This window comes from Procambarus clarkii, chromosome 43, assembly GCF_040958095.1.
Source record: "Procambarus clarkii isolate CNS0578487 chromosome 43, FALCON_Pclarkii_2.0, whole genome shotgun sequence".
Classification (NCBI taxonomy): Eukaryota; Metazoa; Arthropoda; class Malacostraca; order Decapoda; family Cambaridae; genus Procambarus; species Procambarus clarkii.
This window is the reverse complement of record NC_091192.1, coordinates 7768697-7840785: the sequence shown is the minus strand read 5'-3', so window position 1 is coordinate 7840785 and position 72089 is coordinate 7768697. Positions and strand designations below refer to the sequence as shown.

Genomic DNA, 72089 nt, shown 5'->3' with positions numbered 1-72089 from the left:
GTTTCCTAATAACATAATTAATAATTAGAATTAAAGCACTTGATGTGGGACTCCCATCGCAGTTATGGCGGGTCTACTGTGAATACATTTGTGATGGAGCAGTTGGTCTGGGACTACCACGATAGTTATGGTGGGTCTACTGTGACTACCTAGGTGGTGGGCCTGTTCGTCTGGGACTCCCATGGAAGTTATCGTGGGTCTGCCTTGGGGGTGGATCAGTTGGTCTGGGACACCCATGGATGGCGGGTCTACTGCGACTACTTTTGTGGTGAAACAGAGTCATGGCGTTCCAAAAAGTGAACAAATCTTTTGTCATGTTAGGTTAGGGCACCAGTTGGACTCGTGTTGTGTTTTGGGGGTTTGTTTAACATATTAGAACATGCAGGCGAGGAGTCACAATAACGTAGCTGAAATATGTTGACCAAACCACACACTAGCAAGTGAAGGGACGGACCAAAACGTCGTCGTCCCTTCACTTTCTAGTGTGTTGTTTGGTCAATATGTTAGAACATGTTTGGCATGGTGAAATTTGTGTTTCAATAGGTATGTATGTTGGATGTGTGTTTGGGTGGATAATGCATGCATATTTGAATAAAAACGGGGAATGACATGTAGGATGGGAGAAGCATAACTGAATAGTATAGATCGTCCTTACACTGAGCTCCATTTTCTGTAATGGTCTGTGAAATCCCATGGGAATGACATTGGCTTTGCACAAATGTAATGTACTAGCTTTATGTAACGTAAAGGCTTTGCTATGTACTATCGACAATTCTCGGGTATATATTCTGAATCAGTGACACCAGTTTACGTTCTATTACTAAAATGAAACCTTTAGTGCATTCCTCATGGTAAATTGGCTTTCAGTACTCGGTTTAGTATAAAATGAGCTTAAGAATGTTTTTTTATTTGTGATGGGGGTCTGGAGGGGGGGGGGATTAAATTGGAAATATGTATCCAAGTCAGCCCTCAGAAATCTCATATTCTGTAACTATTAAAGATCCCATTTTCGCTGAAAACTTTTTAGTTAATAAAACAATAAACATTTTATTTAGGAAAAGTACATACATAGATGCAGAGTTACAAACGTTCTGTTGGATTTATAGATAGAGCTGGTACATACAATAACTAAAGCCACTAATACACATAGCGTTTCGGCCAAGGTGTGGAGGAAAAACACTTAGACTAAAACTTAATTAATAGTAATTGGGAGTTAAGTATAAATTGTGTTAAAAAAAGAAATAAAAAAATAAAAAAGGGGAACATGGCAATAAACAGCATTTGTACAAGTAGGTCAATAATCAGCATTGTTTAGAATAGCAAGACAAGGGTTGACATTTAGGGGGTAAGGTAGGTTGCATGGAGTTAATTAAGTAGTACTTAGTTCTACTCTTAAACTAGTTGAGAGAGGTACAGCTTTTGACATGATCAGGGACGTCATTCCACATTCTGTGTCCCTTGCGTTGAAGAGCATTTCTAATTTGCTTAATTAAGTCACACTCTTGTAATATCAAATAGATATTTGTTTCTGGTGTGGTGCCCATGGGTTCTGTTGCAACCTTCTAGGAAACTTTTAAGATCAGGATTGACATTGCAGTTCAGAGTTATAAATATATAAGAGAACACATGAGAGTATGTGCAGTGACTTAATATCTAACATATTCAAAGACTTGAATAAGGTTGAGCTGAGTCGATAATAGTAATGGGTTGCATGAACCATCACTCATTCGACCATAGAATGTTTATCATATTGAAATCGTTCCCAAGCTAGGATCACATCATTGTAAACAAAAAAATTCATTGTTAGAGCCCGGAAGGAGAGCCATGACCCCGACGAAATATAGCGACAAACGACCAGTATGAGAACAAATATTCTGGGATTAATAGGGCTAACTCCGATAAACATTTGTTGTATAATATAGCAGTCAGTAAAGTTTTTGTTTCCTTAATACAAATAGCAAAGCGGTATTATTATAGTTCCAAGCGTATCATATTTACATTTTTGGGTATAAATGTGTTTTAATATCGAAGAATACAATGGCAATCTTCGTTGTGAAATGTCAAAATATGGGGATAGTTAAACATTTTTAAAATTCAAACATGCTGTTTACATTAATAGCCTCAGTCATTTTGTGTAAGGCAATGCAAACGACATACCTCTCTTTTAAACAATTGTAATGCTATATAAAGTTAATATAGTGTTGTGTTTTATTCTGAGCGGTTCAATATACTTTTGGGATCTGTATATATTCCTCATTTTACTGTAAATTTTGCATCACAGTAGTCGTATTGTGGTGGGAGACCCAATGAACTTATAAATACTATTGAGAGGATGATTTAATTTAGCACCTCTCATTAAGTCTATTTGGCGAAACTGCATGTATCTCTGAAACTGTCTATATCCCCAAAACTCTGAAACTACAAATAATAATCATCATTATTTCAGTAATAGTATTTCTGTGGGGGCGGGAGGGGAGACGTGTGAAATAAGTTTTAAGTAATATAGTAAGATAGTATAAGTAATATAGTATAAGTAATAAGTAAGAAATAGGGCCTTATAAACTCATGAAATCGCCTACCTGCCGAAGCTGAATATGCCAAAAAAAAAAACTCTGCTGAGGCTTTAGATAAACCACTCAAAAGATCATGAGGGCAATGGAGGAACCTCGGTCAAGCTGCCGGCTTCCTGCCCTCGCCGAGGCTACTATTATTAGCGAGCCCTAAGGCAAATTAATATAAAAATAATGATTATATGGAACAGCCAACCGGCCAAACCCGTAATAAAACTTCAGAACTCTGACAGCTAAGGTTTTAAAAATACAGCTGGAAAAGATCATCAGAGCAAATGAATGGAACCTTGGACAAGCCACTGACTTTCTATCCTCGTCGAGGCCACTAGTATTCGTGAGTCCTCAGGCAGGTAAGTAAGTAATTAACAAAAGAAGGCACCAAGCCGGAGCCCTCAGATAAATTAATATAAAAATAATGATAATTGTATGGAACTACCTACCCGCTGATGCCGGAAATGCCCCCAAAAAACTTTGCTGGGCTTTAGAAAAGCAGCTGAAAAGACCACTACGGCAAATGAAGGAACCTCCGGTAAGCCGCCATCATCTTGTCCTTGTCGAGGCAACTTTATTTCATAAAAAACTGCTTGGAACTTGAATAAACTCGAGCTAGAACTTGGGTGGAACTTTTAATCAGTTACTCCCCTCTCACTCCACCACACAAAACTGCCAGCCCCCTCTCACTCTCCATCCAGCCCCACCCGACTGCCGATCACGATGTCGCAAAGCTATATTTATTTAAAATAATATGTAAAATATGAGGCAGATTTATATTTACATTATATATACCATATAAACTGCATTTAATATTATGAAGAACATTTGTCCATTATAATAGTTTGTTTTTAGTATTACATAAATAATTAATATATTTTGTGAAAAACGTATTTTGAGGAAACAGGCTCGGATGGTAGTCGTAATTACAGTGCCACAAAATCTTTAATACAATAACATAAACTAGGCATAATTGAATATATATTGTTCTATTAGATCTGTTTTTCCTCTAGTTATTAGAGTTTAAAGAAACCTTGAGTTTTACTTATCTGAAATAATAATTCAGAGGAAAATAATTGGTATATTTTGGTAGAAGTCTTTCTTGTAAACATATGTTGTTAAATATGACCGTAAAGGTAAGATTAATGATTCTAAGACGAATCTTCTGGATATTTCTTATGTTTTCTTCACTGTCGTGGGAAGTTGAAAATTTAACTCTCCAAAGTTCATTAATGTTAATTGGCTGTTCAACAACCAATTAACACATAATTGCATTCTATCCACTTCAAGACCCCAAACTAACATATAAGCAAGAAGACAGAACACGCAATGACCTATTATACCATTAGGCCATTGATCCACTTGCTCATATCAATCATGTCCTGTTTCACCTCACCCCAAGCGAATATAAGCATTAGCTTATATTCATAAGCTATTATATTCAAAAGCGAATATAAGCATTAGCAGCGTACGGAAAATTTGTCTTTGAAAATTTAAGGAGTGCCTTGCAAAACGCTTCCCTAGGCGTCAGACCATAAATATAGTGTGAAAATGAACTTTGGAGAGTTAATTTTTCAACTTCCCTCGATAGTGAAGAAAAACATAAAAAATATTCAAAAGATTCGTGTTAAAATCATTAATCTTATCTCTACGGTCATATTCAACAGCATATGATAATGATTCTGAAGGAATACTCTCTCTCTTCCCCATCCCATATTTCTTCATCTCTTCTCGTTTTCTTCTCTCATTCTATTTCTCCTTCATTTTTTTACACAGGAATGCAAGCCCCGGGTTCAGTTCCCGACGTCCATCCTATCAGACACAGTAAATTTCTCTGGGGCACTATCTTGCCCTTTTAATTAAGTTTTTTTATATTGCACTCCCTCTTTCTTTCTTTGAACAAGTTTGTTCATGCAAAGAACTGTGGTATTATAAAAAATTACAAAGCCAAATAACAACATTCTTAAAAAAATATCAACTTACACATAAAAAAAATAAACTTGCATACTCTTACACAAACATTCATTATCTTGAGATCATTTCGGGGCTTAGCGTTCCCGTGGCCCGGTCTTCGACCAGGTCTCCTTTTTGTTACACATCCCCAGGAAGCAGCCCCTACCAGCTGTTAAACTCCATGGCACCTATTTACTGCTAGGTGAACATCAAGGTGAAAGAAACTCTGTCTATTTGTTTCCGCCTCCACTAGGAATCGAACCCGGAATCTTAGGACTACGAATCCCAAGCGCTGTCCACTCAGCTGTCAGACCTCGTAAACACACATTGAAAAAAATGCATACAAAACTTACACAAAAATGCTCATTTCACATACACTTGCTTATATACAAACATATACAGAAAAAAATATCCACATTTCTGCTGGTCAAATTAAAAATATTTTTAATTTTAATTGTTTATTTAGTATGTTAAAAACTACAAAAATAATAATAATTAATGGGCTACAAAATCATGTTTGGGGGAAGTTTATTTTTCGGCTGACTCTTGCTGATAATTATGTTTCATTCACAATGGGTATTCCCAAGTCTGCCGTAGGAGTGGGCCTCACAAAGTCCAGCTCGTCATAAAGCCGCTGTCCACACTCGAATATGTCGGCCACCTCGGTGTACGATTTCGTTGGTGATATGAACCCCTCAACAGGTCCAAACTGGGTCGTAAACATACTCACTGCAGTGCCTGCTAACTCTGCCAGACCTTCGGAGTCGTTATTACTAATGAGCGCCACCACCAAGTTTAACGTCTGCGATGACAGCAGGTCCTCTGTACATAGTTGGGATGTCGTCCCAATATCCTCTACCACATGTTTCGAGTTCTCCGAAAGTATTTTTTTGCCCCTGACGACGTTTTCTTTACCAGAGCCAGTCCACTGCTTGTGGTCGTCAATTTGGCAGGGGCCAGCTTCACAGCCGCCTCATCGCTCTTGCTAATTTGGTAAACGGCTCCCCAGGGGACGAGTGCTGGAGGAGGTGGGTTAGGACGTCTGGATGGTGATACATTAATAGAGATCGATGGTTGGTGGGAAACCTCGCGTTTTATAGTAATACTTTTGGTCCTTTTCACATACATGGCCGTCCGCCAGCATCAACCTCGCGTGGAAAGCTTAACCCGTTGTGCCTTGGCCGCAGACTGTTCCCAGTCTTTCCTCCAGTCCTGGGCAGGACAACTCGCGGTCATCGTCGTCACTGTTGCAGTCGGTGATATCGTTTGTGACCCCACCGCTTTAGTTGTCGTCGTCGTCGTACTCGTCACCGCCGACACCTCCATAGTTTCGGTCTCCTCCGCAAGCACCACCGGAGTCAACACTGCCGTTAACACCACCACCGGTGACTCTTGAGAGCCAATGACGAGGCGCGCGACCGGCCGGGCCCCCTTGGCAGGATGAGCACAGTTCCAAAGAAGTTTATCCCGCCAGTCGCATAAATTTTCGAACTACCATTTAATAATTCAGCAATTAAAATAAAGTAAATAAAAACTGAACATTATTAATATTTTCTTTTAGTCACAAGAAGCCAAAACACACACACACACATACACTTACACACGTTCCTGAAAGTTCAGCCTTCTGGAACCTATGTAAGAAACCATTTAGATCCTTGTATACTACATATGTAAGACCAATCCTGGAGTATGCGGTCGCAGCATACAAGACGAAGCTGGAAAAATTTCAGAGGTATGCCATTAAGCTAGTCCCAGAACTAATAGGCATGAGTTACGAGGAAAGGCTGCGTGAGATGCACTTCACGACACTGGAAGCAGAAGAGTAAGGGGAGACATGATCACTACCTACAAAATTCTCAGAGGAATTGACATGGTAGATAGGAATAAACTTTTTAACATGGGTGGTACACGAAGAAGAGGACACAGGTGGAAACCGAGTACCCAAATGAGCCAAAGGGACGTTAGAAAGAACTTTTTCAGAGTCAGAGTAGTTAACAGGTGGCATGCATTAGGCAGTGTTGTGGTGAAGGCTGACTCAATTCCCAGTAGGCTCAGGAATCTTTACATCAGTTGATGTACATGTGTGGCAAGGTAAACCTTATCACACGAGAAATTGCATATCCCATGGGAATCGTTGACAAAATGTTCTGTGGCAGAGTGGCATGTTATAGTTATCCTATGTAAATTTCACGACTAAAGCATCATTTTTGCTAAATTGGCGATATTTAAAATCCTTTCCAAATTTCTGAAGAGCTTCCTCCACCCCCAGAGGCAATAAATAGTAAACAAAGCAGATCGCATAGTTCCCGCAGAAATACGTTTCCAGCTGCTGTGTTCTGCCACCGATCATGTGCAAATCATATTTTTCGAAGCTGTTCAATATAACCTTAAAATATTCCGAATACGTTTCAATTCTCGGATTCCTAAAACTATCCAGAACGGAAATTTGCGTCTTGGTCGCCGCTTTAGCAATAATAATGTGACCAATGACCCATCATACCCGCCGATTCTGAATCTAGTATATCAATTATAAATACCGCTGGGCTGTCATAAATCTTGTTCATAATATTTCTCCCGTCATTGGCTAGATAGCATCCTAGATTCCCAGATAAGGTATTTGGATAGAACGTTTTGTGCTAGAGATAGGGGGAACAGGTTAAGGGTTTGCTATCCCGGAGCTGGCATTGGTGATATTATAAACAACATGAATGATATTATGGCTGGTAATGGGAACAATCCCATTATTTGCATTAGCGTGGGAGGAAATGATGTTGGTCGAGTTAGGAGTGAGGAACTGATTCAGAGGTATAAAACAGCCATAGAGTTAGTTAGGAGCAAGGGAGGAATCCCGATCATATGTGGCATTCTTCCAAGAAAGGGAGTGGGAAATGAATGGATATCGAGGGCACTTGGTGTCAATTGCCGGCTGGAAAGATATTGCAAATCAAATGCAATATCTTTCATAGACAACTGGGAACACTTCTATGGAAGAAATGAAATGTATGCTCGTGATGGGGTGCATCTATCGAGAGCTGGGGTTGTTGCTGTTGCGAACTCGTTAGAAGAAGTGGTTAGAGGTGTTTGTTTGGGTTTAAACTGTTAGTAGATAGAGGTATGGGAATTGATTTGGAGGAAGGAGGTAATAAAAGTATGTGTTTGTGGGCGAAAGGAATTGGCAAAACGATCAGGGAAAGAGAAGGTCCGCAAAATAACAATTCACTTAGGGTATATTACACTAACAGTAGAAGTCTAAGAAATAAAATTAACGAATTAAATGCTCTTGTCTACACAGAAAAAATAGATATTATTGCACTTACCGAAACGTGGATGAACGTAGAAAATAGAGAACTATTTGCTGAATATCAGATAAATTGATTTAAACTATTTCACACATATAGATATATTAGACGAGGAGGGGGAGTAGCCATATATGTTAGGGACAATTTGAAATGTAGTCTCAAAGAGGGAATCAAAACTGAGCCACACACGGAAACTATTTGGATAGAATTAAACGAAAAAGCAAATAATATTATAATAGGAGTTATATATAGGCCACCAAATTTAGACAGAATGGAAGCAATGCATCTATGGAATGAAATATCTAGAGCATCTAGATCTAACAGTATTTATGTCATGGGTGACTTTAATTTTAGTGGAATAAACTGGGTGAACAAAACAGGGAATAGTGAAGCAGAAGATTTTCTAGAATTAATTGACGATTGCTTTCTTACGCAACACATTAAGGAACCAACGCGGGAAAATAATATTTTAGATTTAGTGTTAACTAACAGGGAAACACAAATTAATAAGAACATAAGAACAAAGGCAACTGCAGAAGGCCTGTTGGCCCATACGAGGCAGCTCCAATTTATAACCACCCAATCCCACTCATCCAATCCCAATCTTTAGACAGAACGTTTTGTGCCAGAGATAGGGGGAACAGATTAAGGGTTTGCTATCCAGGAGCTGGAATTGGTGATATTGTTGAAAACATGAATGATATTATGACGGGAAATGGGAACAAACCCATTATATGTATTAGTGCAGGGGGTAATGATGTTGGGCGAGTTAGGAGTGAAGAACTAATACAGAGATTCAGGACAGCCATTGAATTAGTTAGGAGCAAGGGAGGAATCCCGATCATATGTGGCATTCTTCCAAGAAAGGGAGTGGGAAATGAATGGATGTCGAGGGCACTTGGTGTCAATTGCCGGCTGGAAAGATATTGCAAATCAAATGCAATATCTTTCATAGACAACTGGGAACGCTTCTATGGAAGAAATGAAATGTATGCTCGTGATGGGGTGCATCTATCGAGGGCTGGGGTTGTTGCTGTTGCGAACTCATTGGAACCAGTGGTTAGAGGTGTTTGTTTGGGTTTAAACTGTTAGTAGATAGTGGTATGGGAATTGATTTGGAGGAAGGAGGTAATAAAAGTATGTGTTCGTGGGAGAAAGGAATTGGCAAAATGATCAGGGAAAGAAAAGGGCCTCAAAATAACAATTCACTTAGGATATATTACACTAACAGTAGAAGTCTAAGAAATAAAATTAATGAATTAAATGCTCTTGTCTGCACAGAAAAAATAGATATTATTGCACTTACCGAAACGTGGATGAATGTAGAAAATAGACAACTATTAGCTGAATATCAGATAAATGGATTTAAACTATTTCACACAGATAGATATATTAGACGAGGAGGGGGAGTAGCCATATATGTTAGGGACAATTTGAAATGTAGTCTCAAAGAGGGAATCAAAATTGAGCCACACACAGAAACTATTTGGATAGAATTAAATGAAAAAGCAAATAATATTATAATAGGAGCTATATATAGGCCACCAAATTTAGACAGAATTGAAGCAAAGCATCTATGGGATGAAATATCTAGAGCATCTAGATCTAACAGTATTTATGTCATGGGTGACTTTAATTTTAGTGGAATAAACTGGGTGAACAAAACAGGGAATAGTGAAGCAGAAGATTTTCTAGAATTAATTGACGATTGCTTTCTTACGCAACACATTAAGGAACCAACGCGGGAAAATAATATTTTAGATTTAGTGTTAACTAACAGGGAAACACAAATTAATGACATCGAAATAGGGAGTGAGCTAGGGAACAGTGATCACAAAGTTATCAGATTTAGCATAGAATGTAATAGACCTGTAGGAGAAAATTCTGTTAAAGTGCCAGATTTTCGAAAAGCTGATTTTAATAGCCTAAGAAATTTTTTGGGTCAAATAGATTGGAAAGTCTTGGGTATGGGTTGTGGGCCGGTCTTAGAGCGAGACATGAACCCAGCGACAGGTGACGTAGAAGGGGATTTCGATGTGGATTTAATATATAACTTATTTAAGAATATTCTAAACAAAGCGCAGGAACGTAGTATACCATACAAATTGAATAGATCGAATACTAATGACCCAAAGTGGATAACAAATAATTTAAAGAACCTTATAGGTAAAAAGAGAGCTTGGTACAAAAGGATTAAGAATGGGGAAGTCAGGTTAGAACAGGAACTCATACAACTGGTTAGAAATGTTAAAAAAGAGATTAGGAAAGCAAAAAGGAACTATGAAGTTCGCATAGCAGAGCAAGCAAAGTCAAATCCTAAAGGGTTTTTTCAGTTATATCGAACTAAGACTAGGGAAAGGATAGGTCCATTAAAATCTGAAACAGGTCAAATAACGGATAATGACAAGGAGATGAGTAGTATTTTTAACAAAAATTTTATATCTGTATTTACTAAAGAAGAACTTAACAATATGCCTTCAGCCGAACAAGTCTATGTGGGTGGGGATGAGGACAGGTTGACTAGTTTAGCAGTTACCAGGGAGGATGTAATTAAACAATTAGAAAAACTAAAACCAAACAAATCCCCTGGGCCGGATGAAGTGTTTGCCAGGGTGCCTAAAGAATGCAAAGAGGAGCTTTCCGAGCCACTGTCTACCATATTTAATAAATCAATAGAGTCTGGCAGAGTGCCAGAGTCATGGAAGGTAGCTAATGTGGTACCAATTTTTAAGAAAGGAGATAGATCACTTGCGTCAAACTATCGGCCAATTAGCCTAACGTCTATTGTGGGAAAGTTACTTGAATCAATAATTGCAAATACAATTCGTCTCCATCTTGAAAAACATAAATTAATAAATGAGTCACAACATGGTTTTACAAATGGCCGTTCATGTTTAACAAATTTGCTAACTTTTTATTTCAGCATAGTTGAGGCAGTTGATAGTGGTAAGGATTGTGATGTTGTGTACCTTGACTTTAGCAAAGCTTTTGATACAGTGCCACATGAAAGACTAATTAACAAAATAGAAGCTCATGGTATTGGGGGTGATATATTAACTTGGATTAGGGCATGGCTATTCCAAAGGAAACAGAGAGTTAGTATAAATGGGGTTAAGTCAGAGTGGGATAATGTTGTTAGTGGAGTACCTCAGGGCTCTGTCCTGGGACCTCTGTTGTTTATAATATATATAAATGATTTAGATTCAGGTTTGAGTAGCAACATTTGCAAATTTGCCGATGATACGAAAATCGGTAGGGAAATTAATTCGGAGGAGGACTCACTATCACTTCAAGTTGATCTAGATAGGGTTTTGAAATGGTCAAATGATTGGCAAATGCAGTTTAATGCTGATAAATGTAAAGTTCTGAGGCTAGGTAATGATGATAGAGTTACAAGATACGAGCTAGATGGTGTTGAGATTGCGAAGTCGGATTGCGAATGGGATCTGGGAGTTATGATTAGTAAGAATTTAAAACAAAAGGATCAATGCATGAATGTTCGTAATAAGGCAAATAGGACACTGGGATTTATTAAGCGAAGCGTTAGTAACAAGACACCTGGTGTGGTTCTTAAGCTATATCTTGCTCTGGTTAGGCCCCATTTAGATTATGCAGTTCAGTTTTGGTCGCCGTATTATAGAATGGATATAAATTCACTTGAACGTGTCCAGCCTAGGATGATTAAGTTAATTCCCCAAATTAGAAATCTTTCATATGAAGAAAGATTAACAAAGCTTAAGTTGCATTCACTGGAAAGGCGAAGAGTTAGGGGTGAAATGATAGAGGTTTACAAGTGGGTGAATGGACATAACAAAGGGGATATTAATAGGGTATTAAAAGTATCAACACAAGACAGAACACGAAACAATGGGTATAAATTGGATAAGTTTAGATTTAGGAAAGACTTGGGTAAATACTGGTTCAGTAACAGGGTTGTTGATTTGTGGAACCAATTGCCGCGTAACATCATGGAGGTGAGGTCCCTCGATTGTTTCAAGCATGGGTTGGACATGTATATGAGTGGGATTGGGTGGTTATAAATACGAGCTGCCTCGTATGGGCCAACAGGCCTTCTGCAGTTGCCTTTGTTCTTATGTTCTTATGTCCATGTCTCGCTCCAAGACCGGCCCACAACCCATACCCAACACTTTCCAATCAATTTGACCCAAAAAATTTCTTAGGCTATTAAAATCAGCTTTTCGAAAATCTGGCACTTTAACAGAATTTTCTCCTACAGGTCTATTACATTCTATGCTAAATCTGATTTCTTTGTGATCACTGTTCCCTAGCTCACTCCCTATTTCGATGTCATTAATTTGTGTTTCCCTGTTAGTTAACACTAAATCTAAAATATTATTTTCCCGTGTTGGTTCCTTAATGTGTTGCGTAAGAAAGCAATCGTCAATTAATTCTAGAAAATCTTCTGCTTCACTATTCCCTGTTTTGTTCACCCAGTTTATTTCACTAAAATTAAAGTCACCCATGACATAAATACTGTTAGATCTAGATGCTCTAGATATTTCATCCCATAGATGCTTTGCTTCCATTCTGTCTAAATTTGGTGGCCTATATATAACTCCTATTGTAATATTATTAGCTTTTTCGTTTAATTCTATCCAAATAGTTTCTGTGTGGGGCTCAGTTTTGATTCCCTCTTTGAGACTACATTTCAAATTGTCCCTAACATATATGGCTACTCCACCTCCTCGTCTAATATATCTATCTGTGTGAAATAGTTTAAATCCATTTATTTGATATTCAGCCAATAGTTCTCTATTTTCTACATTCATCCACGTTTCGGTAAGTGCAATAATATCTATTTTTTTTCTGTGCAGACAAGAGCATTTAATTCGTTAATTTTATTTCTTAGACTTCTACTGTTAGTGTAATATACCCAAAGTGAATTGTTATTTTGAGGCCCTTCTCTTTCCCTGATCATTTTGCCAATTCCTTTCTCCCACAAACACATACTTTTATTACCTCCTTCCTCCAAATCAATTCCCATACCTCTATCTACTAACAGTTTAAACCCAAACAAACACCTCTAACCACTTCTTCCAACGAGTTCGCAACAGCAACAACCCCAGCTCTCGATAGATGCACCCCATCACGAGCATACATTTCATTTCTTCCATAGAAGTGTTCCCAGTTGTCTATGAAAGATATTGCATTTGATTTGCAATATCTTTCCAGCCGGCAATTGACACCAATTGCCCTCGACATCCATTCATTTCCCACTCCCTTTCTTGGAAGAATGCCACATATGATCGGGATTCCTCCCTTGCTCCTAACTAATTCAATGGCTGTCCTGAATCTCTGTATTAGTTCCTCACTCCTAACTCGCCCAACATCATTACCCCCTGCACTAATACAAATAATGGGTTTGTTTCCATTTCCCGTCATAATATCATTCATGTTTCCAATAATATCACCAATTCCAGCTCCCGGATAGCAAACCCTTAATCTGTTCCCCTTGTCTCTGGCACAAAACGTTCTGTCTAAATACCTCACCTGGGAATCTCCCACAACCAAAATTCGCTTCGATTCTCCCTTTTCCTTTCGAGCAGTTTGAGGGACCTGCGCTTCAATGCTCTTCGTTACTTTGTCTTTGCCACCTCGTTGAACAACAGGTTCAACACAGCACTCGTCCTCTAATACGTCAAATGCGTTAAAAGTCCTTAGGTGTAGGCTATTAGTTGTCGGTTTTGCCAAGGTCTTCTTAAGACCCTTGTCTTTCACAACTTGCCAAGACGAGGACTTCTTAATACTGGTCTCGTCAGTCCTTCTTAATGAGGTCCCATCAACACTGGCCTCCTCCTTCGTTTCCTCCCGAAGTCGTAGCCGTCGTACCTCCTCCCGCAGGGAATCCATCTCTGCTCTCAGAGCTCCAACCAGACTCACCAAATCTTTTACTAATCCTTCCATTATTGCAATAATGAAGGTAAATAATAGTGATGTGCTGACAAACACCCGGGGTCGCCTCCTTGAACCTTTCATCTTCTCTTCTTCCCTGTCCCTTCTTAATTCTGGTGAGCCCACTCATTTGGACTCTCGGACTCGCTCCCTTTCTTGTCTCGATCTTTCTCTGTGCTCGTCATCCCTTTCCTTAGATTTCGGGTGGCGAGTCCTTGATGACTTCCATGGCAGTGACCATTTTCCTATCCTTGTCACTTTTTTCTCCTTTCGCCCTCCTCTCTCCTTCCCTAGGTGGCGGTTTGCCGAGGCTGACTGGCGCCTCTTTACTCTCCGTGCTACTATTTCCGACCTCTCCGTTTTACCTCTCCCTCGCGCCCTCCTTCTTTTTCATGACACTGTCTTTGACGCTGCCCTCCACTTTATTCCTCGCTCTTCCTCTCGGGGAACGCGGAAGTGCGTTCCCTGGTGGAGTATGGACTGTGCTCGGGCTGTCTGCTGTAAGCGTGCAGCCTGGAAGAGACATCGCCGCCGGCAGACGGTTGAGTCATTTCTTTTGTTTCGGAAGGCGAGTGCGGTGGCCCGTAGGACCATCCGTGCGGCTAAACGTGCTTGCTGGGAGTCTTATGTCTCCACCGTTACGTCCGAAACTCCTCTTCCACTGGTCTGGAAGCGTATCCGCAAGATTGCGGGTAAGTTCGTTCCCGATGTCTCACCGGTCCTTTGCCTTCATGGTACTCTTGTGGCGGACCTGTTGCAGGTTGCGACCGAACTGGGTTCCCATTTCTCCTCTGTTAATTCTGGTTCTCATCTCCCCCAATCCTTCCTTCTTCGTAAGCCTCTCCTTGAATCTCATCCTTTAAATTTCTGTACTTATCTTCACCTTCCCTATAATGATCCCTTCTCTCTCTCTGAACTTCAATCTGCCCTAGCCCTTTGTGGTTCTACGGCAGCGGGCTCCGATGGCATTCATTGTGAAATGCTTCGCCATCTCCCTCCGTACACGTCTCAGTATTTACTGAGTCTGTACAATCGGGTCTGGGAGTCGTCGTCAGTCCCTGAAGACTGGCTCGATGCTGTTGTCCTCCCTGTTCGGAAACCAGGGTCTCTCGGGTCATCCCCCAAGGACTTCCGCCCTATTGCTCTCACGAGTTGTGTCTGCAAGCTCTTTGAACGTATGGTCAACGTTCGTTTGATGTGGTTCTTAGAGCACTATCGCCACCTCTCCCCTTCTCAATATGGTTTTCGCAATTGCCGCAGCACATGTCCTGGTGAACTTGGAGGTCTATATCCGTACTGCTTTTGCTGCAAAGACCTCCGTTGTTGCCGTCCTTTTTGACCTGGAAAAGGCTTACGTCACTACCTGAAGGTATCATATTCTGTCTCAACTTCATTCATTTGGCCTTCGTGGAAACCTCCCTCTCTTCCTCCAGAGCTTCCTCTCTCGTCGTTCCTTTCGTGTGCGGCTTGGTACTGCTCTCTCTGCCCCTTTTCAGCAGTATGAGGGTGTACCCCAGGGTAGTGTTCTGAGCACTACTCTTTTTCTAGTTGCCCTCAACGGTCTTCTTTTCTCTCTTCCTTCTGGCGTCTTCTCTGCTCTCTGTTGATGATCTTACCCTTTGCTGTCGGGGTGATGATTTCCCTCTCCTTCAACAGCGGCTTCAACTTGCGATTGATGCCGTGTCGTCTTGGGCCACCGATCATGGCTTCAAGTTCTCTGCGTCTAAGACTTGTGCTATGACTTTTACTCGGAAGCATGTCGTTCTTCGTCCCTCTTTGTCGCTTTATGGTCATCCCATTGTGTACAGGGATTCCCCAAAGCTTTTGGGGTTAGTCTTTGACACTCGTTTGTCTTGGTCAGCCCATATCTCTTACCTCCGAGTTGAATGCTCTAAGGCCCTTAACCTCCTTAAGGTTTTGTCCCATATTTCTTGGGGAGCGGATAGGCACACGCTCCTCTATTTGCACTCCTCTCTCGTCCTGTCTAAACTCGATTATGGTTGCCCTGCATACTCTTCTGCTTCTCCTTCTACTCTTCGCCGTCTTGATACTTTGCACCATACTGGGTTGCGTCTCAGCTCTGGTGCCTTTCGTTCGACTCCTGCCCTTAGTTTGTATGTTGACACTGGCTTTCTCTCTCTTCAGGACCGCCGTGATCGCTACTGTCTTCGCTATCTTGCGCGGTCCTTCCAACATCCTTCCTCTCGCCTCTGTCGTGCATTGACTTTTCCTCCTCCTGTGGTTCCTGTTCCTCTTCATTGTCTCCCACTTTCTGTCCGGTTATCTCGCTTACAGGATTCTCTTTCTGTTCATATTTCTAATGTTTCTTCTCGCATTGTTCCTTCCTTACCTCCGTGGAGAGTCCCCCTTCCCAAGTTTTGTACGTCCTTGACTTGTATTACTAATGCCTTTACCCCTCCTACTGTTCTGAAAAGCCTCTTCCTTGAGCACTTTTCTTCGCACTCCCACTCTATTTCCATCTTCACTGATGGGTCTAAGTCTGCGGACGATGTGGGCTACTCTGTTGTTTTTCCTGACCGTACTTATATGTGTTGCCTCTCTTCAGAGGCTAGCGTCTTTACGGCAGAACTTTATGCTATTCTCTATGCTCTTCGTCTCTTGCTTTCTCATTCTCATTCCTCCTTTGTGGTTGTAGTTGATTCTCGTAGTGCCCTCATGGCTCTAGGGTCCTTTAATCCTGTCCATCCGGTGGTCATCGAGATTCAACATTGGCTGTTTCTTATTTCTAGTAAATTTAAATCAGTAGAGTTTTGCTGGGTTCCCAGCCATATTGGTGTTTCTTTCAATGAGCGTGCGGATGCTGCCGCTAAGGAAGCTATCCATTCTTGTTCCATCTCCCGTAAAAGTATTCCTTATTCCGACTTTTATCCTGTTATTCATTCTTCCATTCTTGCCCGTTGGCAGGGTTGTTGGTCCTCTGCGGTTGGTAACAAGCTGCGTACTCTCAAACGTAGTGTGTCCCCGTGGCCTTCCTCCTACCACCGTAACCGGCGGTGGGAAACTGCTTTGGCACGGCTGCGGGTTGGTCATACCCGCTTAACCCACGGTCACTTAATGGAGCGCCGCCCTGCGCCTTATTGTCCGAATTGCGTTGTCCCTCTTACAGTTGTGCATATTCTTGTTGAATGTCCTGACTTCCAGGACGAGCGTGTGTCTTGCTTTCCGACCGTCCCTCGCGGTCACTTGTCCCTCGATAGAATTCTAGGTGAATTGGATACTTTTGATATCATTCGCCTTATGCATTTTTGTTCTCGTATTGGCATTCTTGGTGATATTTAGCGCCCTCTGATTATTTCGCACTTTGATGGTGCTACATAGCCTTCCCGGTTTGGTGCCTTCTTTTGATAATTACCTTACCTTACCTTGGTTTGTTGAGGGCAGACGTACATGTGTACTCACCAAATTGTGTTTGCGGGGGTTGAACTTTGGCTCTTTGGTCCCACCTCTCAGCTGTCAATCAACTGGTGTGCAGATTCCTGAGCCTACTGGGCTCTATCATATCTACATTTAAAACTGTGTATGGAGTCAGCCTCCACCACATCTCTGCCTTATGCATTCCACCTGTTAACTTCTCTGACACTGAAAAAGTTCTTTCTAACGTCCCTGTGGCTCATTTGGGTACTCAGTTTTCACCCGTGTCCCCTTATTCGCGTACCGCCAGTGTTGAATAGTTTATCCTGGTCTACCCTGTCAATTCCCCTGAGGATTTTGTAGGTAGTGATCATGTCTCCCCTCACTCTTCTGTCTTCCAGTGTCGTAAGGTGCATTTCCTGCAGCCTTTCCTTGTAACTCATGCCTCTTTGTTCTGGGACTAGCTTAATGGCATACCTCTGAACTTTTTCCAGCTTCGTTTTGTGCTTGACAAGGTACGGGCTCTATGCTAGGGCCGCATACTTCAGGATTGGTCTTACGCATGTGGTGTACAAGATTCCAAACGATTCATTACACAAGTTCCTGAAGGCTGTTCTGATGTTAGCCAGCCTCGCATATGCCACAGACGTAATTCTTTTTAAGTGGGCTTCAGGAGACAGGTTTGGAGTGATATCAATTCCTAGATCTTTCTCTCTTTCCGTTTCATTAAGTACTTCATCTTCTATTCTGTATCTTGTGTCTGGCCTCCTGTTTCCACCGCCTAGTTTCATTACTTTGCATTTACTCGGGTTAAACTTTAGCAGCCATTTGTTGGACCATTCATTCAGTCTGTCTAGGTCATCCTCTGTTTCAATCCTCCTCATAATTTTTGCATCATCAGCAAACATTGAGAGAAATGATTCTATACCCTCTGGGAGATCATTTACATATATCAGAAAAAGTATTGCTCCAAGGACTGACCCCTGCGGGACTCCACTTGTGACGTCACGCCAATCTGAGACCTCACCCCTCACAGTGACTCGTTGTCTTCTGCTACTTAGGTACTCCCTTATCCAACGAAGTACCTTCCCTTTCACTCCAGCCTGCATCTCCAGCTTTCTCACTAGCCTCTTGTGTGGTACTGTATCAAAGGCTTTTTGACAGTCCAAGAATATGCAATCTGCCCACCCCTCTCTTTCTTGCCTGATTTTTGTTGCCTGGTCCTAGAATTCAATTAGCCCTGTGAGGCAGGATTTGCCATCTCTGAACCCATGTTGATGCTGTGTTACAAAGTTCTTTCGCTCCAGATGTTCCATTAGCTTTCTTTGCACAATCTTTTCCGTCAGCTTGCATGGTATGCAGGTTAGGGACTCTGGCCTGTAGTTCAGTGCCTCCTGCCTATCCCCTTTCTTGTATATTGTAACTACATTAGCTGCCTTCCAAATTTCTGGCAGTTCCCCTGTTGCCAGTGATTTGTTATACACTATGGAGAGTGGCAGGCACAGTGCTTCTGCTCCTTCCCTTAGTATCCAAGGGGAGATTCCATCTGGGCCTATAGCCTTTGTCACATCCAACTCTAGTAAACACTTCTTTACTCCCCCACTGGTAATCTCAAACTCTTCTAGTGGTTCCTGGTTAACAATTCCCTCCTATCTCTGGAATCTCTCCCTGCTCTAAGGTGAAGGCCTCCTGGAATTTCTTATTCAGTTCCTCACACACTTCCTTGTCGTTTGTAGTGAATCCTTCTGCCCCTATCCTTATATTGATTACCTGTTCCTTTACTGTTGTTTTTCTCCTGATGTGGCTGTGCAGCAATTTAGGTAGTGTTTTTTGCCTTGCTTGCGATGTCCTTTTCGTATTGTCTTTCTGCCTTTTTTCTCATCCTGACATATTCATTCCTGGCATTCTGGTATCTTTCTCTGCTCTCAAGCGTCCTGTTATTCCTATAGTTTCTCCATGCTCTTTTATTTTGCTGCTTAGCTAGCCTATACCTCTGATTAAACCATGGGTTTCTCCTCTTCATTTCATTGGTTTCCTTTTGGACTGGGACAAACTTGCTTGCTGCTTCCTTGCACTTGTAGGTGATGAAGTCCTTCATGTCCTGGGCCGTCTTTCCTCTGAGCTCTGTTTCCCATGTTATATCTGTTAGGAATTTTCTTAACTCCTCATAGCTTCCCTTTCGGAATGCCAGTTTTTTTTGTTTTCAGTACTCCTCCTCGAGTTCAATAACCCTTCTTCAACCAGATACTCAAACGCCAGTACACTGTGGTCGCTCATTTCTACTGGGCCTCATAGCCAATTTCCCTTATGTCGGAGTCGTTCAGAGTGAAGACTAGGTCGAGTCTCGCTGGTTCATCGTTTCCTTTCATCCTAGTGGGTTCCCTGACATGTTGGCTGAGAAAGTTTCTTGTCGCCACCTCCATTAGCTTGGCTCTCCATGTATCCTCTCCTCCATGCGGTTCCTTGTACTCCCAGTCTATCTTTCCGTGATTGAAGTGTCACATGATGAGCAGATGGGATCTATTTCTACAGGCAGCAGAGGCTGCCTTCTCAATTATAGTGTTAACTGCCATGTTGTTGTTATCATATTCTTGCCTCGGTCTTCTGTCATTTGGTGGAGGGTTATATATCACTGCTACTACTACTTTTGGTCCTCCCATTGTCATGGTGCCTGTTATGTAGTCTCTGAATCCCTTGCAGCCTGGGATAGTCATCTCCTTGAAGCTCCATTCCTTCCTCATTAGTAGGGCCACTCCACCTTCTCCTTATCCTTCAATCTCTTTCCTTATTACAGTGTATTTCTGGGGAAACACTGCATTCGTTATGATGCCTGAGAGTTTTGTTTCTGTGAGTTCGATTACATCTGGGTTCACTTCTTGTGTTCTTTCCCGTAGTTCACTTGCCTTGCTGGTGATCCCATTTATGTTCGAGTACATCACCCTGAAGCTGACTCTCTTCTGTCCTTTCTCAGATCCTATTTGCTTCCCCTGAAGCAGGGGAACAATGAGGGACCGGGATGGGAGGGGCCTATGAAAGGGGACCTGGGGGATCTGAGGTGTGCGGGGGCTGGGAGGGTCTGGTACAGGGAGGGTGGTGTAGGAGGGAGGGCTTGGGGGGGTTGGGGAGAAAGAGGGCTTGGGGGGGTGGGTGAGCGGGGGAGGCTTGGGGGGGATGGGTGAGAAGGGGAGGTATTGGAGAGTGTGAGAGAAGGGGAGGCTTGGGGGGGTGGGTATGGGAGGAGGGAGGGCTTGGGGGAATGAGGCGGAATGGGGGGGGGGGAGGTTGGGGGATAGGGAGTGCCGAGGGGGATGAGGAAAAAGGGAGGGCTGAGGAGAGTGGGGGAGAAGGGAAGGCTCAGGAAGGTGGAGGATACTGGAGGGTTTAGGGGGGGGGGAGAATGGAGGGCTTGGGGGTGGGCGAGAAGGGAGGGCATGGAGGATTTGGGAGGGCTTGGGGGGTGGGGGAGAAGGGAGATCCTGGGGAGGGGGGGAGGTAGGGCATCTATTGGGTGGATGATGGGGGAGGTGCTTCTCTCACTGTGTCTGTTGAGTCGCTTGTGGAGGGTTCATCGCTGTCCTCTGGGATTGTAGGGCTCGGGGTTGTGGCTCCTTGATTCCTTTCTTTCTCCCTGCGCTCCCTCCTTGCTGCTACTGCCCTCTCTCTCTCTCTCTCGTCCCTTGTCATATCCCTCTGCAGGAATACCTTTTTGAACCTCTGTACACTTGCTAGTCCGCTCTTCCTTGCTAGCAAGTCCTCTTTTGTTCTCTCGCTCTTGAATACCACCTTTATCACACGGTCTCTGTCCTTGTTGTACCGTCCAATCCTGAAAACCTTTTCAATATCTTGGTCAGCCCTCTCCATCTTTATCCCTTTAAGGATTTCATTAACTTCATTTTTGTCCTTGTCTCTCCTTTCCACTCAACCGGTCCCTGTTTGCTCCCTAATGCCTACTATTACTACTGCTCTTTTTTGCTCTTATCATCTGGCTAGTACAACTAGCTGCTTCCTGAGAAGAAAAGACTTCCATGGCAACTTCCCTAACTGCAGACCTACCTTCAGGGCTCTTGTGTGTGCGCGCATGTGTGTAAACACGGGAACACATACAGTGTTATTAGACTGAGGGCCGTCCTAGTGTGTTATACTCCATTCTGGTGGGATTTCTTGTAATTTGATTATTATGGAGTAATACCAGTCTGTGTGTTTTTATTACAAGTGTTGTGTTCCCTGGGCTGTGATAAATGTGATTATATATATATATATATTTTTGTGGCTGACCTGTTAATGTAATTTTGGTAGGCTTGTGGGTGAAGTGTGAGTAACATGGTTATCAGGAATGACAACTGACAGCTCGGCCGAGTAACGTAATTCACGGGAGTAATTATCGATTCGTGGGATCACTAATCACTTGCCAAAGTTGATCATGAGTGTGTGATCTCCTTAGTGTTCCACATTATCGTTTGATAGCTGAAGACTACAGGTGGTCAGCAGGTACGATATTTAAAATTGTAGTGTCACGAAGCCTAGTGTGTCATTACTGTGGTTGAAGTAAGTGGTTATTGCAACCGGGTTGCAAAGTATTGGGGCCGTGTTCTAGGTGGTAATTAGAGCAATGTGTGTCAGTGCAACCGAGTAGTAAAGTGTTGAGCCGTGTTCTAATATAGAGAATTAGAGCACCGCTTGTGTGTGTGTGTCATTGTAAAGGGGTTGTAAACAGTTGGGCTGTAATTGTCATAGTACTCGTTGGAAATTTTTACCCACTATATCTATATTATTATCTAAAAAATGTATTATTTCTATATCATATCTAAATCATTACAAAATTATATCAGAATCACTACAGATTCATTATATATCTGGATCCTACATGACAATACCTATGATTACATACGACCATAGGGCCCTTGGTTGCGTACGTGACTTTGTGTATGATTTCTCAAGGATCGAGAAGCTTCTAGAAGGATTTCTTAATTATAAAATTATTGGAACAATTGAATCGATTTCTGGTAGGGATTGAATCAAATCCTTAATAAGAATCAATAGTACTATCCAGTACTACTTGTTATCTTTAAATCCTTTCACAGAAAGTGAAACGTGTGACGGTGCTTAGCGAACATTAATCAGCTTAGGACACCTTATCCAATTATCTTTATCATCAGTGATTACTCTCTAGAACTGGGGGAGTATCTGGACAATATATCTACAAGGAAAAATTCCTAGAACATTTCTACATAAGAGTGGAGCACACAAAGTGACACCATCTCCACCTCCACCATCATCACCCATCCTAACCTATTGCAACTGCAATTAAGGATATAATCAATTAGCAATGCTACTAGAACATTATACAGCAGAGTTGTGATATGAAATATCGTGCCTAAACTCTACAAGCGAGTTATCCGGTCTGGCCCACTTATCAGACAGGCACCCGGCATTCAGAAAAGTATATTGAATGCTATTTAGTGTATTAATTGGCCAATTGTATGCTTGTATACCTTTAATATATCCAATAAGTCTGTCTGTCGGATATAGGATGAGGCAACGTCTCATATTTCAGTGAGTATTCATTTATCTGGCAACGGCTGAATCTTTTCCAGGACCCCGGACACTTGTGAGGTTTACTACCACATAAGTGCCCCTAGTCTGGGAAGTTTCAGTCCAGCTGACTGAACCTCTTCATATAAATTGAATATATCTATATATATATACTTGAACATATAAATTAATTTAACAATTGCTTGCTTAGTTATCTTTAATTTATGATATAAGTTAAACCTATTGAATATATTCTTTAGTACTTAGTTAACTAGTATTTAGACCACATTTAAGGTCATTAATATCATACCTCTACAATTTAAATTGTTGTGTTTATAGTAAATGAATATTGGCTGTTGATAGTTATGGTGCTAGGCTGGACTATGTACATGTTTAAACCCCTGATTTAAACAGAACCAGTGTTCAGTCATAGAACTGAATTTATTAAAATCTTATCCTTCTATAAAAAATTCAAGCTGATGTGAGATAATTGCCTGCAGGTGGAGTGTGGAACTTCTATCAACATCTTCATTCACCCCCACCTGCACCTTACAGCCCACAATCCGTCATCATTCACCCCACCTGCACCTTACAGCCCACAATCCGTCATCATTCACCCCACCTGCACCTTACAGCCCACAATCCGTCATTAGGAAAAGAGGAGCTAAGATTTACGACCTTAGCTAGAGACTTTAGTTGAATTAATTTTGCGTACAGTAAAATTTAAATTTTTACTACAGTACAAGTCCCTAGTAGTTCTCCTCATATCAATCCCGGCAGTTTTCCCCACAGTACTGATCAATCACCGTGTGTGTTATTGCGGTCAGTAAATTGTATGGGCCGTGTTCTAGTGGGTTAGAGCACCGAGAGTGTTATCTACTGTTGTTCTGCAGTAATTGTCCTTGCAACCGGACTGTATCGTTTCAATAACTAAGTGCGGTGATTTATTCTGTCGTGAGTGAAACGCATCATTGGGACGAGTACTTGGTGTTTTATTTTCCTGTATATTTGGTTGTCAATTTGAGTAACGTAAGATACGTTTGAGTTAATTATTTTCCAAGGAACAGCTGTTTTGGTCGGTCAGGGAGCCTAGCCAAGCCAGATAAGAATTGTAGAAGTTCCGGGAGGGCTGAACTTGCATTTTAAGTACTGTCTGTTGCAAATTATCTGTCAGTTGGATCTGTCTATTAGGTAATTAAAGGGTTCACAGAAATCAAGGTAATTAACTCCGATCAGGGTTGATTCAACTCACACGAAGGCTCCATTGTTAACTGGAGTGGGGAGGATAAAGGGATGGGGAGGGGGGAATGGTTGGGAGGACAAGGGGACAGGGAAGTGGGGAATGGTTGGGAGGACGAGGGGACGTGGGAAGGGGGAATGGTGGGAAGGACCGGGAAACAGGGGAAGATTGCTGTGGCTCAGCAACGCACATGCATTGATGAGCCACAGCAATGTATGGCCAAGTACAGCTAGTATTAACATAAGATAACACACAATTATAGGTTATGTTCAGTTGTTTACATAAACGACATAAATACTAATAATTATAATAATAATAATAAATACAAATCTATTAAATATGGTTTAATATATAAATATTTTACAATGAGTTTTCTTCAATGTTCTGTTATCCCACCAATAACAAAAATACCTAATTTTATAAATAATAATTCATACCGTGTTTTTCAATAAGAACAAACTCCTCCTTCTCAACACACTAACTGTCAGCGGTAGTTCTTACCATTTGAACATCACAAGACGTTGTCAAGCATCACCTGACGTCACAAAGCCTCACAAGACGTCACCAAACATCACCAGACGTCACCAAACAACACCAGATGTCACGAAACATCAGCAGACGTCACAACACATCATCAGACATCACCAAGCATCACCATACATCACGAAGCAACACTAGACGTCCTCAAGTATCACCAGACGTCACCAAGCATCTCTAGACGTCAACAAACATCATCAAACGTCACGAAGCATCACCAGACGTCACCAAGCATCATCAGACGTAACCATACATCACCAGACGTCACCAAGCATCACCAAGCGTCACCAAGCATCACCAGACTTTACCAAACATCACCAGACGTCACAAAGCATTATCAGACATCACCAGACTTTGCCAAGCATCACCAGACGTCACCAAACATCACCAGACGTCACCGAACATCACTAGACGTCTCCAAGCATCACCAGACGACAACAAACATCACTAGACGTTACCAAGCATCACCAGACATCAACAAACCTGACCGGACATCACCAAGCATGATCAGCCAATACCAAGGATCACCAGCCGTCACCAAGCATGGCCATACATTGAAAAGCATCACCAGACGTCTCTAAACCTAATCATAACCGAGGAGGTTGCGTCTCTTACAGAGATATGTATATCACCATGTTTGAATATATTTTTATATTTCTATAGCAATATTGTTATAGATTACTTGGACACATCTTCAGATCCCTGTGAGACCAGCCTATAGTTTCTCACAAGCCCTTTACAACAGTTGTGAGGTTCCTTATCAGCCCTTCACAACAGTTGTAAGGTTCCTTATCAGCCCTTCACAACAGTTGTGAGGTTCCTTATCAGCCCTTCACAACAGTTGTGAGGATCCTTATCAGCCCTTCACAACAGTTGTGAGGATCCTTATCAGCCCTTCACAACAGTTGTGAGGTTCCTTATCAGCCCTTCACAACAGTTGTGAGGTTCCTCATCAGCCCTTCACAACAGTTGTGAGGTTCCTTATCAGCCCTTCACAACAGTTGTGAGGTTCCTCATCAGCCCTTCACAACAGTTGTGAGGTTCCTCATCAGCCTTTCACAACAGCTGTGAGGTTCCTTATCAGCCCTTCACAACAGTTGTGAGGTTCCTTATCAGCCCTTCACAACAGTTGTGAGGTTCCTTATCAGCCCTTCACAACAGTTGTGAGGTTCCTTATCAGCCCTTCACAACAGTTGTGAGGTTCCTTATCAGCCCTTCACAACAGTTGTGAGGTTCCTTATCAGCCCTTCACAACAGTTGTGAGGTTCCTCATCAGCCCTTCACAACAGTTGTGAGGTTCCTCATCAGCCCTTCACAACAGTTGTGAGGTTCCTTATCAGCCTTTCACAACAGTTGTGAGGTTCCTCATCAGCCCTTCACAACAGTTGTGAGGTTCCTCATCAGCCCTTCACAACAGTTGTGAGGTTCCTTATCAGCCCTTCACAACAGTTGTGAGGTTCCTTATCAGCCCTTCACAACAGTTGTGAGGTTCCTTATCAGCCCTTCACAACAGTTGTGAGGTTCCTTATCAGCCCTTCACAACAGTTGTGAGGTTCCTTATCAGCCCTTCACAACAGTTGTGAGGTTCCTTATCAGCCCTTCACAACAGTTGTGAGGTTCCTTATCAGCCCTTCACAACAGTTGTGAGGTTCCTTATCAGCCCTTCACAACAGTTGTGAGGTTCCTTATCAGCCCTTCACAACAGTTGTGAGGTTCCTTATCAGCCCTTCACAACAGTTGTGAGGTTCCTTATCAGCCCTTCACAACAGTTGTGAGGTTCCTTATCAGCCCTTCACAACAGTTGTTAGGTTCCTTATCAGCCCTTCACAACAGTTGTGAGGTTCCTTATCAGCCCTTCACAACAGTTGTTAGGTTCCTTATCAGCCCTTCACAACAGTTGTGAGGTTCCTTATCAGCCCTTCACAACAGTTGTGAGGTTCCTTATCAGCCCTTCACAACAGTTGTGAGCTTTAATAGGTTCAGATTTTCTTCTTGGTTTTCTATCATTCGTCCATTGAACACAACAACCAGTGTTTATTGTATGTTGGAGGGTGTTGCCCAGATGTGGGTAATTGAGGCACCACGAAGTGCGTGATGGCCATTTGGCGGACCATCCTGACTCCCCATGGAGGAACAGGCTGATACAACTTTGTTTCGCCTAATCTAATTGGTTCAGCTACTACACAGAGAACAGTTTCTTAACTGAGACACAGTTTGGTCTGGGAAGCCACTGGTCCAGCCAACATGCTGTCAACGTCTACGACTCAGTTGACAGCATCCACGTTTATAGAACTAACACTTTTGGCACATGAGACGTAAACAAAGTCGCTGACAGTCTCTTGTACGATGGACTTATCTACTGCATGAGGCTGATCATAAAACTTCCAGTTTAATAGAAGGTTCACGCCATTCTTCAATGGGAAATATACCAACACCAGCATTTCACAAGGCTCCTGCTTATTCCCAGTGCTGAACAACATCTCTGTAAACTACCACCCAGTACACAGGCAAAACGAGAGGAAGCGGAGAGTTAACTGAAACTGACAAAATCAGGGTAGGAAGTACCAGTTAGAACTCGGCTCCACCAAAAATTAGGAAGTCCAGGAACCTGCTCAGAGAACCAGAAGGGTAACACTGCAACAAAGAGTGAGGAAGCACATCCAATAATTCTGACGTTCCTTGATCACGAATCTTGTCGAGCGACTCAATGGACGGTCCTGAGGAATGGGTCTTCTTCTGCACTTAACCACAAGAGTAAGTAATGCTGGAGGCTGGTTATGTCCAGCAGAACCACGAGGTCTTGCTGGTCCACGAGGTCCAACAGATCCACGAGGTCCTGCTGGTCCACAAGGTCCTGCTGGTCTTCAACACTGCCATTCCACAAATAGTCACCCCCATTGTCATAACACCAGCAGCCTCTCGCACCGCTTGGACGGCCTACTAAACAACTAACTCAACACCAAACACCCCGGTAACACCACCAAAACCAGAATGGACGGGACGCTAACTTTAACCCCTCCTACATCCGGCTCACTACCCCCTCCACCTCCTCCCCCCCCCCCCTTCGTATCTATTCCCTTGGTAAAAAACGTAAACATTCTCCGGCCGGCTGCTCGCTCCCACGTTGGGCTGGAAGACCTTAGCGACCCTTGCAGGTACAGGTTAGTACACTCTTGTTGTCATCTGTTCCCTCTCATCAACAGATAACTTTATCTACCAGGAAAATCTCAACATACTGCGCCGCATGCCCTGCTCGATGAGGTGATGGTCACGTACTCTGTACCATTTCCTGTTTTTGTAACCATTCGAGGTCAAAGGTCGGTTGTCCCGGGGAACTAAATTAAATTCTTTCTTATCTGCTAAGACTTTGCTTCCAAACGCTACCTTAAAACGCTTGCTGGCATTATGCTTTAAATATAAGTCTGATGCTTTAAACATCGTTTAAATTTATTAAATGAAGTTTCACGAAAAATATTGTAATGTAGTTCCATGTAGTTATGTTAAGAATTTTTGTTCCCTAATTGTGTACACAGAAGGAGGGTAGAGGGAAAGATTACATGTAACTCTAGCAGCCTCAGAGCTCTGCCTTCACACGGCTCATCTTGAGCATTATCACATTAGGTTCTCATTGAACATCATCTCACTGGGCAACAGCAGCCAGCAGTTAAGGGTCCGTGCACAACCGTCAATGATCAAGACCCACATTCATTTAGCGTCATATATTTCTTCTTGGTTCCAAGGGGTTGTCATAGCCAGGGGATGGTAATGGGGGACGAGCTCGCATGACCTAGAAAATTCTCCCTTGCGGCGTGCGTCTCAAATAGCCTCTGACAACCAAGTCCAACTCTTGGCCTGCATGGAAGGCTTAGTCTGTAAGTCCGGCGGAACTGCTTTTACTGACAGGGGAAGGGGCGAGGGCGTGCCGCCTTAAAACCAGCTGCTCCGGGTAGATGGGACTCGATAGCTTGGGAAGGCAGCCCATCTAAGGGAAGGAAAACCCTGATTTTAAACCTCTGCTGCCTTGCGGCCATACCCTTCTTTTGGGAAAAGCTTCAGGAGTCAACCTCGAGGAAAAATCCGGAGTTGGAGCCCCTAAGGCAGTTCATTGTTGACTCGTTCTGGCAGCTCCTGCGACGGTGCTGGAACCATGTGTATTGGCGTCGCCTTTCCATTGGATAATTTCTGCAACGTGGAGAGGGGGGACCTGCTGCATGGGTAATAGCTTCTCCTCCATATCTACCTACCCAGGCTTTGCGCCCTGGAGAGGACACTCCAGCAGAGCGAAGCTCCATAGTCTCCTGAGACAGAAGGATGCCTACTACTATTTCTTCTTGATTGGTTGTGATACGAACGTTCTTGGGAACTCATTTGAAAGATCCCAATGTATGATTCAGCAAACTCTTCTTGAACAATTATTTGCGATTTTGTTCTGGATCACCTGATCGTTTACCCAGTATCGATGCCGGGTCAACTGCAGAACTGTCCAATTGCAACTTTATCTGAAGACAAGATTATAATTCTACGTACTGCAAGAAACCTTATGAAAATATGTGAATCTATTTTCTCTGATTAGTTATATTTCCTGAGAAAGATTCATTAGAATTCATATATCTCTTTCTTTTTGATCCCATATACAACTTTAAGAAATTTATGCGAATCTCTGTTAATTACAGTATTTATCGATGGGCTTGCATTGTCCGGTGCTCGAAGCTTGAATGGAAACAGCATTTAAAATTGCTGTTTATATATATGTGTGCTTGAACTTAAATGTTTTATATTTTAATGTTAAAAGATTTAAACTGTAGCTTAAATTTCTGTCTTTCTTCAAACACGCCATTTAGGTTTTAAATCTATCAAAGACAAATCTATATATAAAAGTTATAAATTTAATGATTATGGGTAAAGGCACTAAGGTTTTAACAGCTTTATACAATATATAATTTATGAACGTAGGTATTAACCGCTGTAACATGTCTTAATATATATATTGCATTATATAAATAATAGTAGTAGGCATCCTTCAGTCTCGGGAGACTATGGAGTTGCGCCCTAGTTGTCGATCCTAGTGCAGTGCACCTATATAACCTGCACTAGGATATATAAATAACAATCATTATTATTATACTTACCAGTATCATCTTTATTAAATTAGTAAGTCTGGCTTCCCAACTATTAGAATAGTGTCATGGTATAAATAATGTTGTAAGTTGTAAGATTTACCATGCATAATTTTCTTTATGTACAGTAATGTGGATTATATAAGTTACTAAAGGTATTATAGCACAATAAACTAGGCGCTGTACTGCAATATATTGACCTAGGTGAGGTTAGGAAGGATTTAGTTTTTCATATTTTTTGCACATCTTATTTAAGCGAGTTAATTAAAGGCCCATGAGATCCAAATACGCCAAAAATATGCAGTAAATGAAAACTAGTTCGATTGCAATCAAACTTTTTGGACGAGTTGTATATAAAAAGGGTTTCATCTGGGCTAAGTATCAGCATCGTAGCATATATAGGAAGGTAGAAAAAAAATTGAATTATGTGTCAAAAATTTTCCAAAATGGTAAAAAATAAAACACATCCACAAGTGTCAACTGAAATCATGTCTATGAGTCTCAGCTATCACAATAGCATGTAATAAAAATATTTATTAATTAGTTTTATAAAAAAAATTAGTTATATATTTTTTCATTTTTTTCTTATTTGTTTATCGGACGATTTCCATGAAACTTATACATCTGACTGCACGTAAGCCTCTCTGTAAGGGTGCCAATTTTGGAAAAAATTGGTTGATGTCAACCTCAGCCACAGATGGCAGCACCTTAGACTTGAATTTTTAATTATTTATTTTTCAAGTAACAATAACGGAGATCCTACTCTTTCATTTTTATTCAATTTACATGAAACTTACACCTTATATGTAAACTTTATGTCTCTAAAATCTGATGCCAGCGTTTGGTCCTAAGTCTATTTATTGATTTTTATAATAGCAATAAACATGATATATTTGTATAATTTTGGGGGGAACTTTGACTATTTGTATTAGTAAAACTAAACACATTTTGGAAAATCCGTGGCATCAGATCCTTTAATATATGCTAATGTGTCAGAAAAGTGTCATAGAATGATTATATTTGAAACTTGTGGTTGTAGTGACTTACTGAAAATGTGTAATATTCGTTGAAAAAAATTAAATCTCCCTTTCCATTTAGGCTGCAGTACTGAAACTTGGAACACTTGCAGTCCTTTTCATATAAAACTAGCCAAAAAAGATTTGTTGACATTGTTCAAAGTTTTAAAAACTAACTCATGGCTCCTTATATGAGCGAGAGATTTCAAAGTATTTATATATATATATATATAAATACTTATATAGAGCAAAGTCATTCATGGATTCTACTTTGCTCTGATGAAGGCGAATTAGCCGAAAACGCGTTAAGCATTTTCTATTTTTCATATGTGGTTATTCTGCATACTTGGATCAGTGTTTTTGTGATCATTGTTGCATATATATATATATATATATATATATATATATATATATATATATATATATATATATATATATATATATATATATATATATATATATATATATATAATCATACAACCAATATATATACATTCATACAACCAACCCTGAGGACAGCACACTCCTAGGTGCTCCTCTTGGAAGGAATGCCATCGACGGGGTCCTTGGTAAGAAGATCACTGACCTGAAGAGGATGAACGAGAGGATTGAAGACATCGATGCTCATGATGCACTTTACCTCATCACCAGATGCTTGTCCCTCCCCAGGCTGACCTACTTTCTAAGATGTTCGACATCTTTCAACAATATTAAATTAGAAGAGTACGACAGCTTGCTGAAATCAACACTAGAAATGCCCTCAATCTTTCCCTCAGCGACTTACAGTGGAAACAGGCCTCCCTTCCTGTCAGACTCGGGGGCCTTGGCGTGCGCACAGCAACACAAATTGCTGTACCAGCGTTCCTGTCCTCTTCAGTGGGGTCTGACAACTTGGTGAAGGAAATCCTACCTGAGCACCTAGTTTAACAGGCAGGGGTACATGATCCCAGCTTCACAGACTGCACAATCAAATGGGTCTCTCTTGCAGGACCAGCACCCCAACCAACGCCTTCTGAAGCCCATAAGCAATCCAGCTGGGATCGCCCCATTGCCGACCAAGAAGCTGCGATTTTGCTAGAAGTTGCGACAACACCCCATGACTCTGCCCGACTTAGAGCTGTAGCAGCTCCCCATGCAGGTGATTTCCTATTAGCAACCCCAATGTCAGCAACCGGCACCCGTCTCACACCGCAGGCCCTCCGAATTGCCGTGGCTCTCCGCCTCGCTGTCCCAATCCACACCGAATACAGGTGTATTTGTGGCGAGGCAGAGGCCGACAGATACGGACGGCATGGCCTTCTCTGCTAAAGGACAGGAGGATGGCATGCAAGACACGGCGAGGTCAATGACATTATTAAGAGAAGCCTTACCACAGCCGGTTGTCCAGCAGAGAGAGAGCCCCGTTACCTAATGTCCCTGGTGACCCTGTCGGTCGCCCAGACGGAATCACGGTGAACCCCTGGAAGAATGGTAGACAGTTGGTGTGGGACTAAACTTGCGATTCAACTTTAGCCAATACCTATGTTGACTTCAGTGCTGCACAAGCAGGAGGAGCTGCCAATCACCGGGAAGCGGCCAAGTCACGTAAATACAGAGACCTTGAGCACCACTACAATTTTGTCCCCATTGCCTCCAAGACATTTGATGCCTGGGGTAAAAGTGCTGCTAGCTTTTTGAAGGAGTTGGGGTCTAAGCTAATCGAAACAACTAGAGACCCTAGAGCTGCCAGTTTTCTTTTTCAGCGCCTTAGTGTGGCAATCCAGAGAGGAAATGCTCACTGCATTCATGGTTCCTGCCTGCCATCTGAGGAGCTGGAGGAGCTGTTCAACTTGTGACAAGCAGCCTTGTTCCCTGCATGTAATCAATATTGTAACTTTTTTTGTGTAATGACATTTTCAAATAAAGTTAGATAAATATACACACATACCAAAAGAATAGGGGTGGTAGGAGAAGAAAATATCAAAGTGTTCAGTGAGGATCCACAAGGTCTTCTCTGAGTACTCTTTATTTTCTTCTCCAAGGCTATGGGTCCCTACACTTGCACCAGAGGTGGTACCCCTTCTAGGTAAAAAAAAAAAAAAAAATTATATATATATATATATATATATATATATATATATATATATATATATATATATATATATATATATATATAAATATATATATATATATATATATATATATATATATATATATATATATATATATATATATATATATATATATATATATATATATATATATATATATAAAGTTTGTGAGGGTACCACCTCTGGTGCCAATGTGGGGACCCATAGCCTCGGAGAAGAAAATAAAAAGTATTCAGAGGAGACCTTGTGGTTTCTCACTGAACACTAATATTATCTTCTACCACCCCCATTCTTTTGTATGTACACATATATATTTACTTTATTTGAACTTTGTTACAAAAAAGTATGTTACAAAAGTATACTTTGTTACAAAAGTATGTAATATATATATATATATATATATATATATATATATATATATATATATATATATATATATATATATATATATATATATATATGTATATATATATATATATATATATATATATATATATATATATATATATATATATATATATATATATATATATATATATATATATATATATATATGTGTACATGCAGCAGACATTCTAAGAGTTAGGTTAGATTTATTCCTAATTACATTCACTCGTTTAGTCTTCAATATTTGATTTGCCATGAATATTGTAAACAAAATATATTGACAACTTTATTGGTGAATTACATTTAGTTGTTAAAATATTTGGTATGGAAAATACATTGTTTCCTGGAATCATTAGCTTCTCTAGGTTTAAATGAATAGCATTGACTATGTACTTATTGAATATGTACATAATCGTGTACATAATATGTACATAGTATGTACATAATACTATGTACGTTGATTATGTACATAATTAGTACATTGTGATGTTTATTTAAATCAAGAGAAGCTAATATTTTCATAATAATTTGCTGTGATAATGGCGGCTCTACAATGATATTCATGACTGCCAAGAGAGCACGAGGATCCCTCCAGACATGTAGCTCTCCGTAAACCATAAGTAAGTCCAGTTTTCTCTACTAACCAAACCATCGTTGGGCTGGTCATGCTGAATGTAAATACTAAATGTGTGTCTGTAACTCGCAATAAATATATATTTTAAAACAGACAAATAAAACAATACATAAATATAGCATCTTAGAAATTGTTACAAAGTTTATTGAAACTGCTAATCATTACAAGTAAGTGAAAGCAATGATGTTTTATTTTCTGCCGCAGTCATAAGAAGTAACTGTCTTTCGTCACATCTGACTTTAAATACTCCTAAACAATAAATTTAACATATTCCTGTATTAATTAAATATCAAATTTAACATATTCCTGTATTAATTAAATATCAAATTTAACATATTCCTTTAGGCAAATATTACTGAATGTGACCGATAGGGTGAGATCAATGATTCTAGCGCTAATTTTTCTCTATTTTCCTTAGATTAAAGTTAAGCACTGAATTTTGAGTAAGTATAACCATTAGTCGTAACAATTATGTGTAAAAGTACTCCATGAATTATCGCGATTCAAGGATGCACTTCCCCAAAATTCAGTGCTTAACTTTACCCATGAACTAGGCATCGATGGTACACTCCCTTTCTTCAATGTCTAAGTGAGAACAAAAGGCAACACTTTCACCACAGAAGTTTACGCTAAATCCACCAACAATGGAATGTGTAGCAATGGTCACAGTGCGTGCCCAGACAGATATAAGTCAACTCTACCGAGATCTCCCTGCCCACTGTCTTACCCAGTGATTGGTTAGCACCCTTTCCCCTTATTTACCCGCTTTTCCCCAATTTCTTACCCTTTGTTTGATATCCCTTATATTTATTTGACCCTTCACCTCACCCTACACACACAGGCAGGCTGGCAGCCAAGTTGGCTGGCTAGCTGGCAGGCAAGCAGGCTAGCTGGCAGGCAAGCAGGCTAGATGGCAGGCAAGCAGGCTAGCTGGCAGGCGAGAGGTGAATTACGAGCTGGGTCATGTGTTACAGAGGTGAGGCTGCAGTAAATTGTTGCGAGGATGATTGGAGGAATTCTCTTGATATATCATTTCAGTGTATTTCTTTGATTTATTATATGTTTGTTTATAGATTTTTCCTCACACCTCTGTGTGATGTGTAAGAGAGATGACGAGATTATCCTTCGTACTGACAATAATCGCTCCAGATAAAATAATTTTGGAAGTAATAAAGGGGTAAGGACTGAGAGAAGGACACCCGAGTACATTTGGGAAAGAGACAGTGACTAGTATGCTTAGCCGTTATGATGACAGGTATAGTTCCCGTGTGTGTGTCGTCTCTACTGTTCCCTAGAACTACCGAAGTGGCAATGCACTGGTGTTAGTTTCTCCATTATGTCCAATATTCCGATTTGTCTTGTACTATCGGAATCCGTAATTATGTTTTATCTCTACGAGGATACTTAGCTACGAACCTGGAGGTAAGAAAAGCCATTTGGAGTGACAAATGAACAACCTTTATCTCTGCCAGAAGGTGTATATCAGTCAGGGAAACTGTAATCTGCGTTAATAGAAGACTTCAGCTGCCGCCTTCCCACGTGGATAACGCAAGGTCACACTAGTAGAGAAGGTGGAGGTTTACTCGTTCCGTTATAAAGCGACCAGGTACTTGGTGAAGACGGTGAGGTGACAGCACACTTCACCAGGAGACCTGGTTAAGAGACTCGTAGCACCACACTACTGTCACCACCACCTGAGACCTGCACCACCAGCTGAGGTCACCACCAGCTGAGGTCTCCACCAGCTGAGGTCACGACCACCCGACGTTACCACCAGCTGAGGTGAACACCAACTGAGGTCACCATGTTCGTGCCAGTTCTGCTGGTCATCAACCTCTTGACGCAGGTGGAGGCCGGTGAGTGGTATTGGACATATTGTATAGTAGTCAGCATAACTATAATCATATTTTCACTTGGAATGAGAACAGAACAGTACATTTGTAAGTAAATTGGTGTAACGTTGGGAATTGGAGTAGCGTTCCAAACGCTTGGACAGCGTTCCAGACCCTTGGACGGTGTTCCAATCACCCGGACGGTGTTCCAGACACCCGGACGGTGTTCCAGACACCCGGGCGGTGTTCCAGACACCCGGACGGTGTTCCAGTCACCTGGACGGTGTTCCAGATACCCGGACGGTGTTCCAATCACCCGGACGGTGTTCCAGACACCCGGGCGGTGTTCCAGATACCCGGACGGTGTTCCAGACACCCGGACGGTGTTCCAGACACCCGGACGGTGTTCCAGACACCCGGACGGTGTTCCAGACACCCGGACGGTGTTCCAGACACCCGGGCGGTGTTCCAATCACCCGGACGGTGTTCCAGACACCCGGACGGTGTTCCAGATACCCGAACGGTGTTCCAATCACCCGGACGGTGTTCCAGACACCCGGGCGGTGTTCCAGACACCCGGACGGTGTTCCAATCACCCGGACGGTGTTCCAGACACCCGGATGGTGTTCCAGACACCCGGGCGGTGTTCCAATCACCCGGACGGTGTTCCAGACACCCGGACGGTGTTCCAGACACCCGGACGGTGTTCCAGACACCCGGGCGGTGTTCCAATCACCCGGGCGGTGTTCCAATCACCCGGACGGTGTTCCAGACACCCGGACGGTGTTCCAGATACCCGGACGGTGTTCCAATCACCCGGACGGTGTTCCAGACACCCGGGCGGTGTTCCAGACACCCGGACGGTGTTCCAATCACGCGGACGGTGTTCCAGACACCCGGGCGGTGTTCCAGACACCCGGGCGGTGTTCCAATCACCCGGACGGTGTTCCAGACACCCGGACGGTGTTCCAGACACCCGGGCGGTGTTCCAATCACCCGGACGGTGTTCCAGACACCCGGGCGGTGTTCAAGACACCCGGGCGGTGTTCCAATCACCCGGACGGTGTTCCAGTCACCCGGACGGTGTTCCAGACACCCGGACGGTGTTCCAGTCACCCGGGCGGTGTTCCAGTCACCCGGGCAGTTATCCAGTCACCCGGGCCGTGTTCCAGACACCCGGGCGGTGTTCCAGAAACCCAGGCGGTGTTCCAGGCACCCGGACGGTGTTCCAGTCACCCGGACGGTGTTCCAGTCACCCGGACGGTGTTCCAGTCACCCGGACGGTGTTCCAGTCACCCGGACGGTGTTCCAGTCACCCGGACGGTGTTCCAGACACCCGGGCGGTGTTCCAATCACCCGGACGGTGTTCCAGACACCCGGACGGTGTTCCAGACACCCGGACGGTGTTCCAGTCACCCGGACGGTGTTCCAGACACCCGGGCGGTGTTCCAGACACCCGGACGGTGTTCCAGACACCCGGGCGGTGTTCCAATCACCCGGACGGTGTTCCAGTCACCCGGACGGTGTTCCAGACACCCGGGCGGTGTTCCAGTCACCCGGGCGGTGTTCCAGTCACCCGGGCGGTGTTCCAGACACCCGGGCGGTGTTCCAGACACCCGGACGGTGTTCCAGTCACCCGGACGGTGTTCCAGTCACCCGGACGGTGTTCCAGTCACCCGGACGGTGTTCCAGTCACCCGGACGGTGTTCCAGTCACCCGGACGGTGTTCCAGTCACCCAGACGGTGTTCCAGACACCCGGACGGTGTTCCAGTCACCCGGACGGTGTTCCAGACACCCGGGCGGTGTTCCAATCACCCGGACGGTGTTCCAGTCACCCGGACGGTGTTCCAGTCACCCGGACGGTGTTCCAGACACCCGGGCGGTGTTCCAATCACCCGGACGGTGTTCCAATCACCCGGACGGTGTTCTAGTCACCCGGACGGTGTTCCAGACACCCGGACGGTGTTCCAGTCACCCGGACGGTGTTCCAGACACCCGGACGGTGTTCCAGACACCCGGACGGTGTTCCAGTCACCCGGACGGTGTTCCAGTCACCCGGACGGTGTTCCAGTCACCCGGACGGTGTTCCAGTCACCCGGACGGTGTTCCAGTCACCCGGACGGTGTTCCAGTCACCCGGACGGTGTTCCAGTCACCCGGACGGTGTTCCAGACACCCGGACGGTGTTCCAGACACCTGAACAGTCTTACTACAAGATGAAAACAAGGGCTCCCATATAAAGCAAGGACATTCTTAAATCGATTGTGATGATAGGAAAGAGGCAAAGGCAATAAATAGGCGAGAGAGAGGTGAGGAGAAGGAAATCTTACAGGAATAAAACAGGCAACAGGTATGGAAGGTAAGGTGTAATAAAGAGGATAGTAATTGGATAATAAAGGAAATGTAAGAACAAGGTAAAGAAAAAAAAAGAAAGATAAACCGAAGTGTTAGCTTTCGATAGGTCACATTTGTTGGAAAGTTTTGAACATTTGAGAATATACTGTGAAAGGGAAGAGTCAACAGCAACAGCTCTTCCCTCTCACAATATATTCTCAAATGTTCTAAACTTTCTAACAAACGTGACCTGACATAAGCTTACCCTTCCTTTTATCATTCTTTCTTTTTCTTTACCTTGTTTTCTTCTTACGTTCCATTTCTTATTCCTATTACTATCCTCTTTATTAAACCTTACCTTCCGTACCTGTTGCCTTGCTTTTTTCCCTGTAAGATTTCCTTCTTCTCACCTCTCTCTCGCCTATTTATTGCCTTTGCCTTCTTCCTCTCATCACAATCGACTTGATAATGGTCCAAGACCGACCGAAACGTCGTCGTCTCTTCACTTTATTGTGTGTGGTTTGGTCATCATTTTTCAGCCACGTTATTGTGACTCCTCTTCTGCACAATCTTAAAGTATGCTCAACAAGCTAAGCAGTATATATGACAGATAATATAATATTTAAATACTGGAATTATGATTTACCAGTGTATAAGAAAGACTTTAATATTGTTAAAATAAGGGTATATCTAGAACAGAACTTGGGTGATATGACTGAATGTTGAAGAGTTTTACTCCTGAAGTAAAGCAGGACTTCCTTATTGACTGAGCTGCTGAAAACAGCTTGTGTAACCTAACTAATTATTTTATGGCTGATGTAATTGGTGGATTTATGGCTGATGTGATTGGTTGCCTCATGAGTGACGTAATTGGTTAACTCATGGCTGACGTGACTCATGAGTCACGTGACTGGTTGACTAATGAGTGACGTGACTGGTTGACTCAAGGGTGTTGGGACTTGTTGACTCGTGGCTGACGTGACTGGTTGACTCATGGCTGACGTGACTGGTTGACTCTTGGCTGACGTGACTGGTTGACTCATGGCTGACGTGACTGGTTGACTCATGACTGACGTGACTGGTTGACTCATGGGTGATGTGAGGGGTCACCTTCACACCCATCACTAACTATGCTCATCTCCTGGTGCGGGCCGTGACGCAGGTAAGTCATCGTGCCCTGAGCCCTTCGTCAGGATCGGGGAGGGCTGCTACTACTTGTCTCAGACGGCAATGACGTGGAGCGAGGCGCGGGGGTACTGCCAGGACCTCCTGCCAGGGGAGGACGCCGACCTGGCCGTCTTCGAGACCTACTGCAACGACTACTCCCACATAGCTTCCTACGCCCTTAATACCGGTAGTGACACCTTACTGTTTTTTCTTTAGTGTAATTGTGTACACTTGCCTAGTTCTCTGTGTTACACCAAGCTGTGACAGCTGGCGTCAAGCTGTGTGAGCTGGCGTCAAGCTGTGTGAGCTGGCGTCAAGCTGTGCGAGCTGGCGTCAAGCTGTGTGAGCTGGCGTCAAGCTGTGCGAGCTGGCGTCAAGCTACTACGTCGTACCTCTCAAGAACATCAGAATAAATGTGACTGCAGAACGTCTATTAATCCATTCTAGGCAGGTTATATTTATATCCACGTAGATTCTTTCATAAATGTAAGTAAGTAATTATCAGAAGAAGGCACCAAACCGGGAAGGCTATGTAGCACCATCAAATGTGCGGAATAATCAGAGGGCGCTAAATATTACCAAGGACGCCAATACGAGAACAGAAACGCATAAGGCGAACGATATCAAAAGTATCCGATTCACCAAGAATTCTATCGAGTGACAAGTGACCGCGAGGGGCGGTCGGAAAGCAAGACACACGCTCGTCCTGGAAGTCGGGATATTCAACAAGGATATGCACAAGGAGGAGTAAAAGCTTTTGTAATGCGGGTCAATCATGTACAAAACTTTGGAAGGGGTACCATCCACGGGGGCAAGGAAGGAACAATACGAGGAGAAATATGAGAAAGATGAATGGAAAGAGAGACCTGTAAGCGAGATAGACGGACAGAAACAGGGAGGTGGTGAAGAGGAAAAGAAACTACAGGAGGGATAAAAGTCAAAGCACGACAAAGGCGAGAAGAAGGATGTTGCAAGGACCGCGCCAGATAGCGAAGACAGTAGCGATCACGGCGGTCCTGGAGAGATAGGAATCCAGTGCCAACATACAAGCTGAGGACTGGAGTCGAACGAATAGCACCAGAGCTGAGGTGCAACCCAGCATAGTGCAAAGCATCAAGAAGGCGAAGAGTAGAAGGAGAAGCGGACAAGTAAGTAGGGCAACCATAATTGAGTTTAGACAGAACGAGTGAGGAATTTAAAGAGAGGAGCGTATGCCTATCCGCCCCCCAAGAAGTATGGGACAAAACCTTAAGGAGGGAAAGTCCTGAGAGCATTCAGCAAAGAGGTAAGAAAAATGGGCTGACCAAGATAAACGAGTGTCAAAACTTAACCCCAGAAGCTTAGTGGAATCCTTGGACACAAGGGGATGTCCATAAAGTGACAAAGAGGGACGAAGAATGACATGCTTCTGAGTAAAAATCATAGCACAAGTCATAGACGCAGACAACTTGAAGCCATGATCGGTGGCCGTAAGACGACATGGCACCAATCGCCATTTGAAGCCGCCGTTGAAGGAGAGGCGAATCATCACCCCGATAGTAAAGGGTAAGATCGTCTACATAGAGAGCGGAGAAGACACCAGAAGGAAGGGAGGAAAGAAGGCCATTGAGAGCAACAAGAAAAGAGTAGTGCACAGAACACTACCTTGGGGCACACCCTCATATTGCCGAAAAGGGGCAGAGAGAATGGTACCGAGCCTCACTCGCAAGGAACGACGAGAGAGGAAACTTTGGAAGAGAGGGAGATTCCCACGAAGGCCAAAAGAATGAAGTTGGGACAGAATATGATACTGCCAGGTAGTGTCGTAAACCTTTTCCAGGTCAAAAAGAACGGCAACAACGGAGGTCTTTGCAGCAAAAGCAGTACAAATATAGACCTCCAAGTTCAACAGGACATCTGTCATACTGCGGCGCTTGCGAAAACCAAATTGAGAAGGGGGAAAGGAGGTGATAGTGCTCTAAGAACCACATCAGGTGAACGTTAACCATACGTTCAAAAAGCTTGCAGACACAACTCGTGAGGGCAATAGGGCGGAAGTCCTTGGGGGATGACCCGAGAGACCCTGGTTTCTGAACAGGGAGGACAACAGCATCGAGCCAGTCCTCAGGGACTGACGACGACTCCCAGACCCGATTAAACAGACTCAGTAAATACTGAGACGAGCACGGAGGAAGATGTTGAAGCATCTCATAATGAATGCCATCGGAGCCTGCCGCCGTAGAACTGCAGAGGGCCTGCACTTCTGCGTTCCCGAGGGAAGAGCGTGGAATAGAGTGGAGGGCAGCGTCGAAGACGGTCTCATAAAAAAGGAGGAGGGTACGAGGAAGAGGCTGAATGGAGAGAGAAAGGAATAGCCACGACAGCGACCAGGACGAGCACCAAGCATCGGCTCCTGGAGACAGACACAAAGGGGTGAAAATCGTGAAAGCAGAAGTTGGAGTTCAAGGAAATTGGCATAATAACCACGAACGTTCCATTGAAGAATAGACATCGACAAGAAGAGAAAGGACAGTGTGACGGTAACGCGTTGGTGTTCGGCTGTTTCAAAAGCTAGGGGTATGGCCTCGTCACATAAAGAAACAACAAGAGAAAATATGGAACTTTCATCTGTGGTAAGGTAATGGGAAGACACACAAAACACAAGTAAATTTAACAATGAAATTTTAATTACGTTAGAAAAGCAAAACATGAATAAAATAGACATAAAAATTGTAACAAAATCAATCAAACAAAATAATAAGAATAATCACTGGCAAAATGAAAAGTTACGTTAATACAAGTGAATAATATACAAGGAGAAATATGGTTGCAGGAATATTGGCTTTAAGCTGCCACCTCTCTTAGTACACGTAAGCCAGGACTTAGTCTACCAATGAGACGTGTTAACTTGTGGAAAGCACGGGATATTCTGAGGGCTGTAGGTCGTGGTGGCCCCAGACATCAGGTAGTGTGGCGGGTGGAGGAAGCAGGTGCGACAGGGCACCAGCCAATCAGCGATGTGCAGGCGACGAACAAGTAGTTCGCTGGTTAGAGTGGCGGAGGTGGAGCAGGTGTTCCTGGTGCTGAATACGTTTGCTCTCTGGGCAAACCTTGGTGTTGTATTTGTTGGATATTTCTTCCATATTAGTTGTATAGGGACGTACTTAGGAGGGAAGAGCAGGCTCAATCTCTCTTGAAGGAGATTATTGTCACAACTCTCCCCCGAAGCCTGCGGTTCTGGAAGAAGTACGTCGTTATGTGGTGGAGTAATAGGTGGAGTCGCTTCTACTTCATAAACTCTGGAGAGAGCATCGGTTAAGATGTTGTCAGAACCTTGGTATAGCGGGTCTCCAGGTTGAATTTCTGCAGTTATCAAGCCCATAGTAGAAGACGTTGAGTTGAGAAGCGGGCGTGCTGCAGGAGGTGTAGGGTGGTGTGGTCCGTGTTGATGGTAGACCGAGCACTTTTCAGGTGTGGAGCAAAGTGCTGAAGCTTCAGGATGATGACGAGTAGCTCCTTGCCAATTGTACCGTAGTTCCTTGTAGCAGTAGTCGCTGGCAGGTGTATTCTCCTCGCCTCGTTGCTGCATCACGACACCACCAACGTCGGTACCACTGGCGTCGACATGGAGGATGAAGGGCTTATCTGACGAGGTGAGAGTGGAATTAGAATATGGCAAAGGAGCACTATTAGGGTCCTGAAAATGGTTGGGAATATCAATATGGATTTTGAATTAGAAAGCGCTGACTCCTTGTCAGTGCTTTCGGGAGGAGAAGCTGGGAAGGTCTCACTGTGGATGTAGGGTTCTGTGAAGGTAGAATAGTTTATCATGACAGTGGGAGGAGTACCATTATATAGCTTCAGGAGGTTGACGTGGCACAGCTGGGTCTTCCGCCGCCTATCTGGAGTCTCGAGAACGTAGTTATGGTTGTTTCTGCACTCCTTGATGCGGTAGGGTCCTGAAAACCTGTTTTGTAAAGGAGAACCTGGGATAGGGAAGTATGCTAGCACGAAGTCTCCCGGCTTAAATTTTCTCACTTTGCTGGTCTGGTCGTAATGAGTCTTCATCCTCTCCTGTGCTTTCAATAGATTATCATGGGCAAAACTGCGGACTCTCTCTAGAATGTGTTGAAGGTTTTGAAGAAACTGGGGCACATTCTGATGCTCACTGAAGGTGGCATCTCTTAGAGAGTCTTTGAAAGCCTTGAGGGGAGTACGGCACTTACGGCCGTAGAGCATCTCATAAGGAGATACTCCTAGGGACTCATTGGGAAGACTTCTATATATGCACATTATCAAATCAATTTGCTTATCCCAATCCTTAGAGGTTTCACTACAAAACTTTTTCAGGAGTGCTTTGATAGTCTGATGACTACGCTCAAGAGAACCCTGTGAAGCAGGATGATAGGGGCTGGACAATACCTGTTTGATGTTGAACTCCTCCAGTGTCCTTTTGAAGAGATCACTGGTGAAATTGGTACCACAGTCGCTCTGAATCTCCCTGGGAAATCCATATTGAGTGAAGATCTTCAATAAATGCTTTACAACCGTAGCAGCCGTGATGTTCTTCACTGGAACTGCTATGGGAACTCTGGTGGTAGGACACAGGATGGTTAAGATATAGGCGTTACCTGAACTGGTCCGAGGTAAAGGACCAACACAGTCTATAATAAGTCTGTGGAAAGGTTCCGCAGGCACCTGTATGGGAATCAGTGGCGCTCTGGGAATGGAGATGTTCGGTTTGCCTGCCATCTGACATGTATGACACTGTTTTACGTACTGTTTGACGCTATTTACCATACCTGGCCAGTAGTAGTCTTGACGAATTCCATGGTAAGTCTTGTTGAATCCGTAGTGGGAGAGTGCTCCGTGGGCCAGGTGTAGAATAGTGGGCCGCAGGCTGGCAGGAATCACAAGTTGTTCGATGTTGGCCCAATCGTCCTCCTCCTTCAGTTTACTGGGTCTATATCTGCGGTAGAGCAAGTCGTTCTCTAGGAAGAACCCAGGAATACTGTCGGGTTGAGTCTCAGCCTGGAAAAACAATGGTGTTAAGGTAAGATCTTCCCTCTGCAACTTACGGAACTCCAACTTGGTCAGATTCGGGGGTAGTTTCTGAGGGTCTTGAGGGACAGCGGTAGCAGTAGAGTCAGCTGGCTGTGTACGTGCGGCTTGTGCATGGGTGGTCACTAGAACCGGAGGAGAAACTTCATCACTCTCTTGAACCTTTGCTGGAACATACTCGAATATAGGGTTAATTGGCACAGAGGTACACACCTGGGGTTTGTCCATGACGATCAGGTTGGTCGGTTGCAGGTCTTCTGCCAAGTCGTTGCCTAGGAGAAGTTGCACTCCAGGCATGGGAAAAGGCTTTTCCCTGACGGCGACTTGGACTTCTCCGTTCACGAAGGGACAATCCAGGTGGACTCTGGCGAGAGGATAAGGAGTGGTAGCAGTGAGGTCAGTGATGAAGACAGTTTCTCCGGTGTAGGCGATGTTGGGCACAGCCGACTTCAAGATGATCGATTGAAGAGCCGCTGTGTCCCTCAAGATCTTCAATTTGAAACGTCCCTCCGGATTTGAACCGTTGGCAGAGACAGTTCCAGTATACAGGTGGTTACTGAAAAGAGAAAGATCATTAACATTAACACCAACATTCATCACAGGCTTACCGGACTTAGGAGGAGTTGGTTTGGGTTTGTGTGTCAGTGGTTCCTTTGTATTGAGACTTACCACACTTGTCTATGGTATGTCCATAGAGTCTACAATACTTGCAGTACAATTGCGAGCCAGCCTGTTCGGTACTCGCTTTCTCGTAACTGTACCACGACTTCTTACTGGAGGATGGTTCGGGTGTCAGCCGGTGGATGAGGCTGTAAGTGTCAGCCGACTTAGCACACTTCAGGTAGTCGGTTTCTTCTTTATCTGCTAAATATAGACGGACAGGAGGCGGCACACGCCTCAAGAATTCTTCAACTAGCATCAGGTTGACGAGTTCTGTAAAAGTAGAGACATGTGCTGCTTCCAGCCATTTCATGAAATATCTCCGTTTTGTATTAGCAAGCTCTAGGAAGGTAGTGGTACTTGCCTTCAGGTGGTCACGGAATTTCCTTCGATAACTTTCTGTGGAGAGGAGGTAGGCGTCCAACACTGCTTGTTTCAGAGTCTGGTAGTCATTCTCAGACGCCAAAGTACTGAGTGTGACTGCAGCTCTACCTGTAAGATGGACTCTGAGAAGTGTGGCCCATTGGTCGACAGGCCAACTGAGTTGATTAGCAAGGGTTTCAAAGGTGGTAAAAAACACGTTAACTTCTGCTTCTACAAAGGATGGCATTAACTTACTTGCATGTGATATATTAAAACTGACGGGAAGATTGGCAGTAGCTTGCTGGCGTTGAGCGAGGTGTGAAGTTTCCAACGTGAATTCTCGTTGACGACACTCTAGAGCCAGAGTCGCTTGTTGCTTGTCATGTTCGCGTTGCATCTCCAACTCGCGCTGTTTTGTTTCAAGCTGTACTCGTTCCCGCTCACGGAGTATTGCAACCTCACGTTCCTTGAGGGCGATTTCACGTTCTTGTTCTTCCCTTCGTATGGCAGCTGCTTCCCTTTGTTGTTCGAGGGCTTCTCTTTGCATGGCAGCCGCTTCCCTTTGCTGCTCGCGTTCAATCTTGGCCAGCTCTACTTTGAGTTTCATCGTTGCCAAATCAGTTTTATCTGCAATATAGTAAGTTTCATGAGTTTCAGAGTCTATCTTACCTTGCTCTAAATAGTGATCCAGCAACAAGTTGTGTATGTCATTTTTGTTGGCTTGGTAGGGAACTTCTAGTTGATACTCATGTGCAAGAGTTTGTAATTCAGTCCTCTTGGCACGACTTAGAGTCCCTATTTCACCTGCTGGATCTGCACGGAAAGCTTGGAGACGAAACATGGTGAAATTAGCAAATAAATGTACAACGAATATACCGTTGTGATATAGTGAATGTCAGAAACAGGACAACGTGGCAACTGGTACCTATTCTGTGGAACCTTTAACAATTAAAGTTAAGTACAAGATGTTAAATGATTAATTTAAATCAAAGTCGCAGGAAATCTTGTACCCGGTACTCATGTAAGAGGATAAGGGCAAGAAAATCCTACTAAACAAGTGAAACTGAGTTTCGAAAACAAATGAAACAGTTAATTGCCTCAAAAGTAAAATTGGTAGTCCAAGAATGTAGGCATACCTTGCCGAGTCTCTATAGGACATAAGCAAGTCTTTCCCACTGAAATTAATATGATACTTACAGAATTAGCGAACTTTTGTGCTCTGAAAAAGAAAGCTAATTCCCTACCATTGTATGTATCATCATCTCTGACTGACGTGTAGGGGTGCGAGGTGCCAACTGGTGACGAGAACTGCTGCTGAGGTCCCAATTCAGCAACTAAAGTTCGAGCTAGAGGAACTATGGCCCTCTTTATCCTCCTACAGTCAGATTGCAGAAGATTAGGTGCACTTGACCCGGGGGCAGACCACAGTACCAGGGTACCAATATGATGATCTGTCAAAAATTTGAGAAGTATCCAAGGGACAAAAGATGGTAAACACGAGTAATAACACGGAGGGAGAGATGACCAATTAAGAGTATGACTGAGGCCTACAGTCACCACGTAATCCAAAGTTGTCTCACCATCACCATATGCTACTCTCGTAATGCACAATACACACCGCACCATATCAAAATGAAATTGAATATGAAAAATAGTAAAAGCTACGTTACCAAAGTTAAATACGCTTACCATAAATTACTACTTGGCACCAGTACCTGAGTGAAGCTCCTAGGACAGGCCCCCACTTAATATGTGACGGTAACGCGTTGGTGTTCGGCTGTTTCAAAAGCTAGGGGTATGGCCTCGTCACATAAAGAAACAACAAGAGAAAATATGGAACTTTCATCTGTGGTAAGGTAATGGGAAGACACACAAAACACAAGTAAATTTAACAATGAAATTTTAATTACGTTAGAAAAGCAAAACATGAATAAAATAGACATAAAAATTGTAACAAAATCAATCAAACAAAATAATAAGAATAATCACTGGCAAAATGAAAAGTTACGTTAATACAAGTGAATAATATACAAGGAGAAATATGGTTGCAGGAATATTGGCTTTAAGCTGCCACCTCTCTTAGTACACGTAAGCCAGGACTTAGTCTATGTTACGGCCCTCTCGGGACGCAACGGGGTTCTTACTCTGATGTTGTTAGAGGAAGTTATATCCGACCCCAAGCCAGCAGTGGCTTTCAAGGGATGCGATCCGTGACGCAAGTAACTTAAAGGGAGTAGGGAAAGAAAGCTAAGAACTTAATATAATATAATGTCCGTCACCAATAAATAATATATAAAACGGTTACACAAGGGGGGGGGGGGGTATTAACACTATACAAGGGGATTAATCCATAATCGTTGTCTCCTGCTGAAGACGCTGGTGCCACAACTCTCGGTGCCGAGTCCTTGGTGCTTCTTCGTGGCCACACAACGAAATATCCAAAGTTGAGCCTACCCTGGCCACAGGTCAGCCAAAACACAGGTCCACTGGGGGCACCGTCGTGGAGGCCGTCAACCACACGTCCAGCTGGTCTGAGCCACCAAGGCTGGTACGGCCACTCCACGAACGATATAAGGGGTACGCCCTAGACAGGAGTCTCGTGTGATATCACAAATCACCCTCCTGACCTCAATACCCCAGTGGATGATCGTCTCCAACAGTCGGTCCCAGGTAAATCCTTTTACTGCCACTCCACTGGCAGGCTAACACACCACAGTGTTCTTCCGGGGGGGACGACGTCACAACAGCTGCAGCAAGGTTCAAGGTATGGAGACTGGCTGCCTCGGGTAGACTGACTCAACCTTCAACACAGCGGTCCCAGGTCGACTCTGTAAACAGACACGTCATCAATGACTGGGACACACTAAAACACCTCACTTACGGGCTCGGGCACAAACACCTGACGTATCCAGTCCATAGATGGCGCTTTCATCGGAGCACCACCTCACCAGAGGTCAGGAGCGGCGGTGTTGAGCACTGGACCAGACTGGAAACTGGTCCTCGAGGCCAGTACACGCGATCCTCACCAGGTGTCGTCGTCCGTTTGGCGGGGGTTTCGGGAGCTGACCCACAGATGGCGTGGTTGTCACTGCTCCAGGCTCGGACGCTGGATCCGGGTTCGTAACACCTCCCCACCAAAAAGAATTTGGTTTGGGGTTCTATAAAAAGAAACACAAACCAAATTAGTACGGCGACACAACTCCAAATGGACTTACTTATACTATGAACTGGAGTGATGAGGTTGTCTTGTCCACAGAACTTTTCTACTAGCCATTTCCGGCACAACGGGAACTTGCAGATAGAAGGCAATGATCTGCCTGACGTAATCTTCCACGTCTCCACTGCGATGTCAAGCAGGGGCATCATCTCACCTCCCTCGAGTAAGAATCTGTGTAGACACGATGCGGGGCGACTCGACACTTTCCTGTGTCGTGGCACCGATGATGGCTGATCACAGACGGCATTTCTGGTACCGGTCCGATGGTCCTTCAGGGAGACAGGAACCTGGAATACAGGGGACTGACAATTTAGAGTGACAGCGATAGCGGGTAAAACAGTACTTACAGCATACTCTACTAGGTCCACACCTAGTCCCAACGGGGCTGTTCGTACGTCGCAGATGGCATTCGCTCTGCCACCGTCAGGTCGACCAACGTTCCACATAACGCTGCATTGAGGCTCAGCAGTCACGCGGGGGGTGTCAACCTGTCGGAAACAGTCACTCATATTATCATTTCGCGTACCTCCTGTATCTACCATTACCTTCCAGGTCCCTTCTTCAACTGCAACACTTGCAGTACAAATCTCCAATTCCTGGGACCTCTTCACGATGTTCATGGGAGCCATCATTCGTCGGGTCGTCCACTGATCCTTACCGAGACCACACACGAGAATAAAACAAAATATCGCTAAGAAACATTTGGTTACCCGAGGGATAAGCTTCCTGAGCCTGTCATGTCCATAGCCGGCAACATCCACTAGCCTGGCTTGGACCGAAGAGGGCACTAGACCTGTTGAACACACCGCACATACCTCTGACGTCTGGGGAATCTCTGGCTGGTTCAATACACGCTGTAACTTGCCATACCGCAAGCACATGTTCGCCTTCGCTCCAGACTCGTTGGTATCCGTGGGTGCCTGCACACAAGGCCTCTCTTCTAGCTCAGGTACTTCTGCCATCGTAACCTCATGTTCCTTGTCGAGAGAATCAGGAGACACTGCTAGAACGTTCTCAATCTGTAGGCGAGAGGACAAATTAAACATAGTTACATCCTGGTCTGTCTTTACCTGGATATTACCATTGCCTGTAGACACCTCTGACTGTACTGTTCTGGCTGACTCGTCCGCTATCTTGGGACGATTGGTGCTCCAATCGGTCACCAAGTCGTTGGCTAGTACCACGTCAATCCCAGCCACAGGGAGGGTATCGACTACTGCCAACGCACATGTGCCGCTGAAATAAGGCGAGTCGAGATGTACTGGCACCAAGGGGGCGATATACTGCGTTCTCAGAAACCCAACCAGGATAACCTCTGGTCTCCCATCCACACTTACTCCCTCGGGTAACGAGCTCTTCACGATCAGGGACTGGGCTGCTCCACTATCTCTGAGCACTACAACTGATGTACCAGTATGATCACTCGATACATACCCGCCTGAAGTGTGAGGGGAAAACAAACGTGGTCCTTCCTGCGTAGTCGTCGACTGGCTTCCTGCTGGTGGTGTAACACAGCTCATCATCATCACCTCCCTACGTGCGCTGCCACCTCTTCTGCCTCGGCACCTAGCAGCTATATGCCCTTTCTGCCCACAAGTCCAGCACACCATATTCCTCCTTGGACTCCGGTGTTTCGGACTACTAGGACTTGTTCTTCGGGGGCTACTTGGGGGCGTCTTCTTAGCGCTTTGTGGGACGGGTCTTTCCTCTTCGTCATGAGGTCTGTCAAACCGGCGCTGGTAATTCCTTGGGACGTACTTAGCAGACGGCCTATGAGTCAGGATGTACTCTTCAGCCATGGTGGCTGCTGCACTCAAGGTTTCTACCTGCTGTTCCTCTAAGTACGTCTTGAGGTCTCCAGACAAACAATCCTTGAAGTCCTCGAGCAGAATCAGCTGCTCGAGGTCGTCCTTGGTCTCCACCTTCCGAGAGGCACACCATTCCTGAAAAAGTCGCTCCTTGATGGTGGCGAATTCGGTGAAAGTGTGCTCTGAGGTCTTCTTCAGGTTTCTGAACTTTTGCCTATATGCCTCAGGTACCAATTGGTACGCCATGAGCACCACTTTCTTCACCATATCGTAATCGCCGGAGTCGTCAAGGGATAACGTAGAGTAGGCGATTTGGGCCTTCCCAGTCAAGACTGACTGTATCATGATGGCCCAATTCTCCCTTGGCCACTCCAAAGAGGCAGCGACTTTCTCGAAGGCTGCGAAGAACTTCGAAACTTCTCTCTCATTGAATTTGGGGACCATTTTGATATTCCTTACCGGATCGAAACCGCTTACTCCAGTTTGTCTCTGTCCAGCGCCTAATCGTAATACTTCTAGTTCATGTTGTCTCTGTCTTTCTTTTTCTTCTCTTTCTCGTTCTTCTCTTTCTCGTTTCTCTTTCTCTTTCTGCCTCTTTTCTTCTAATTCTAAACGTCTCATCTCTAATTCTTTATCTTGTCTCTCTCGTTCCAATTCTAATTTCTTCCATTCAATTTCTCGATTAATTTCCAAGGCACGCATCTTGACAGTTAGGAAGCTGATATTAAGCTCACCTGCATCACTGTCAACGTCGCTGCCCTTATCTTCCTTTTCCGTGGAAGCTATCTCCTCACCTTCCCTTGTACTAGGAGTCTCGCCTTCCTGTTTCTCTTCTGCCTTCAGGTGCTGGTGAACCTTGGACAAGATCTCCACACGGGAATCACTGGCACGGATCTTGATCTCCAGGTAGGCGCTCACTAGTACAAGCTCTGGTTTGCTCAGATATTTTAATCTGGCAAGGCAGTCTACTCTGTTCAGAAAAGCCTGAACATCGTCCAGATCATCGATGGTAGCTTTTTCTGCCATTGTCACCGATGGAACACTTAACTAGCACTTGACACACCGCTTACACTTTAACACTTAACGCACCGAGCACAGTTCTACGCCAATATTTTACTTTATCGCACCTGGCGCCTCACTTGCCAATATTGCACGTAATTACTTCGGGCACCGCACTACCCAATATTGCACTGAATCACAGCGAACACTTCGCTCTACAATATTGCACTGAATCACTGAGCACCGCACTACTCAATATTGCACTTAATCGCTTAATCACAGCGAGCACCGCACTGCACAATATCGCACTTAGTCACTCTTGAGCACCGTACAGGACGTATAACGTCACAATCGTCACACACAGGGAGAATTATATACAGGGATTACGCCACTTCACCACCCCTGTCAAACATACTTAACAAGGGGACGGATCCCGCTGGGGATGCCAATTATGTTACGGCCCTCTCGGGACGCAACGGGGTTCTTACTCTGATGTTGTTAGAGGAAGTTATATCCGACCCCAAGCCAGCAGTGGCTTTCAAGGGATGCGATCCGTGACGCAAGTAACTTAAAGGGAGTAGGGAAAGAAAGCTAAGAACTTAATATAATATAATGTCCGTCACCAATAAATAATATATAAAACGGTTACACAAGGGGGGGGGGTATTAACACTATACAAGGGGATTAATCCATAATCGTTGTCTCCTGCTGAAGACGCTGGTGCCACAACTCTCGGTGCCGAGTCCTTGGTGCTTCTTCGTGGCCACACAACGAAATATCCAAAGTTGAGCCTACCCTGGCCACAGGTCAGCCAAAACACAGGTCCACTGGGGGCACCGTCGTGGAGGCCGTCAACCACACGTCCAGCTGGTCTGCTGGCAGGTTCTGAGCCACCAAGGCTGGTACGGCCACTCCACGAACGATATAAGGGGTACGCCCTAGACAGGAGTCTCGTGTGATATCACAAATCACCCTCCTGTCCTCAATACCCCAGTGGATGATCGTCTCCAACAGTCGGTTCCGGGTAAATCCTTTTACTGCCACTACCACTGGCAGGCTAACACACCACAGTGTTCTTCCGGGGGGGACGACGTCACAACAGCTGCAGCAAGGTTCAAGGTATGGAGACTGGCTGCCTCGGGTAGACTGACTCAACCTTCAACACAGCGGTCCCAGGTCGACTCTGTAAACAGACACGTCATCAATGACTGGGACACACTAAAACACCTCACTTACGGGCTCGGGCACAAACACCTGACGTATCCAGTCCATAGATGGCGCTTTCATCGGAGCACCACCTCACCAGAGGTCAGGAGCGGCGGTGTTGAGCACTGGACCAGACTGGAAACTGGTCCTCGAGGCCAGTACACGCGATCCTCACCAGGTGTCGTCGTCCGTTTGGCGGGGGTTTCGGGAGCTGACCCACAGATGGCGTGGTTGTCACTGCTCCAGGCTCGGACGCTGGATCCGGGTTCGTAACAGTCTACCAATGAGACGTGTTAACTTGTGGAAAGCACGGGATATTCTGAGGGCTGTAGGTCGTGGTGGCCCCAGTCATCAGGTAGTGTGGCGGGTGGAGGAAGCAGGTGCGACAGGGCACCAGCCAATCAGCGATGTGCAGGCGACGAACAAGTAGTTCGCTGGTTAGAGTGGCGGAGGTGAAGCAGGTGTTCCTGGTGCTGAATATGTTTGCTCTCTGGGCAAACCTTGGTGTTGTATTTGTTGGATATTTCTTCCATATTAGTTGTATAGGGACGTACTTAGGAGGGAAGAGCAGGCTCAATCTCTCTTGAAGGAGATTATCGTCACAACAGCAACAGAGAACAACGAAGAAACAAAGGCGAAAATGGAATGCAGCACGTTAAAGAAGCGCAGGATCAGGGTCAAGGTCAGCGAAGTCAGGGTTAGGGGGGCATGGGTAAACTGAGTATCGAAGGAGGGGAAGGGAGCTAGAGGACCGACCAGGGGCGGACAAGCAGGGTCTGGAGGAGGAAGAGGGGGAGGGGACAACCGAGGGTCAAGGATAGCAGCAGGAGAGGCAGAAACCAGGGAGGGCACCTCAGCAAGGGAAGCAGGGGCCAAAGAGACCTCCATAGCGGGAACAGCTGGGAGAAACCACCGAAACAGGAGGGGATGGAGCGAGAGAGTCAGAGGTAGGGGGGTGAGGAAGAAAGCGAAGCCTTCTTACCTGCAGGGGAGGAGGATGGAGAGGAACCAGGCTTTCGCTTCTGAATCAAAGAGACAGATATCCCAGCAACAATGTACTGGGCAACAGATTCCAGCGTCTTAAAAGGAGAAGCAGAACGAGAACAAACACGACAGCCGTTGGGAGAGTGATGGACATCAGCCCGCACTGACAGGTGGCGTGGAGAGCCATTAGACGGAGGAGAAGGATGGGATGGAGGATCGGAGGGAGACGAGGAAGAAGACACAGGAGACATGACAGACTGGGAAGAAAGAAAGGGAACCCCAGACAGAGAGGCAGGAGGGGGAACCCTGCGGGCCAGAAAGCAAAGGAACAGAGGAGGAGGCGGTGGGGGTGTCTGGGTTTAGGGCCTGGAAACGGTTGTGAGACTGAGGAAGGCAGGAAGGACAAGGAGAGGAAGAACGCAACACGCAAGCATAAGAGACGTTAGCATAAGGGGGAAGACGGTGAACTTGCCACCTTGTTTCAGGAAAAGACAAACGTTCCCGGTGTTTCAAGTTGAGGACAGCTGCCTCAAGCTAGTAATGTATACACGCGCGGGAGAAGGTAGGGTGGGCCTCACCGCAATTGAGGCAGCGAGCCTGGGGAGAAGTGCACTCTGACTTAGCGTGACCTTCATCCCCACACACAGGGCAAAGAGAGAGAGACAGTACTGGAGCAGTGAAGGGCTCCATGCCCTAACCTCCTGCTCTTATTACAGAGCTGAGGAGAGGGAATGTACTCCTGGACGGAGCACCTGCCACCAGCAAGAATGACAGGGCGGAAGGGTCCTACCATCAAAGGTAATCTTCACAAGCCGAACGGGTTGACAGCGACAACCACGAGGGGGATGAGTAAACGAGTCCACCTGGAGGACAGAACGGCCTTGGGCTTCGAGGACATGCCGAATATCTTTGTGGTAGTCCTGTAGATTCCGAACACCGGTCGCAACATGGGGCGGGAGGAGAATAGTGCAAACACTGGCATTCAACCGAGCGTTCTTGGAGACCCAAACAGGGGTCTCGCCAAGGCAGGATAAGATGGCAAATTGGGAGGCCGCATCCTGAGAAGGAGCAGCAACGACACATGTACCAAAGTGGGTGGGGTTGAAGGTAACAGAGGCATCCACCGAATCAACAAGGTGCCTATGGAGAAATCGTCAGGAGGCATAGAATCAAGAGGGAGGAGATCAAAGTATTTGGTCCACGAAGCGGAACCAAACAAGGCTTGAAACGCATCAGTACGGGAAGGAATCGAGCGAGCATGGCTGAGGCGAGGACGGCATTGAGAACCCCCAGAGAGTGAGGGGTTAAAAGATACAGTAGTCACTACTAAAGACTGAGCCGCGCCAGGGGACGAGGTGGTCACCACTGGGGGCTTGGGGCTCGACCCAACCACAAGAGGAGGGAGGGGAGCAGAGGGGAGTAGTCAGGAGGGTCAGAAGAGGAGCAAGGTCGGGGCCCAATGCAGCTTAGGCTACAGAGCCCGGTCTTCCAACACGGTCTGACTCGGGGGCTTGGTCGCCCACCCCACGTGCCTGAGAAGGGATAAAAACAACAGAATTCGACATAAAACGAGTTATACATTCTCTCACGTATGTGCCCCCATACCCACCAAAGAGCCACAATTAGAGGCAGGACACCCAACAAGAAGCTATCGCCGATCATGCCGGGGCCCCCTTGGGGTGCGTCGTGAATATACACCCTATAAACGCCACCTTAAGAACCGTCAGTCCATCGAGATTGGGTTCAGTGACGAAAAGAGGATTGACAATATAATGGTCCCCTCGCTCTCGACGTCGGGTACTACAGTTCTACGGGTGCAAGAGTATGCCTCCTCAAACACCCGGGCATCAAAATAGAAGTCCAAAAGAATAATCAAAACAGGCAAAAGGTCGGTAGGAAATGACAATTAGAAAGGAGAAGAGGGTGGGAGAAAAACGAAACATAAGGAAAAGGAAAAGTGATCCGGCAAAATTAGAGAAGACAGCAGCAGGAACATAAGGCTACAAAAGGACAGAGGACTGTCCCACGGAACATCACACTCCAGCAGCCGACCACCAAGGAGCCTCACGGCGCCAACGGGCCGGATAGGGAGGGGTTTCATATTTGTATCTAACCTACACTTGAAACAATCAAGGGATCCCACTTCTCTTACGATGTTCGGTAACTTGAACATAACTCTGCAAGTTTGATAAAAACCAGTATTTACCCAGGACTTTCCTGAATCTAAACTTGCCCAGTATATATCCATTGTTTCCAGCATTATTTTCTTATACTTAAAAACTTATTTGAATCCCATTATGTCATGTCCATTCAGTCGTTATAGTTTTCAATCTTGTCATCCCTGATTCTTCGTTTTGCTAGACATTGTAAATTTTGCATTTTTAAATGCAAAATTAGGGTTCCTAATTTCTGGGATACTAAACTTTATTTTTCTTCTCTCTTTGCGTCCAATTGAATATATGTTTATTTCATACGTGAAAGTGTAGAGACCAAAACCGAACTTCATAATATAAATGGTGCCTAACAAGGGCAAGATTAGGTTTGCTTAAGTTGGTAACATCTTTGCTTTAGTCAGTCTACAGAATTACCTCAACCAATTCGTTCCCATCCTTAACCATCCCTTCGCCGAAGTTTTCTCTAATCACTCGTTTATGCGATTAGAGAAAACATCCATTTCTTTTTATTAGACTTTCCCTTTGAGATCCGGCTTCCATAAATCACAGATTGTTTCTGTCAAATAAGAGACACCTCGCAGCCAACACCTGTGTGTGATGATCTCAAGTGTTGTTTCTTGGCTCCGACTCAGAGGCAGAGGAGTGTCTCGATCTTGGCTCCGGCTCCAACTCACCCTCCTCGCCGTCTAGATGACAGATATATACATTGACCAATAAGGTCTCGTGCCAATATTCAGGATTGTTGTTGCTTTAGATTCAGCAACTTAGAACAAAAAAGTTGCAAGTAGCACGGGCTATGGTGAGCCCGTAGTGGACATAATAATCTTCAGGAATCCAGAGCCTAGCCTGATTCCAGGAGATAATCTGAAGATACGAACTGATGCCACATTTGGAAATAATCTTCCCCAGGCAACTCTTGATAATTCCACAAAATAGATATTAAACAATAAATATATAACTTATATACTGCTAATTCTAACTAAAGATACTCTGGGCTGTCTGATATGTTTTTTAAAGGCGATGCCAGATCTGCAACATGTGTTAAAAAGATACTTTCTGTATCTAGTTTCATTATTATCCACTTGCTTGATTTGAACACTAGTATCTATTTATTGGATTATTCTTTCCTTTGTCTAGGTCATCTTGTAGCTCCTTTCGTTCTTTATATTAACCCTCATCGTTATTTTATCGTCTTCAGCATACATTGAGATAAATGTGTCTCTCCCGCCTTGATAGAGGCTAGACCTGAGATCTGTGGGACTCTGGGCACATTTCGTCATTCTGAGAACACTCCTCTGGTAACTTGCGTACTTATTTCCTTATTCACTGTCATCTTACCTGTCACTCCTGGCTGCTTCTCCAACTTGTGCACTTGTCTCTTGCTGGACATCGTGTCGAAAACTTGCAGACAATCCACACATTTGCGAGCTGGTCACTCTTCTCTGTCTTGTCTAATATTGTTCGCCCGATCATTCAATTCTGTGAAGCAAGTTAAGCAAAGTTTTCCATCCCTGAACACATGTTGGTGGTGCAACATAAGGTCTCTTATCTCTATATGTGCAACTTGGCTCTTCTTAACAAAAATTCTTACTTTGCCTTACATTGTATGCAAGTTATGAGTACACACACACGAGGCCTCTATTGTAGTGCCTCCTGTCTGTCCATAGAGAAATTAAAAACTTTCTATGAGATCCATTTTAACATTTATGTGAATAAAGTTTGTACAGTACAACTTATCCATCATTTGTATGTAGCTCTCGAGATTTAATTGTCTGATGTTGGTCCCTCCTTGAGGCTCTGTCTCATCACTGACCTCGACACACCCTGGACACTGTTCTGTCCCTCCCGCATCTCAAACTTCATCTTAACATAATGACCTAATCCCATCATCCACCCCCCCCCCATGTATGGTGTATGTGCACGCGCACGTGTGAATGTGTAAGTTATTTGTGTATATACTCACATATTTGTACTCGCCAGCTTGTTCCCGCTAGGTCAAGCTCCAGCTCTGGTACCCGTCTTTCCTGCCGCCAGGTGTCTGACACAGCAATTACCTGCCTAAATTTCTCCTACCATATCTACTTTTGAAATTGTGGATAGAATTATCTTATGTCTATCTGCTTGTTTTATCTATTTAACTTACTATTATGCTTTAAAAAATACACAAGTCAATGTGTGTGTATTTTTTAAATTATACAATCTATATGAATACATTTTTAAATGTATCCAACAAGCCATTTCATGGAGTGGTTTGTTGTCTTCACGATACAGTCGCCTCCATCAAGTGAGAGAGGCGCCTACAGTCATCATGTAAAGTGTGTCCTCACTTATGACAGAAGTGCCTCCTTAATCAACACTTTCTCTTCACCAGAGACGCCCTACTTATGGGTGGGTGGCACGGACGAGGGCCACGAAGGCTTCTGGAACTGGGTGGATGGACGCCCTGTTAACCTGCTGGCCACTTACTGGAGAGAACATGAGCCAGAATCCAACACATCATATAATTGCATTGCATTTGAATCCATCTATGAATCCATCAATAGGATGCGCCTCACTAGTTACTCCTGTTCTATCTCAGAACTCTTCCTGTGTCAGCTGGGTATTCACGCCCTGAAATAGTTCATGAAGTGGTGTTATGTAAACCCCGGCACGTCAAGCTGAGTGTAAACACACAGATACACACACACACACACACACACACACACACACACACACACACACACACACACACACACACACACACACACACACACACACAGTTTCAAAGCGTTATATGACAAAGAGTGCTGGGAAGACGGGACACCACGAGCGTAGCTCTCATCCTGTAACTACACTTAGGTAATTACACTTAGGTAATTACTTTTAGGTAATTACACACACACAGTCACACTGTTTTGCAGGGTGGTAGACGGTTGGAACAAGCTAAGTAAAAAGGTGGTGGAGGCAAAAACCATCAGTCGTTTCTAAGCGTTATATGACAAAGAGTACTGGGAAGACGGGACACCACGAGCATAGCTCTTATCCTGTAACTACACTTTGGTAATTATACTTAGGCAATTATACTTAGGTAATTACTCGCGGCTAAGCGGACTCAACTCGGGGGTCGTAGTCCTAAGGGCACCGGGTTCGATTCCTGGCAGAGGCAAACAAATGGACAGTGTTTCTTTCACCCTGATGCGTCTGTTCACTGACCAGTAAATAGGTACCTGGGAGTTAGATAGCTACTGCGGGCTGCTTCCTCGGTGTGTGTGTGTGTGTGTGTGTGTGTGTGTGTGTGTGTGTGTGTTTTAGAGGGAAATATATATAGTAGATTTAATAGAGAAAAAATAGATTGGTTAGAAATTGGGGGTCCAAGAGCTAATAGCTTCATTCTGTAGGCATAAATAGTAAATAAACACACACTTACACACACTTACGTACACACGAGTGTCTAATTCATTAAAATTTATCTTCCTTGATTGACATGGTGCTGTATAACAGTTGCATACTGTTGTTCTCCAAAAAGCATGTGTGGTATACCAATATACTGTAACAAGAGAGCAGTACATAGTAGTACACCATGAACATCATAACAACATGAACAAGCCACGTGGAGCAGCAACAAACCACAGGCGCGGCGCCAGTCAGGCGGCGGCAGATAATGGAAAAAGTTACACCTCTGTACAAGATAACCAGGAGGACAGGTCAACGGTCACCGAGTCACGAGGAGGTCAGAGTTGATGCTGTCATGATAATCTACAGGGATTAACTCCTCCACATCAAATGCAAACCCTCATGTTCAGCTGGGGAGCAGGAGATCATGCAAGAGAAAACAGTAGAGTGGGTGAAGCTCAGTAGGACGGTGTGAGTGGACTCAGGGAGGGAACATCATCTCCAGGAGAACTGTTGTACACCATGCGAGTAAGTACGGCTCTCTTAAACTAAAGCACCTCATTCAGTACTCTTTGCTTCTGGTAGGGAATATAGATAGGGAGTGTCTTATTTAATTATTTCAAATAAAGTCATATATTGTCAAGTGTTATTAAATGTGTATTAATGGTTCCTTGTCGTAGGGATATTGGGCCTACCGTCCCCTTTGCCCTAGTGACCTAGTGTCCGTAATTATCCAGTACTCCTCCCCCCGTCCATCCCGTGTTGAGGTGTTAGTAGTGGGTGTGTCCCGCCTTATTCTTGTGTACTCTATAGTTCCCAAGTGGTCAGGATTATTCGAGTGACAGGCCAGGATCCTTGTACCGTTCAATTGTCCCCTACACCTGTCCTGGTAGGTTTATACCATCTGCAAGACCTACGAATCTCACTCCAGTCCCCTGTCCGGTAACTCAGGGTGGTGGCAGCATTACTCGGTAACTCATACGAAGGCTGTGACTACGAATATTTCTATCTTTCTATCTCACTCTCCCACACTAGGTTCTCTCTCGCCCCCACTCGCTCTCGCTCTCCTTCCCTTGCTCTCGTCCTCACTCTTCCTCACTATCTCTCTCTCTCTCTCTCCTTTGTTTACTGGTTTACGTCCTCGTATGACGGCCCGAGTGTTAAACATCTTACATGATCGGTAAAGCATCCGTTATTACCACAGAAGGAGCAGAGATTGCACGGTTATTTCAGTGGTAGTAGTGGGTGGCGCGGTCGAGATATTACAATACGAGGCTATCCTCCTGTTTTGGTAGTACTCAAAGTAACGAAGAGGACCATAGTCCATATACCAACGTTCAACGACAATAGAAAGAAGAAATCGGTACTATTGAGTTTGGACAATTCGATAAAAGATTTAATATTTATGTTGCAAAGACAAACTAAACTAACCTAACCTTCCTAGGCCTAATATACGATATTTGAGGCTTAATATAGTACATATATGTGCTATACTACGTCTACCTTGAGGTGCTTCCGGGGCTTAGCGTCCCCGCGGCCCGGTCGTCGACCAGGCCTCCTGGTTGCTGGACTGATCAACCAGGCTGTTGGACGCGGCTGCTCGCAGCCTGACATATGAGTCACAGCCTGGTTGATCAGGTATCCTTTGGAGGTGCTTATCCAGTTCTCTCTAGAAATATTTGAGTTTTTTTACCCTCATTTTTCTCGGACTTTCGAAAGTGAATAGTACAACATTCTACTAAATGCTTAGTACGTCAATATTTTTACTATAGTGCACATAGTTACAAAAACTACTATCTAAACAGGAGAATGGGATGCAGCTTACTTGCCTCAGTGAAGGATGTCACCTTATGGCCACCACAATGGTTTCGAGAAGACTGGTCTGCCATCTACAAGTTGGTGCCCCTTGAAACCATATGTCAAGTGTACACAACACAACACTCACTAGGTACATGCCAGTATATACAACAATCTTGGCATCCACCACTGACTAAACCAAATTGCAATTCCTGGATGCTATACTTAAGAGAAAAAAAAGAGCCACTTTAAATATAGAGAATAACGATTTGGTTACCTTGCCGACACTCAGACCTCACCAACCTTGCCGACACTCAGACCTCACCAACCTTGCCGACACTCAGACCCAAATCTCACCAAACATCTCTGGATAACGACGACATTTCTGCAGTTTTTTTCCCCGTCTCAGAGAGTACTAGAGTTTTACGCAACGCCTTACGCAATGTTTGATTGGTTGTTACGGCCACTATGGGTCGCAACCAGGTTCTTTGCTGGAGGAACCAAAGTACTAGTATCAAACCCCAAGTCGGTAGTGGCTTTCAAGGAGTTGGCTTGGTAATGCAAGTAAAAAAAAAAGGGGGAAGTTGAAAGGAATACGACACTTCATCCTTTATCAATATATTCACATATTATCACTTTCCCATCACCTTAAATAGAGTCATAAACGAAGTATTACTACACTGATATTTACACATGTATCGCTCTCATAGGACACCAAGCGCTCCTCGATACTCATGCAATGCAGCCTTGTCAACTTCCATGTTTCCTCAACACACAGTACCGTCCTCAACCAGTACTGGGAAACACCAACGAATCTACCCCTAGCCATGGGGCAGGCCTATCTACAGTAGCACTAGGTGCTCCTTGTAAACGCCTGGTGCTGGTAGAGAACATCAGCCTCGCGCTGCTGGGCCTCCACACGAACAAACCCCTGGCAGGAGCTTCTTGCAACTAGCTAGTTACACTCCTCCGTAGCACCTCACTGTCGGTCATCTCTTCCTCTAGCCAGTCTCGGGATACGACGAATTCTGTCATTGCCAGGCAGCAGATACGACTCGGTTCCTCTTCGGCGGCGGCTCACTGCTCACGTAAAACAAAATGGAGTAGAGAGATAATAGGCTGCCCTGGGTAGACTGCCTGTCTTTTATTTTTTTATTTTATTTTATTTATTTATGCATATACAAGAATGTACATAAGGAATGTGAGGATACAAATATGGTAATTACAGTCTTGTAAAGCCACTAGCACGCGCAGCGTTTCGGGCAGGTCTTTAATCTAAGAAAATTTTAAGGAGGTAAATACTTGCAAAATTTATAGACAAAAAAATTATAACAGATTACATGAAATGAAAAAAAAAAAGATGAGAGAAAATTGTAGGTACAGTATATTAAAGCACATAGGTAGCTAAGATTGATTGCAATGACAGCTTAAAATGGTAGTTGACAACAAATTGGTAGGCACAATACAGCAGAAACAATATAAGATTGATTGCAATGACAGCTTGAATGGTAGTTGACAAAAATTGGTAGTCACAATACAGCATATGGCTAGCACATAAAAGAAGACAGCAATGAACACAATGATAAGGTTGTTTGATATTACATAAAAATTAGGAGATTGTGTAACACTAGGTACAGAGCAAATTTAAAGCTCAGTGTAGGAAACTAAGAAGATGAAGTTAGGTACTTTTTGGTTTTGCTTTTAAATAAGGCAAAAGTTTTACAGTTTTTCAATTCACTAGGGAGTGAGTTCCATAGACTAGGTCCCTTAATTTGCATAGAGTGTTTACACAGATTAAGTTTGACCCTGAGGATATCAAAGAGATATTTATTTCTGGTGTGGTGATAATGGGTCCTATTACATCTGTCCAGGGAGAGTTTCAGAGCATGGTTTGCAAAAGAAACTATTAAATTCATTTGCCATTTCTAAATCAGTTGACGGTATAGCCCCATCCTTGTAGAGTTTTATTTGGTTATGTGAGTGTTGTTTAGTTCCTAGGATACTAGAGATAGTTTTCCAAGTGCTTTTCATGTTGCCTTTTGCTTCATTGAATCTATTCACATAATATGCAAGTTTTGCCTTTCTTATGATACTGGTAAGCATTGATGAGTACCTTTTAGCTACTTCCTTTGAAACTAGGCCAATCCTAACTTTCTTTTCATATTCATGTTTCTTGTTGATTGAGTTGAGAATGCCACTTGTGAGCCATGGATTGTTTAATCTTTTGTCAGTTACTTGCTTGGTAAGAAGGGGACAATGAAGGTTGTAGAGGCTTTGAGTTTTGGAGAGGAAGAGGTTAGCTAATGAATTTATATCATGGGTATTATTGAATTCAGAATCCCAGTTAATATTGTAAAGTGCCTCAATAAGATTGTCTAAAGCTGATTCACTGTGTAGCCTAAATGAAAGTTTCTTGCTTTTTGGTGGTGTTATGTCCATGTTCGCTATGAGAAAGGTAGGATAGTGGTCAGTTGTTCTGTCGTAGATTATACCAGATACAAGGGGAGCTGTTATGTTTGTCCATATGTGGTCCAAGGTAGTGGCTGATGTTTGAGTGACTCGGGTAGGTTTGGTGATTGTGGGGATTAGCATACAGGAGTTCATGCTGTTAAGGAAATAGTCAACTTGAGAGCAATTTTGTTGACCCAGGTCAATATTAAAATCTCCTCCCAGAATGATGTGGTTTTTGTCTTCGTACCACTGCAGTCTTACGTCGCCTCTGTGGATACAGACACGTCATCAGTAAACTGGCCAGCACTTGGGACACTAGGAAATACCACTTACGGACTCTGACTCTGACATATAACTTCTATCATGATAGATGGCGCTGATTTCTAGGCGCCACCTCACCAGAGGTCAGCTACAGCGACTCTTTGGGATGACCAAGGCAGGAATCTAGCGTCTCTTGCAGGTATCATACTGCCACCACCAGATGGCGTCGATCATTTAGTGGGGGTTTAGGAAGCAGACTCACAGATAGCGTTGACGTTGCTACTCCATACTCCGACGCAACCCGTTCTCGCACTTGCTTACTGTCAATATTGGCTTATTTATTAAGTGCATATGTGACATACTAATTGATTGTGAATATTTTAGTTTACCTTGAAAAGCTTCATAGAAAACACCGACCTCACCTAACCTTCTTAGTATGTTAAGATAAGCATCTTATTGCTTCTTATTTACAATTATTACTTAACCTATCAACGGTATAGGTTAAGTAATAATTGTAATTACGAGCAATAAGATGCTTATCTTAACATACTAAGAAGGTTAGGTAAGGCAGTATTTTCTATGAAGCTTTTCAAGGTAAACTAGTATGTTTAGTATGTCACACATGCACGTATTTAATAAGTCAATATTGACTGTAAGAAAGTGCGAGAACGGGTTGCCTTATAGTGTATAAATCTCTTAATCATTACTTGCTTATTTACCATGAATTTGGGTAACATGCTTGTCTTAATACTGACACTAACAAAATAGTTAGAAGCATGGAAAGCTTACTCTAAGATTAACACCAATGCGATCCTATTCAATCAAATCTCTCTCTCTCTCTATGACATGGGCACCGAACACCTTGACAAGTCCAGTACTCTGACCAAATGGCTACTAGACGTCATTGGTAGCCAAAGCTATTTCCCTCCAATAACCCAATAACACTCAGTCACAGACCAGAAGTTCGTTTTCATTGACAATTAACGTATATTTTTATATAATCTTATAATCTGATATAATCGGCTTGTGGTTTATGCTAGTTATTGTTACATTTGATTGGATCAATTGATCACACTTAATCAGTTGTTTAGTCACCTGTTCTTGGTAACGTAGGTGTGTTCTGTGGGACAACACTTTTACTAGACTTTTCGTCTGTTGTACTAGCTGCTGAATTTTGTTTTGTTGACCCCATAATTTCGTAAAGTAAATAACAGGGGGTATTAGCTCAAGTTGTGAGCAAGCACTGACTGTAATAACCTAGTGTAAAATTTGTAATTCACTAGGCTATAATCCTACCTCTTCTAGAGGTTAGCACTTAACCTGTTTTATCTCGTGTTGCGTTCAGTCAACATTATTGATGTAGATTAGGCACCGATAACAGCTGGAAAAATCTGTTTAATTACTCACTGGTCAATTAAACCCACATTTTATACTTCATAAGAGTCGCAATAGTTGGTTATCATAGTGTTACGAGCCCTTCCGTAACTGGGGGTCTTATTAAACTATGATCCTACTCAAGATCAGAGGTCCCTAACCTTGGTGGAAATATAGTGTAATGTTTAAAGGATATTAAATTAAATAGCACTTAAAAATAACCGTTCATATTATCCATCACCACTACTATTTACAATTCACTATGAGAGGTCATCTAGAGCAACGCTAGCTAGCTTTCAAGATGACGGACACTATTTGTACTCCTCGGACGAGGTCTTCAACGCAACACTAGCTCTCATGCTACCTACCTTGATGCTAGCTGCAGTTATGGAGACGTCTTCAAGCACTCCCCCCTCCTCAACACACTAGTACGCTCAACCAGTTAAGTCAAAGGCGCTCAACTAGCCCCACTGGCTAACACCTTCCAATAGTGAAGTTCACAACGCTCAACTAGCCCCACTGGCTAACACCTTCCAATAGTGAAGTTCACAACGCTCAACTAGCCCCACGGGCTAACACCTTCCAATAGTGAAGTTCACAACGCTCAACTAGCCCCACTGGCTAACACCTTCCAACAGTGAAGTTCACAACGCTCAACTAGCCCCACTGGCTAACTCATCTCAAGGTCGACCCAAGTACTCCTGCATTCTCACTGTTGTTGTTGATTTAGGGGCGACGACGATCGGGGGATCGGATGCGCCCCGGCGTACCCATGATGGGTTAATCGCGAAGCCTGGAAGGTTGGAACGCCAAGCCAAACCGCGAAACGAGTGACGCCAATCACTAGAAACTAATATGCCATACGGCAAATAAACGCACAGACGGGCAGATGATTGGGGAGCCCCAGGAGTCCCTCAGGGTGACAAGCACCGGCCCCGCCCCACACAGAGAACACCAGGTAGCAAAACCAAAACTCGGCCCCCAACTAAAACGCAAAAAGCCATCCAGTGTCCCCCGGCAGAGCAAAAGCCAGACCCCCACCACGACTGAGGGCACACCAGGAGCCCACGAAGACCCGCCAACCCCCCGGCACCCGTCGGCCAAGCCGGCCCCCGAACACCGTCACCGCCGGGAGAACCAACCAGAACACGCAAAAAAAAAAAAAAAATATCTATCAACAATCCCGTGACCCATGGCGATATGTGCGCCAGGCGTCGAACAACCGGACCGTTGAATAGGGATCCCAAACGGCAGTAGCAAAGCGAAAACGCGAAAACTAGACGTGACCAGGTGGCTCGCAAGCGGAGGAGGTGTCCAGACGTCCGCTGGGCGTCAAGGTTGAACCAGGGGCCGGATTCAGGAAGGTACTTACGAAGGTTTTTCCTCTTAGCTAAGAGCGTTTTCCGTCTTAGCGCCTTCGTGGCGGCTACGTCCGTATTCAATTAACTACCCTAAGTGGAAAAACCTTCGTAAGTTCATTCCGGGATTTAAGTGTGGTTTCGACCACTCGTAGCTTTACGTAAACTGGATATAAGTCATTTTTTCACTACTACATAACACTGGGATCGATTTATGATATTGGAACATGACCAAAATATTATAGCTGGTGAATCTAGTGAAGAGGAATCCTTCGTGTTAGTTATATATGCATTCTCTGCTTGAAACTTGAAGTAAATATGTGTTTGATGATAGTAGAATTAGTTTTATAATAGCAAGATATTATACCAGTAGTTATTAAGTAAATAAACACTGGTGAACATGAAATATGAGAGAAGGTGACGAGCCCTGCCTGATGGGATCATTTACTATCACCAAATGCCCCTGTTCACCTAGTAGTAAGGTTGTACCTTAGCTATACATACCCATTTCTAATTTATTTAGTTTGGTTTTATTTTGAAATTAAATCTGGGTGAGACATAAAATATGCTGCACAAATGATGTTAGGTAAGGAGAAGGGTAAAAAATGTCAAAAACTTTATTCATTGAATAATTATGACTATATAGATTATTAAAAAAGAGAGAGGGAAGTAGGGTCCAAGACCTCTTCCTGTTATACAATTTGGGTGTGGAACAAGTAATTATCAAAAGAACACACCATGCCGGGAAGGCTATGTAGCAGTAAGGCAGTGAGGTGAGGCAACTACTTATTTGAGAAATGCTTATTTTATTTACCTTATAAGCTGAGGCAACTTATTTTATTTGAGGAATACTCAGCTGATTCCTCTACATTTAGCATGGGGACAAATTTGTGTCCAAGACCTCTTCCTGTTACTCAATTTGGCTGTGTGTAACCAAACTAGAAGTGCTCTACAAATCAAGGGACCCAGAATGTGGAATGACCTCCCGAATCATGTCAAAGGCTGTACCTCTCTCAACCAGTTTAAGAGTTAAACCAAGTACTGCCTAATTAACTCCATGTAACCTAACTTACCTCCTAAATGTCAACCCATGTCTTGCTATTTTTTAAACAACACTGTTCACCAACATGTGCAATTGCTGATTTATGCTATGTTAACCCCCTTTTTGTATTTTTTATTCCTTCTTTCAACACAATTTATACCTAATCCCGATTACTATTAAGTTTTAGTCTGTGTTTTTTCCCCCCACACCTTGCCCAAAATGCTATGAGTATTAGTGGCTTTAGGTATTGTATGTACTAGCTCTGCCTATAAATCCAACATTATGTTTGTAAATCAACTGTATGTACTTTTCCTGAATAAAATGTATTTATTATTTATTTTTTAATCAGTAAGTATTAAAAGAAGGCACCAAGCTGGGAAGGCTATGTAGCACCATTGTGTGTAACAATAAACCAAATTTTTTTTAACAAATAATGCACCTGTATGGGAAAACAAATCCTGTCAGCTGTAAAAATATTGATGCAGTTATTTAAATGAAAAATATAATGAAAGAAATATTACTGGTTTATTTTTATCCTATCTTTTTGTACTGTACAGTATATCCAAGGAAGTGAAAAATTGAGACATAATGCACAATTTAATGAATGATTAGCATGGATTAGCAGTTCAAAAGAAATATGACTTGTATTACATATCAACATGAGATCTTAATGATCCATGGTCAACATGATTTAATAAGGATAATACAGTACTGTATTTGTAATAATACAAACTATAATTTAAAATCTTTATTACTGATTTTTTTTATTAAGAAGAAATGATATACACAGCAATGTGCTGCTACCCTATTCTATATGGAATATTACACAGTGTAGATAAAAAACTAGCTATATGTTTATCTAATACTCCCATCTCACAGGATGGTTAGACATACTGTACATGGAATCAATTTAGAAAATACCAGCCTCAATACAAAAAACAAATCAACTCTGACTAAACAACTCTAAGCAATTTTCACAAGAGGTAAGCACTGAATCATGGAAACATTATATTATAATTACTCTTATCAGTTTCTACAAGACTCCTCTCAAACAATGTATTTTTAAACATGTTTAGGTATACACAGCAATGTGCTGCTTCCCTATTCTGCATAAAGGACCACACAGTGTAGATCAAAAACCAGCTACAAGCTCACCCAACATCCTCACCTCACAGGATGGCCAGTCATACATGGAATTAGGAGAGAACAAAATACTTAATGCTGATCTATTAGCCTCCACGGGCAAAATCTGGGTGCAGCACAAGAATATCTTCCAATATTCCTGAGTGTATGAAGTAATTACAGAGCTCAAAATACCTCATACCATTTGGTATGAAGTCACTGATAACAGGACAATCACAGATATAGTGTTGGAGAGTATGTTCTCTCAAGTAGGACTGAAAGCAGATGTTTTTTTTCCACCAAGAGGGCTATAAACCCATGGAACCGCCTACCCGCTGAAGCCGCAAATGCCAAATTCCAGCTAAAAAATATCATTAAGACAATTGGCGGGCCCTTTAACAAGCCGCCGGCTTTCTGTCCTCTTCGAGGTCACTAGATAGTTAGTGGCCCTTGGGTAAATTCAGTAAATATATACAATAATTGTCAGCGCATCTTCCGAGCAACAAGGACAGCTACACAGTATCTCTTAGAATTACGTAGGTAAACAACAAATGTAACATATTTGTTTACTACAATGTCGGTGCTGGCTGTAGAAGTTGAAAAAACATTGTTTTACTTCGAAATATACTAATTTTATAAGAAAATTCGACGTAAATAGGAGGCAGTAGAGCTCCGATAAGCCAGCGCTAAATCTTCAATATGAAGAATGTTGCTGCTCTCTGATTGGCCAAACGAAACACAGTAGTGACCTCTATCGGCACGCAGGTGAACCAACAATTTTCTTCCTAAGTATACCTTATTGAATCGCACCTAAGCATCTTCTTAGGGTGCACTTAGGAACCTTCATAGCAAACCCACTTACGAAGAAATACACAGAGCTTCCTGAATCTAGGTCCCGGACCTAGATTCAGGAAGGGGAGCCAATTATGATACGGCCCTCTCGGGACGCAACGGGGTTCTTACTCTGATGTTGTTAGAGGAAGATATATATCCGTTCCCAAGCCAGTAGTGGCTATCAAGGGATGTGATCCGTGACGCAAGTAACTTAAAGGGGGAAGGGAAAGAAAGTTAAGAACTTAAGATTATAATTCACCGTCACCAAATAAATAAATAAGATATAAAAGAGTGCACAGGGGGAGGGGTATAAACACTTATTTACAGGGGAATTATCCACAATCGTTGTCTTCTGCTGAAGACTCTGGTGCCAAAACTCTCGGTGCTGAGTCCTCGGTGCTTCTTCGTGGCCTCACAACGAATCCTTCTGAGAAGCTGAGCCTACCCTGGCCACAGGTCAGCCAAAACACAGGTCCACTGGGGGCACCGCCGTGGAGGCCGTCAACCACAAATCCAGCCGGTCTGCTGGCAGGTTCCGGACCCGCATCGCTGGTCAGGCCACTCCACGAACGATATAAGGGGAACGCCCTAGACAGGAGCTTCGTGTGACACCACAAATCACTCTCCTGTCCTCAGTACCCCAGTGGATGATCGTCTCCAACAGTCGGTCCCGGGTAATCCTTTTACTGCCACTCCACTGGCAGGCTAACACACCACAGTGTTCTTCTGGGGGGACGACTTCACAACTGCTGCAGCAAAGTACAAGGTATGGAGACGGCTGCCTCGGGTAGACTCTCTCAACTCCCATCACAGCAGTCCCAGGTACGTCGGTCCATACAACACTATAAGAGTCCATCAGCTAACACACTGTTGCTTCCAACGACGGCCACGTTGTCCTCTCATATGATCAAGTCGGGAGTTCCCAAGGTGAAATGCTTGCCTCAACACCCTCAACACCTTCTCTCCCTCAGGCCTGAAGCCATTTTGGGTTGGCGCCGCTAAAGTGAACCTCCAGGACTACTGGGCATGGGTAGATGGACGCCCCGTAGACCTCACGAGTCACTACTGGAAAGCCGGATACCCAACAATTGCCAACGATGAGAACTGCGTCTTCATGGCTTATGGTCTAGAATTCGTCACGAGGATGCGCTTATATACCAACGACTGTCATTATGCCTTTCCCTTCATGTGCCAGCTGGGTGTCCAAGCATTGAAATAGACTTGGATTTGGTGTCTGCTGTGTGACTAAACTCTCTATATATATTAGCATAAAATCTGAACCATTATGTATACAAATAAAAACAGTCCAGAAATTGTACATAAAGACTATTATCGTGATAACTTATATGATGTGTCCTATCAAGAGAGCAGTTTGAAAAGTCATATATTCAACAAAAAGGTCACAAATAAAAAGATAAAGTCTATAATAAGGGTGTCAAGTGTTGCAAATATTAATAATTGTTGAGGTTATTAATAAACATTAACTATAACGTAGTTAACCGTTTCTCCAGTCCTGCCTGTTACGGCCCTTATGGGGACGCAACCAGGTTCTTTTCTGGTGGTATTAGAGTTTGGGTATCCGGCCCCAAGTTAGTAAAGGATTTCAAGGGGTGAGCTCAGTAATGCAAGTAAAATGAAAAGGGGAGGCACATTAAACACACAAGTTCGTCACTTTATACCATGTATAATTAGTCTTCCCACCACCATAGATATATATAAGAGTCATAAACGGGAAATATCACTACACAATGTACATCATTGTCTCACTCTGAAGACGCTGAACACTTGGCGAAGCTCACTCTGTGCAGTCTTGCCTGGTTTCCTATTTGGGGCACTACCCTTTGCAAGTACCAGGAATCCACGATGAGTCTACCCTGGCCACAGGCCCGCCAAGTCTCAATTCCACTAGGTGCCTCGTCGTGAAAGCCCACAACCACAGTCCAGCCTGTAGCTGGCAGGTACCAATCAGCCTCACGCTGTTAGGCCACTTCACGAGCGAATACTAGGGTTGCGAGCCCTAGGCAGAAGTCTCGTGTAAATCGCTGGTTACTCTCCTCGTTCGGCACCACAGTCGGCCGTCTCTTCCACCAGCCAGCCCCGGGTATGGCAAATCCCGTCACAGCCACTCCTCAGGCAGACAGTTGAACATTCTACAGTTCTCGTCCGGCGACGGCTCACTGCTTCTGCAAAGCAGACTGGTGAAGAGACCTTGGCTGCCTTGGGTAGACTGACTCTTCTTACATCACAGCAGCCCTATGTTGACGCTGTGAAAGCAGACACGTCATCAGTACTGGGACACTACATGGGAACCACTAGGAAACGTCACTTACTGGCCTAGACACAAACGTACAGCTTCTAGCTCAATAGATGGCGCTGATGTTCTGAGCACTACCTCACCAGAGGTCAGCACTAGCTACCTCACGAGCTACCAGGACAAGAATCTAGCATGTCTAGCTGGCATATTCCTGCCACCACTAGATGGCGTCGTCCATTTCGTGGGGTTTCGGGAGCTGACTCACAGATGGCGTTGACGTCACTGCTCCGTGCTCTGACGATGAACTTGGGTTCGTAACACTGCCTCACCTGCTCAGCCCCCGCTTGAACACTCACAAGTGAACAAGAACACTGCACAGTATAATGTTGTTTCATTAAAGCAACATTATTTAGCAACAGCATCATTCTTACTATCCGGAACACAACCTGAATAAAATACAATTCCGTCTATTCCTGTCCCGTTTCCTAATAACATAATTAATTATTAGAAGTAAAGCACTTGATGTGGGACTCCCATGGTAGTTATGGCGGGTCTACTGTGACTACCTTGGTGGTGGGGCTGTTGGTCTGGGACTTCTCCCAGCAACAAATCCCTGAAACACTCAGAACCACCCTCCTAGCACCACCCTCCTAGCACCACCCTCCTAGCACCACCCTCCTAGCACCACCCTCCTAACACTACCCTCCCAGCACCACCCTCCTACCACCCCCTCCTAGCACCACCCTCCTAGCACTACCCTCCTAGCACCACCCTCCTAGCACCACCTTC

At 43.9% G+C, this 72089-nt stretch overlaps 1 protein-coding gene across 1 annotated transcript; it reads left to right on the top strand.

Annotated features, from left to right (window-relative positions):
* Nucleotides 1-35237: 35237 nt before the first annotated feature.
* LOC123755749 (hepatic lectin) lies at nucleotides 35238-59461 on the top strand. Its single transcript, XM_045738501.2, has 3 exons — nucleotides 35238-35507; nucleotides 38980-39171; nucleotides 57807-59461. Exons 1-3 carry the CDS (start codon nucleotides 35456-35458, stop codon nucleotides 58052-58054), a joined length of 492 nt encoding a protein of 163 aa, XP_045594457.1. The 5' UTR covers nucleotides 35238-35455; the 3' UTR covers nucleotides 58055-59461.
* The last annotated feature ends 12628 nt before the right edge of the window (nucleotides 59462-72089 follow it).

What these genes read in the sequence shown, in the direction of transcription:
- LOC123755749 (XM_045738501.2), top strand. Translation starts at nt 35,456, where the DNA reads ATGTTCGTGCCAGTTCTGCTGGTCATCAACCTCTTGACGCAGGTGGAG. An exon ending in CTTGACGCAGGTGGAGGCCG is followed by an intron (nt 35,508 to 38,979) that starts GTGAGTGGTATT and finishes GCCGTGACGCAG; the next exon opens with GTAAGTCATCGTGCCCTGAG. An exon ending in TTCCTACGCCCTTAATACCG is followed by an intron (nt 39,172 to 57,806) that starts GTAGTGACACCT and finishes TCTCTTCACCAG; the next exon opens with AGACGCCCTACTTATGGGTG.